The sequence below is a fragment of the Schistocerca gregaria genome, chromosome 6 (genome assembly GCF_023897955.1).
Source record: "Schistocerca gregaria isolate iqSchGreg1 chromosome 6, iqSchGreg1.2, whole genome shotgun sequence".
NCBI lineage: Eukaryota > Metazoa > Arthropoda > Insecta > Orthoptera > Acrididae > Schistocerca > Schistocerca gregaria.
The window spans coordinates 46,086,477-46,158,565 of record NC_064925.1 but is presented as its reverse complement, the minus strand read 5'-3'; the positions used below and the strand labels follow the sequence as shown (position 1 = coordinate 46,158,565).

Genomic DNA, 72,089 nt, shown 5'->3' with positions numbered 1-72,089 from the left:
AGTGGCAGATGACACTGAACGTGTGGAAGCAGTGTCAAATGCACAACAAAGTGATAGTTAGTTGCGTGATTTATTGCAACAGTAGAAGGGACTGCCGTTACAGCTCGTGACATCTCCTAAAAGCAAATGTAGGTTTATGTTGTGATTTTTTTTCTTTTTTGGGGGGGTCATCAGATCAGTCTTCTGATGGTTCCACGTGGTCCATCATGAAATCCTCTCCTGTTTAGCCTCTTCATCTCACAGTAGCACCTTCAACCTACGTCCTCAATTATTTACTGAAAGCATTCTAATCACTGTCTTCCTCAACAATCTTTACCCTCTACAGCTCCCTCTAGTACCATTGAAGTCATTCCCTGATGTCTTAATAGATGTCCTATCATCCTGTCCCTGCTTCTTGTCAATGTATTCCACACATTCTTTTCCTATCTGATTCTGCACAGAACCTCCTCATTCCTTACCTTATCAGTCCACCTAATTTTCTACATTTGCCAGTAGCACCACATCTCAAATGCTTCGATTCTCTTCTGTTCCGGTTTTCCCACAGTCCATATTTCACTACCACACAGGGCTGTGCTCCAGACATACATTCTCAGAAATTTCTTCCTCAAATTAAGGCCTATGTTTGATACTAGTAGACCTCTATTGGCCAGTGCTAGTCTGGTTATTTGACTGCCTAGGTAGCAGAACTCCGTAACTTCATCTTCTTCGTGACCATCAATCCTGATGTTAAGATTCTTACTGTTCCCATTTCTGCTACTTCTCATTACTTTTGTCTTTCTTCGATTTACTCTCAATTCATATTCTGTACTCATTATACTGTTCCTTTCATTCAGTATATCATGTAATACGAGGGTCAGTCAAAAAGTAATGCCTCCTATTTTTTTTCTACGTTTAATTGTCAGGAAATTTAAATGCAATTACATAGGTTGAAAACCACAACATTGAGGATCATTTTGTCATTTTTCAATGTAATCTCCGCCCATCTCTACAGTTTTGGTCCATCTTTGAACAAGGGCATGTATCCCAGCACGGTAAAAATCACAGCTCTGCTTCCTAAGCCATTGACGCACGGATGTTTTGACGGCCTCCTCATCTTCAAAATGAATCCCACGATGAGCTTCTTTTAGTGGCCCGAACAGATGGAAGTCTGATGGTGCCAGGTCAGGGCTGTATGGGGGATGAGGCAAAACTTCCCATCCAATTTTGACAATATCGTCAGAGGTGTGACGACTGGTGTGTGGTCTTGCATTGTCATGCAAAAGAAGAACATCTGCCATTGATTTTGTTGGGCGAACTCGCTGAAGACGTGCTTTAAGTTTTTTGAGGGTTGTGACGTATTGAACAGAATTTATTGTGCATCCCTGCTCCAAAAAATCAACCAGAATCACACCCTCTGTATCCCAGAAAACTGTTGCCATAACTTTCCCTGCCGATCGCACAGTTTTGAATTTTTTCTTCCTCGGCGAGCTTGTGTGACGCCACTCCATTGACTGCCTCTTTGATTCGGGTTCAAAAAAATGCACCCATGTTTCGTCCCCGGTCACAATTTTTTTCAGAAACTCATCTCCCTCCAAACGGAAGCGCTGCAAGTGTTGGGAGGCTATTGTTTTCCTTGCCTCTTTATTCTGATCGGTTAACATTCTTGGAACCCACCGTGCACAAACTTTTGAGTACCCCAATTGTTTAATAATCGTGATCACACTGCCTTTACTAAGAGAAATAATGCGACACACTTCATCTGCAGTCACCCGACGGTCACCACAAATGATGTCATCAACTTGCTGAATGTTGTGTGGAGTCACTGCACTCACCGGCCTGCCGCTCCGCTTTTCGTCAGTCAACGGTGTTTGCCCTTCAGCTTCCTTACAACGACGAACCCATCGTCTAACAGTGCTGACATCCACTGTCACAACACCATACACCTTCTTCAGTCTTTCATGAATGCGTATGGGCGTTTCACCTTCTGCATTCAAGAATTCAATCACACAACGCTGTCTCAAACGAACATCGATGTCGGCCATCTTACAAACTTCTGCTGTGCTGCCACCTGTTGACACAGAAAGTTACTACTGCAGTGGATTGCAGAAGAAGGTTTGAGGAATGGCGCCAAATTCAAATTTTTCACTTAACTTAATTTTTTTAAGTAGAAAAAAAATGGGAGGCATTACTTTTTGACCGACCCTCGTACTTCTTCACTCATACTCAGGATAGCAATGTCATCAGCGAATCGTATTATTGATATTCTTTCACCCTGAATAATTCCACTCCTGAACCTTTCTTGTATTTGCATCATTGCTACGTCGATTTACAAATTGAACTGTAGGGGAAAAGACTACATTCTTGTCTTACACCTTTCTTAATCCTAGCACTATGTTCTTGGTCGTCCACTATTATTATTACCTCTTGGCCTTTGTACATATTGAATATTACCTGTCTCTCCCTATAGCTTACCCCTATTTTTCTCAGAATTTCGAACGTCTTGTATCATTTTACATTGTCGAATGCTTTTACCAGGTCGACAAATTCTATGAATCCGTTTGATTTTTCTTTAGTCTCTCGCTTCCATTATCAGCTGCAACGTCAAAATTGCCTACTGAGTGCTTTTACCTTTTCTAAAGCCAAACTGATCATCACCTTGGACATCCTCAATTTTATTTTCCATTCTTCTGTATCTTATTCTTGTCAGCAACTTGGATGTATGAGCTGTTAAGCTGATTGTGAGGTAATTCTCCCACTTGTCAGATCTTGCAGACTTTGGAATTCTGTGGATGATATTTTTCAAAAAGTCAGATGGTAGGTCGCCAGACTCATACATTCTATACACCAACGTGAATAGTCGTTTTGTTGCCACTTCCCCAATGATTTTTGAAATTCTGATGCAGTATTATCCATCCCTTCTGGCTTATTTGACCTTAAGTCCTCCAAAGATCTCCTAAATTCTAATTCTGGATCCCCTATCTGTTCTAAATCGCCGTATGTTTCTGCTTCTATCACATCAGACAAATAATCTCCCTCATAGAGGCCTTCAATGTACTCCATCCACCTCCTGAGACGCGGGAAGGTAGGAGTGGGCAAAATGCAACAGGGAATAACAATGTTAATGTGCTAATAGTAAACTGCAGGAGAGTCTATAGAAAGGTCCCAGAACTGCTCTCATTAATAAACGGTCACAACGCCCATATAGTACTAGGGACAGAAAGTTGGCTGAAACCAGACGTAAACAGTAATGAAATCCTAAACTCAGATTGGAATGTATACCGCAGAGACAGGCTGGACAGTGAAGGGGGAGTCGTGTTTATAGCGATAAGAAGTGCAATAGTATAGAAGAAAATTGACGGAGATCCGAAATGTGAAATGGTTTGGGTGAAGGTCACGGTTAAAGCAGGCTCAGACATGGTAATTGGATGTGTCTATAGGCCCCCGGGCTCAGCAGCTGTTGTGGCTGAGCACCTGAAGGATAATTTGAAAATATTTCGAGTAGATTTCCCCACCATGTTATAGTTCTGGGTGGAGATTTTAAGTTGCCGGATATAGACCGGGAGACTCAAACGTTCATAACGGGTGGCAGGGACAAAGAATCTAGTGAAATATTTTTAAGTGCTTTATCTGAAAACTATCTTGAGCAGTTAAACAGAGAACCTACTCGTGGTGACAAACAGACTCGAACTATTTGAAACAGTTAACACAGAACAGGGAATCAGCGATCATAAAGCGGTTACGGCATCGATGATTTCAGCCGTAAATAGAAATATTAAAAAAGGTAGGAAGATTTTTCTGTTTAGCAAAAGTGACAAAAAGCAGATTACAGAGTACCTGACGGCTCAAAACAAAAGTTTTGTCTCAAGTGCAGATAGTGTTGAGGGTCAGTGGACAAAGTTCAAAACCATCGTACAATATGCGTTAGGTGAGTATGTGCCAAGCAATATCGTAAGAGATGGAAAAGAGCCACCGTGGTACAACAACCGAGTTAGAAAACTGCTGCGGAAGCAAAGGGAACTTCACAGCAAACATAAACATAGCCAAAGCCTTGCAGACAAACAAATATTACGCGAAGCGAAATGTAGTGTGAGGAGGGCTATGTGAGAGGCGTTCAGTGAATTCGAAAGTAAAGTTCTATGTACTGACTTGGCAGAAAATCCTAAGGAATTTTGGTCTTATGTCAAAACAGTAGGTGGATCAAAACAAAATGTCCAGACACTCTGTGACCAAGATGGTACTGAAACAGAGGGTGACGGACTAAAGGCCGAAATACTAAATGTCTTTTTACAAAGCTGTTTCACAGAGGAAGACTGCATTGTAGTTACTTCTCTAGATTGTCGTACAGATGACAAAATGGTAGATATCGAAATAGACGACAGAGGGATGGAGAAAAAATTAAAATAGCTCAAAAGAGTAAAGGCCGCTGGACCTGATGGGATACCAGTTCGATTTTACACAGAGTACGCGAAGGAACTTGCCCCCCTTCTTGCAGCGGTGTACCGTAGGTCTCTAGAAGAGCGTAGCGTTCCAAAGGATGGGAAAAGGGCACAGATCATCCCCTTTTTCAAGAAGGGACGCGGATCAGATGTGCAGAACTATAGACCTATATCTCTAACGTCGATCAGTTGTAGAATTTTGGAACACGTATTATGTTCGAGTATACTGACTTTTCTGGAGACTAGAAATGTACTCTGTAGGAATCAGCATGGGTTTAGAAAAAGACGGTCTTGTGAAACCCAGCTCGCGCTATTCGTCCACGAGACTCAGAGGGCCACAGACACGGGTTCACTGGTAGATGCCGTGTTTCTTGACTTTCCCAAGGCGTTCGATACAGTTCCCCACAGTCGTTTAATGAACAGAGTAAGAGCATATGGACTATCAGACCAATTGTGTGATTGGAATGAAGAGTTCCTAGATAACAGAACGCAGCATGTCATTCTCAATGGAGAGAAGTCTTCAGAAGTAAGAGTGATTTCAGGTGTGCCGCAGGGGAGTGTCATGGTACTGTTGCTATTCACAATATACATAAATGACCTGGTGGATGACATCGGAAGTTCACTGAGGCTTTTTGCAGATGATGCTGTGGTGTATCGAGAGGTTGTAACAATGGAAAATTGCACTGAAATGCACGAGGATCTGCAGCGAATTGACGCATGGTGTAGGGAACGGCAAATGAATCTCAATGCAGACAAGTGTAATGTGCTGCGAATACATAGAAAGGTAGATCCCTTATCATGTAGCTACAAAATAGTAGGTCAGCAACTGGAAGCAGTTAATTCCATAAATTATCTAGGAGTACGCATTAGGGGTGATTTAAAATGGAATGATCATATAAATTTGATCGTCAGTAAAGCAGATGCCAGACTGAGATTCATTGGAAGAATCCTAAGGAAATGCAATACGAAAACAAAGGAAGTAGGTTACAGTACGCTTGTTCGCCGACTGCTTGAATACTGCTCGGCCTTGTGGGATCCGTACCAGATAGGGTTGATAGAAGAGATAGAGAAGATCCAACGGAGAGCAACGCGCTTCGTTACAGGATCATTTAGTACTCGTGAAAGCGTTACGGAGATGATAGATAAACTCCAGTGGAAGACTCTACAGGAAAGACGCTCAGTAGCTCGGTACGGGCTTATGTTAAATTTTCGAGAACATACCTCCACCGAAGAGTCAAGCAGTATATTGCTCCCTCCTACGTATATCTCGCGAAGAGACCATGAGGATAAAATCAGAGAGATTAGAGCCCACACAGAAGCATACCGACAATCCTTCTTTCCACGAATAATACGAGACTGGAATAGAAGGGAGATCCGATAGAGGTACTCAGGGTACCCTCCGCCACACACCGTCAGGTGGCTTAAGGTGTATGGATGTAGATGAAGATGTAGATATCCGCTCTCTCCTCAGCATTTAGCAGTGGAATTCCCGTTGCACTATTAATGCTGCGACCCTTGCTTTTTATGTCACCAACGGTTGTTTTTCCTTTCCTGCATGCAGAATCAGTCATTCCAACAATAATTCCTTTTTCGACTTCTTCTCTTATTTCATGCAGCCATTTCGTTTTAGCTTCCCTCCACTTCCTATTTATTTCATTCGTCAGCGACCTGTATTTCTTAATTGCTGAATTTCCCTGAACATTTTTATACCTCTTTATTTCATCTATAAACTGAAATATTTCTTCTGTTACCCATGGTTTCTTCGCAGGTACCTTCTTTATTCCTATGTTTTTCTTTCCAACTTCTGTGATTGCTCTTTTTAGCGATATCCATTCCTCTTCAGCTATACTTCCTAAAGAGCTGTTCTTTATTGCTGTATCTATACCCCTAGAGAACTTCAAGTATATCTCGCCATTCCTTAGTACTTTCATATCGCACTTCTTTGCGTGCTGATTATTCCCGACTAATGTCTTAAACGTCAGCCTACTCTTCGTAGCTACCACATTGTGCTCAGAGTCTATAGCTGTTCCTGGGTATGCCTTACAATCCAGTATCTGATTTCGGAATCTCTGCCTGACCATGATGTAATCTAACTGGAATCTTCCCGTATCACCCTGTGTTTTCCAAGTATTTCGCCTTCTCTTGTGATTCTTGAACAGAGTATTCGCTATTAATAGCTGAAATTTATTACAGAATTCAACTAGTCTTTCCCCTCTCTCATTCCTTGTCCTAAGCCCATATTTTCCTGTAACCTTTTTTTCTATTCCTTCCCCGACAACTGCATTCCAGTCCCCCATGACTATTAGATGTTCATCTTCCTTTATGTACTGTATTATCATTTCAATATCCTCATGTACTTTCCCTATCTCTTCATCCTCAGCTTGCGACATCGGCATGTAAACCTGAACTATGGTTGTTAGTGTTGGTTTGCTGTTGATTCTGATAAGAACAACCCTACCACTGAACTGTTCACTGTAACACACTATTTGCCCTACCTTTCTATTCATAATGAATCCTACTCCCATTATACCATTTTCTGCTGCTGTTGATGTTACCTACACTCATTTGACTAGCAGTCTCTGTCTTCTTTGCATTTCATCTCACTGACCCCTACTATATCTAGATTGAGCCTTTGCATTTCCCTTTCCAGATATTCTAGCTTCCCTATCACATTCAAGCTTCTGACAATCCACTCACCGACTCATAGAACGTTGGTTATTCACCTTTTTTCTCATGGCCACCTCCACCGTGACAGTCTCCTCCCGGAGATCCAAATGGGGGACTATATCGGAATCTCTTGCCAATGTAGAGATCATCACGACACTTTTTCAATTATAGGCCACATGTCCTGTGGATACACTTTGTGTCTTTAATGCAGTGGTTTCCATTGCCTTCTGCATCCTCATGCCATTGATCACTGCTGATTCTTCGCCTTTAGGGACAGTTTCCATTCCAAGGACAAGAGAGTACCCTGAACCCCTGTCTGCTCCTTCTCTCTTTGACAAGGCCGTTGGCAGAATGAGGTTGATTTCTTATTCCAGAAGTCTTCGGCCGCCCATGCTGATTATTAACCGAAATTTTAGTGGTGGCAGGTCCCGTACCCAGGACCGAGGACGTTATGATTACAAATCAAAGACGCTACCACCCCGCCCCCTTTTTTTAAATCTCATTTTGCTCGTGATTTTTGGTTGCATTTGTTGGGGTTGGACGTCCCCGACACCTGTTGATGTTCATTGTTAATTCATCCACTCAGTTTTTTTTTATTACAGAGGGCAGCTAATCCTGTGGCCAAACACGCTGAGCTACCGTGCACGCAAATATAAGAATTGCCCAGAACCCCTAGACCACGGGTGATAGTAGTAGCATAGCAGAAGGAAATATACTTCCATTTGTGCCACAGCAATTCAGAGCACAGGCAACAGCATCAGTCCATAATGTGGCACACCAGAGAAGAACGGGCACTGTCAGATTAATCAAACAGAACTCTGTATGGCTAGATATGAACACAGACTGCAAAACATTAGTAACACAAGTGTGGTGTGGGGAAGGAATAAAATCAGGCATCATGTCAGAGCACCATTAGGCACATTTTTTCCGCCACGTTAGTGTTTTGAACATGTGCATACTGAAATCGTAGCCTCACTCACAACATCAGAAGGCTATGAACATTTTTTTCTGGTTGGATTGCCTGGTTTGGAGTCCCACTGAAAAATACCATTGATCAGAGATGGCAATTTCAAGCCTGTGTCTTCATAACATTAACCAAGCCATTAGGTATGAAGTGCATTCATACCATGGCATGCCGCCAACATCAGACTGTACCTGGAGAGATTTTGCACAGGATGGCAGGACGACACAGTCATTGACTCAGACTTTGCCATCCTATTAAGAAAACACATACGCCAGCTGAGACTGACAATGCCTATAAACCAGCTGGAAAGACACTCCTTCATTTTTGCAGGCCTAGACAAGTGCACACATATGTTCTTATGCAATGATGCAGTGCATAAGCCATTGCAGCCACCATCCGATGGACTGTATTAGGTGGTCTGTAGCGTTAGCAATACTTTCTGCATAATAATCAATGGTACACCCACCACAGTCACATTGGATCGGATCTAGCCCGTGTTTCTGAATGCAACGGGTATTACAACGACCACAGAATGAAAACCAGAGAAGACAGAAAAATCAGCAACAAGAGGTGTTCCTGTACCCCATGGACCCCACAATGAACTAGGCACTGTGACACCAGGACTGCCGTGCAGGATGACTATCCTACTCCCTGTCAGAACCATTGACTCACCTAGACCACTACCCAGTTTCAAGGAAGAAATATTTATGAGGGTTGGATAGCATGTTAAATTCAATCTGCATGTCATTACCAAAAAAGGAGGACTCAGACAGTGACCTGTGCAGACGTTATGTCCTCACAATGTACAGTGGCGCGTAAACACTCCAGCGGTGGATGTTTCAAGATGCATTGATGTAGTTGTTCTTTTGTTTACTTTTCAGGTTGTTATTCCATGTTTTACATTGTACATGCATTCATGTTTGTGCAACTGTAAGCTGTTATTGAGTATACGTGGGAGTAAATATCTTGTTTTCTCCATTACCCACAATCTCTTAGGCTCTTGCACAGGGCAGTAGGACATTCCATTTAACCAATTCACGTTCCCTGTGACAACAACATTACCCTCCATAATGTGTCACTACAAAGAGAACTGGTAGCCAGCATGCAACTAGACACTTTGTATAGTACAGTTACATGTACCTATGGGTGCAGACAGAAAACTCTAGTTTGCCACTAACTAGGGTGCAGCAGTGTCATTACGAAAAGAATGTAGGGCATGCTCGATTTGCTCTACACTCTTTCCCAAACTGTTGTTGTTGTTGTGGCCTTCAGTCCTGAGACTGGCTTGATGCAGCTCTCCATGCTACTCTATCCTGTGCAAGCTTTTTCATCTCCCAGTACCTACTGCAACCTACATCCTTCTGAATTTGCTTAGTGTAGTCATCTCTTGGTCTCCCTCTACGATTTTTGTCCTCCACATTGCCCCCCAATGCTAAATTGGTGATCCCTTGATGCCTCAGGACATGTCCTACCAATCGATCCCTTCTTCTATTCAAGTTGTGCCACAAACTTCTCTTCTCCCCAATCCTATTCAATACCTCTTCATTAGTTATGTGATCTACCCATCTAATCTTCAGCATTCTTCTGTAGCACTACATTTCGAAAGCGTCTATTCTCTTCTTGTCCTAACTATTTATCGTTCATGTTTCACTTCCATAGATGGCTACACTCCATACAAATACTTTCAGAAATGTCTTCCTGACACTCAAATCTATACTCAATGTTAACAAATTTCTCTTCTTCAGAAACACTTTCCTTGCCAGTCTACATTTTATATCCTCACTACTTTGACCATCATCAGTTATTTTGCTCCACAAATAGCAAAACTCCTTTACTACTTTAAGTGTCTCATTTCCTAATCTAATTCCCTCAGCATCACCGGACTTAATTTGACTACATTCCATTATCCTCGATTTGCTTTTGTTGATGTTCATCTTATATCCTCCTTTCAAGACACTGTCCATTCCGTTCAACTGCTCTTCCAAGTCCTTTGCTGTCTCTGACAGAATTTCGATGTCATCGGCGAACCTCAAAGTTTTTATTTCTTCTCCATGGATTTTAATACCTACTCCGAATTTTTCTTTTGTTTCCTTCACTGCTTGCTCAATATACATATTGAATAACATTGGGAAGAGGCTACAACCCTGTCTCACTCCCTTCCCAACCACTGCTTCCCCGTCATGCCCCTCAACTCTTATAACTGCCATTTGGTTTCTGTACAAATTGTAAATAGCCTTTCATTCCCTGTATTTTACCCCTGCCACCTTCAGAATCTGAAAGAGAGTATTCCAGTCAACATTGTCAATAGCTTTCTCTAAGTCTACAAATGCTAGAAACGTAGGTTTGCCTTTCCTTAGTCTAGCTTCCAAGATAAACCGTAGGTCAGTATTGCCTCACGTATTCCAATATTTCTATGGAATCCAAACTGATCTTCCCCGAGGTTGGCTTCTACTAGTTTTTCTATTCATCTGTAGTTCCCAAACTAATCCATAAAAGAATTTGATTATTGCTTTATTTGTCAGATTCATGGTGAACTGACAATAATATCGTGATGCCCATAGTTACTGTGATATTTTTCATTTATGTAGCGCATTGTGCAGAATCAGAAAAGAGGTCGTTATGATTTTGCACTTGGTGCATATTAGATAACACATTGCTGCATATGATACACTGTGAATGTATTGAATTTCACTTTAAACTTGGGAGGAGATCTGTATGCACCAACAATCTTGAGCAAATACACTCCTGGAAATGGGAAAAAGAACACATTGACACCGGTGTGTCAGACCCACCATACTTGCTCCGGACACTGCGAGAGGGCTGTACAAGCAATGATCACAAGCACGGCACAGCGGACACACCAGGAACCGCGGTGTTGGCCGTCGAATGGCGCTAGCTGCCCAGCATTTGTGCACCGCCGCCGTCAGTGTCAGCCAGTTTGCCGTGGCATACGGAGCTCCATCGCAGTCTTTAACACTGGTAGCATGCCGCGACAGCGTGGACGTAAACCGTATGTGCAGTTGACGGACTTAGAGCGAGGGCGTGTAGTGGGCATGCGGGAGGCCGGGTGGACGTACCGCCGAATTGCTCAACATGTAGGGCGTGAGGTCTCCACAGTACATCGATGTTGTCGCCAGTGGTCGGCGGAAGGTGCACATGCCCGTCGACCTGGAACCGGACCGAAGCGACGCACGGATGCACGCCAAGACCGTAGGATCCTACGCAGTGCCGTAGGGGACCGCACCGCCACTTCCCAGCAAATTAGGGACACTGTTGCTCCTGGGGTATCGGCGAGGACCATTCACAACCGTCTCCATGAAGCTGGGCTACGGTCCCGCACACCGTTAGGCCGTCTTCCGCTCACGCCCCAACATCGTGCAGCCCGCCTCCAGTGGTGTCGCGACAGGCGTGAATGGAGGGACGAATGGAGACGTGTCGTCTTCAGCGATGAGAGTCGCTTCTGCCTTGGTGCCAATGATGGTCGTATGCGTGTTTGGCGCCGTGCAGGTGAGCGCCACAATCAGGACTGCATACGACCGAGGCACACAGGGCCAACACCCGGCATCATGGTGTGGGGAGCGATCTCCTACACTGGCCGTACGCCTCTGGTGATCGTCGAGGGGACACTGAATAGTGCACGGTACATCCAAACCGTCATCGAACCCATCGTTCTACCATTCCTAGACCGGCAAGGGAACTTGCTGTTCCAACAGGACAATGCACGTCCGCATGTATCCCGTGCCACCCAACGTGCTCTAGAAGGTGTAAGTCAACTACCCTGGCCAGCAAGATCTCCGGATTTGTCCCCCATTGAGCATGTTTGGGACTGGATGAAGCGTCGTCTCACGCGGTCTGCACGTCCAGCACGAACGCTGGTCCAACTGAGGTGCCAGGTGGAAATGGCATGGCAAGCCGTTCCACAGGACTACATCCAGCATCTCTACGATCGTCTCCATGGGAGAATAGCAGCCTGCATTGCTGCGAAAGGTGGATATACACTGTACTAGTGCCGAAATTGTGCATGCTCTGTTGCCTGTGTCTATGTGCCTGTTGTTCTGTCAGTGTGATCATGTGATGTATCTGACCCCAGGAATGTGTCAATAAAGTTTCCCCTTCCTGGGGCAATGAATTCACGGTGTTCTTATTTCAATTTCCAGGAGTGTATATTGTACAAAATTCTACAATATTTTGGCTATCAAATATGAAAAAGTACAGCAAGCAGGGTACCATCTTTCCATTCATGTTCCTGTAAAGAGTGAGGAAGTGACTCTCTTAACTTCAATTATCATGTAATTCATCAGTGGTATTGACTTTGATGAGTAGTTGGCAAGGTCCTAAAAATGTCAGTGTGTTCACATATTCAGAGTTATGATAGAGTTCAATTGAATCTGTTCCACTCTGCAGATAAAATTCAATATTGTTCTATTAGAAATAACGGATTTGGTACTTTTGATCTATCTGTGGGTAATAAGGTCATGAATATATGATAATCATTACTTTGTGAAGTGCTTGAGCCTACTCACTAATGTGAAAATAGATTATAGACACATACAACCTAGCTTTGACATATCAGAAGTAATTTGAAGTGAAGAAATTGACTACTTTATTCTGAATGCAGATAGGAACAAAAAGATGATACACTATTTGTTTTCAATTATTTTCATATTTCTCAGATCGCTGAAATGCAGGAAGAAAATCCTTTGGTATGTTTCCACTGCAGTCGGTTGTTATTGAAAATACAATGGGTTATGGGATTCCGCAGAAAGTGCAACTGATTTGGCGATTTACTTTTGTCTGAATTGTTAACTTTTTCTCATTTGAAGAAGCGTCATCGGTTATGAGCAACATCTACATTTCTCTTAACATGTTTAATTTTGCTTCTTTTGCCAAAACAGTATAATGTGCACAAACACACCTTACTAACATGCTAGGCAGTAGCTATAGCAGAGGAATCCTGAAACTGGGCTTCTTATTAAACAAGGACTTGGTGACAAGAAAGTTCGATAGCTTATGAAAAACCAACCTTACTGAGCCGGTTTACATTCAAATAAGTGAAAAAATGATGTTTATTTTCATACTAGCAAATTCTCTTTCCACTAGTTCTTAAAGAACTACTGTACTTCATTGAAAAAATAAATTAAAAGCTATAGCTGCTACTATATTACTGTAGAGTTTCATGTATTAACTTCATGGTAAAATACTCACATCCTGGCTTCCCATAATTTGCCAAAACCTCATTCTGATATCTCGAACCATTTTGGAGATACAATGGATGTTACCAGTAGTTCTTTTTTGCTATATTGTTAGCACACACATGACCACAGTGGAACCCCTACATAAAATCAATTTTCTCGAAATTGCAGGTACATATGTACCTCCTCCTACGTTTAAAGAAAAATTCAATATATTAGCTAAATTTTATATGTAACTGTATATGATCTAATATGTGCCAAACGCGAAATCATAGCGACCTCTACTTTTTATTGCAAACTTCTCTAATTTTAAGCAGTGTGTTACTTAAATGCGAACTATCATAATAGCAAAATGATGGGTGCTTCATCATGAAGCTGACATATAAAGCTGTAATGCAAGTATGTAATTATTTTATTGAACAGTTTTTGTAAAAAAATGTGTTAGAAAGATTGCAGGGCATGTGCCTCGAGTTTGTCAGTGCACCACATACTGAAGCAGCAATGCAGATGCTGGAGAACAGTGTCGTACTTTTCTGCTCTCTGGCGGGTGGACGCACACCGCCACACAGCTGCTGCTCTATGCAGCCTGTTAAATAACACCAGGATGTTGTTCACGTAAGTTCAGCCCTCCGCTTTGCAGGAAACCCACTTTGCTTGTGTGCAGACCCATAGGTTGCTGAAGACCAGAAATCCACTACTGTGCATGGAGCAAATGGGATCTAGTGATGGCAAATATTTATTTAGACACAAACCACCAAACATAGGAGGGATACTGCAGCGAGAGTGTTTTCACTGACATCCAACAGCTTGTGTGTCCTAATAGGAACATTAATGTTTACCATCCCCATGTGCCACATGCTCCTCTTATACTATTAGGTTTCTAATGTTATGCGTGAAATCTGTACCCAGAGTAGTAAGCCAATTAGGAGACAAAGATAACTGAATATCTGTGAAATTTCACTCAACAGTATCCCCACCAATTCAGGTAATCTTTACTGCTAAGTGACTAACCTGGTGCATGGTCACCTGGTCCTGGTAGCAAGTTGCTTATGTAATGGTTTCCAGGGGGAACAAAGTTGATTTTCTGTATTTATAATTGTTGACATGGACCAAACTTTTAAATTTAAAATGTTGTCATAATCAACTCATTAAGAAGTATAATCACAATAAGTCAAGTACTACAGCTGCAAATTGTGTATATCTCTTGAAGTAGCATAGCTCATGCCACACAAAATACTCAGACTTTATTAACAGAGTGTTTCAGTGTGAGAGCTCTTAGAGGCTTCCAACAAACTTTAAGCATCATTCCAAACCTTTACAAAACTTTTGTCGCTCACATTTGGAAAGTAATACGAAATTTTAAGTTGTTTTGTAGATGGGAGTTCGATTCACATACTCCACCTATGCTAGTGGGCTCGTGGTGCTACATGTGAAAAGATAAACCTAGATTAGTAAAGGAATTAGGAAAGATGAATCTACAACAAGGTATGGGCGCTTCACATAATACTTGGATGGATGAAAATGCACACCCCACCAGATCCATGCTAAGTTTGGAGGTCCATAGCTAAACAAACATTCATTGTAGCCACATCCAACTTGCTCTCCCTGTGCTAGCGTTCTTCGCTATTTGCGTGGAAATAGTGAATGCAGGTTATTGATTCAGAATAGAAGCTACAGGGAACTAGAAAACTACCACAAAAATATTCTTTGCTATGGCCTGCTCTTGCTTTGATGTGTAATTCGAGCTATTTCACTTTTTTCAAGGTTATTTACTTACACACTATTTTGCTTTTTTGTGAATTTTATTTCCTCGGTGGATATTTTATTTTACTTTATTTTTTTGACCTCTATTGCCATGAAATCTCTTGGGTAGAGCGTAAGAGGGTATGGTGGCCAATGTCCAGTGAGCAGTTCTCGTCCAAACAGCTGGGTGAGTTCATTCATCTGTACAGAAGGGCAGACCCACAAGTTTTTTCTACCTTTGGGCCAGGCTGTAATGACAGAATCGGGGCACAGGCCCTGCAATCTTTCTCAAACAATTTTATAGAAACTATTCGGTAAAAAAGTCATTTATACTTCAATTGTAGCTTTATATGTCAGGTTCATTATGATGCGCCCATCATTTGGTTAATGGTCATAGTTATTGGGATATTTACATGGAAGTAAGACACCGCTTGAAATAAAAGTTTGCAATGCTAAATAGAGGTTGCTATAATTTGGTGTTTGGTGCATACTGCTAATATGTTGTGATCATAAAACGGGGTGACTTCGGACACTTTTTGTGTTGCCTTAACTATTTCTCATAGCCCATGCAACAGGATATGTATATCAAAAGTTAGGTCTGGGTCAGTAGATTACATTTATGTATCAAATATTATCTTAAATTCGGTCATTTATTTTTGATTTAATTTCTTGTTTGTGTCCCAAGTCACACCGCAGGGTGGGGTGACTTGGGACATGTGGGGTGACTTGAGATGCCTACAAATACTTTCCACAAAACTGCATTCACCACACCAAAGAGGTGACTGGGAACAATGAAAATGTTTTTCTTTTTTTCATTTTAAATATGTGACACCAATTTTAGTGTCTTTTAGGGTGAAATAATAAAAATTATGATATATTAAAATTAAAACAAATCTAGAAACGTTAAAAAAGAATCAAAAGAAATTTTTATGATATTTATTGTATTAAAAAGGTGTTTCACATATATAAAAGTACAAGAATGAATTGTTTCATGTTCTTTTTAATTACAGTAATTAGATTTTTCTTCACATTAGTTACTCTGCAGTTTCATACGGGAACATGTAACGACCATGACGAACAAAGAGGGGAACAAGTCTGCACAGAACTTGGGAAATAGAAACTTCTTGAATGTCTTCTACATTTGGAAAACATAAATGTCTGAAGGCTTCTGAGACTTTCTCGTAAATGAAGTTTTCACTTTGGAATCTTTTATGGCCAATATTTGCCCTATGAATGTTTTCAGAACAACCTGGGATTTTAGTCCAACATAGTTAAAAATTACGAAAATGAAGTCTCCTTCATTTAACTTATCCTCTTAAGTGATAGGTACTGGTGTATTAGTTTCTCCAATTGTGGTATCTGTGTGTTCATTGTATTCGTCAGTTGAAAGATGATCATCTGTGTCATTATCATAACTCGTATATTTTACACGCTCTGATCTTAAATTGTCTTCGGCAGAATGCTTAGAAGTTGAAGGTAGTACTGGAGCATTAGTGTCGCTATTGTCATGAGAGTGTGAGTCATCAAGATCATCCAAATCTACATTTGAAATTCTTTTACCAGGTGGAACAGAAAGTCTCTTTCGTCTCACGCAAAGTAGCTGTGTCTCCTTTCTGAACAATTCATGCAAAAATGTGCGAAATGTGTTGTCCAGTGTTTGAGAGTCACCTTCATTTCCAGTAGTTTTGGGAATGAGTTTCAAGACCTGTTGTGGATCGAATGGAAAAATTCCAGTTTTCTTGAATCCGGCTTTTAAGTTGTGTCTCGTTTGGTCATCATAATGATAGCACACACAGAGGAGAGTATGTTACCACATCGTTTTTATGTAAAACTCCATTGTCTACCGTGTAATTCCACTAACCAAAGCCTTTTTCAACGAAAGAATCTATTTTTAAGAGCCATTGATAGCTGGTGAAACGAGAATAGCTATGGGTTTTGGAACAACTTACGGGAAGACATTACACTTCTTTTGTATCGAAGATGTGCTTATTCACAAGCTACTGACCTTTCTTTTCCTCAGTTCTTTTCTTAATAAACCACTGTTTCAGAATTGTCTCGTATTGTGTTTGTACAACATGCTAGGTGAGGTAACTCCCTATATTACTGGGGAATTCTTTTTAGATACTAACGAAAGCTAGTGACATTAGAACGTTTTGGATGTTCACCATGCAAGCGTGGGCGTGGAAGGGCCCCATTTAATATTTACAAAAAATGTGAGCATAGTCTTTTGGCAAAGGAAACAAATTTCGACATGGCAGCCAGAAAAATGCGTAGGTTTTACTCAAAATTCACCACTCATGACGCTTCCTGTAGTATCTCCTAGTCATGTTACTTTTACTGTGCACTGTATTGTATCTAGAATTTGTCTTTCAGACAGCCCTGTTATGATACTATGAATAATACGTTGTTTAATACACACAGACCAGGGAATGTATGCATTAAGACTATTCTGTCTGGAAAGTGGTTTTCGTGCTGAACTACTGACTGTGAAGCCAGAGCATATTTCAGTTTTGGTTCTATTACACCCAGCTGGGATTACATTCATGACATTCTCACTAATACTGCTCTTATCTAACACAATAATTTGTCAACCAGCCAGCTAGTTGATATTCCATAAAAATATAACACGTCCCCACATTACATAAGTCATAGCTTCTGCTGTGTACTTACAGTTGTGGCAATGGTTTATTATGTATGTTGCTAGGTGTGCACTTTCTGTTCTGCAGGAAAGTTTCCCGCATACCCTTCTTTGCTTCTGCTGCCTTTTCTGTTTTCTACGTGTTCTTGTGCTTGAGTTGTGGAGAGGGATTGCTTCTGTGTGTTGCTTTGTAGTGGAATGTCCTCTTCAGCCATGAGAGCATGATGATTCTGTTGGATGGTTGCATGCCCACAAACAACTCAGAGCTCATGAGACTGCTGATGGAAGGGATTCGTCACTGCCTGTGTTGTGTGTAAGATGTCATGGTATGGGAATGCTTGCTTCTTGCCTGCCCTCTAGATACTGTATTTAGCTGCAACAGGCAGAATACATGTTTTGTTGATGCTGCATATTTTAGCGATTTTGGCCAAAATAAACTTACAGTACAGTCAATCAGGGTAACTTTTTACCAGTCAGGGTATCTTTGTACCACTTCCTACTTTTGTTTCAAATGTTTGGTGTGCCATCTACTGGCGTTCTTATGCACCGAAATTAGCACTGTTTTTATCTCTGAGATTTCTAGTTCGTATTTCAACTGTCTTTCCACTTTCCTATAAGCTCTTTGAATTGTTGTTAGTGTTTGAATGTGTTGGCTGCGAAGAGAACTTCTGACAACAGTGTTTTCAATTTGTGATTGTAAGTACAAATAATGTGCTTCTCTGTAATGTTTCATTTGCAAACAGTTAAATAATTCTTTGAGTTTACAGTGATGCAATTTGAATTGAAATTATTCTTTACTTTATCGAGATAATAGCTGTTATATAGCTAGTTGCAGATTCTAGCCCAGTTTAGGGTAACATTGTACCGGTACAAAGTTACCAGGATTGTGGTATAATGTTTACCAGATTGAAAGTAGACTAATAAATCTAGATATTATAACATTAAAACTGAGAAAATGACTTGGTATATCACGAATTACGCGACTTTGATGCTTGAACATTTCAACAGTAGCATTTATGTGAATAAAAAATCGGAAATTCGTATCATAATAATTAAAGAAACTTGTGGTAGACTATTAAACAAGTTCTTACGTCACTCGTTTGTAAAATATTAAAAAATTACTGTAGGCTCAATAATAAACTAAAATATTCATCCTAAGCATCCACTCAGTCATGAAGTTAAACAAGCGTACTATATTTTTCTTCTACAGACCATGGGACGGCAGAAACCTTCAAAACCAGGTACTAGGAAATACGGCACAAAAACCCGTTACTCGAATGACACCCTGCAGAAAATATTAGAAGAAATTACTACTGGAAGAATCGGCCAGAGGGAAGCTGCAAGGAAATATAACATTCCAAGACAAACCATTGTGAACAAATTAAAAAACAAGCACAGCTGTAAAGTTGGAAGACCCACTGTGTTTACGGAGATTGAAGAAAGATCTTTTGTACAACATTGTATCACTGTCAATATCAATCTTTGACTTGAGGTGCATAGTTAAGTCATATCTTGACACCTGTAACAGAAAAGTAAGCTGCTTTGCAGATAATATGCCTGGATGGGAATGGGGAAAGGCCTTTTTAGAGAGGCATCATTCTGAACTTTCTCAGAAATTTACAGTAAATATTTCAAGGAAGCATGCTGCCGTAAATGAGGACATAATCAGCACTTTCTTTCTGAAATATAATTCAGATGTGAGCTTCCTTTCACTAAATTTGAAGATGCTGTCTGTTCACCTAACTGCAAAGTCTTCGCCAGTAGGCCACTAAATGTACCCTTTGGAAGACATTATTTCTTCTTTCCTTCTGGAGTCTTCCTCCATTGAGAAAGAACATCTCTCCAGTTTTTCTTCAGAGAAGAGAAATAAGCCACATCTAGCGGCTGCAGAAGATGTGTCGCATTCGGTGGCAGGCAAATGAACTTAATGTTATTTTGTTCACAAAGCTCCAAAGTTCTGATTGAGATGTGAGAGGAGAGGTTATCTCCAATAATTACTCTCCTTCCTTCTTTCTTTAAGGCAAAAGGGAGGAAGTGAGTTTCAAACCAGTCATCAAATACTCCTTGTTCCATCCACCCACTGTCTGATGAATTCATTCGTGTTCCAGGAGGTGCATTGTAAATCCAGTCAGTCCATTTTTGCTTACCTTTAAAAATAAGATATGGAGGAAGGAATTCTCCTGCTGCATTCCCACAGAACATGACAGTAAAACATGATGAATCAATTTTCTTTAATATACAGTCCTTTCTGTACCAAATTGAATCCTCTCTCTCAGGCCACACCCAATATTTTCCTTTTTTAACCATGCAACTTATTCTGAATGTCACACAATTGCCTCGCACCTCTACTGCAGTGACTTTTCCAGGATAGCATTTGCCCTCATATACTGCAATGACATAGTCATTTACATGAAAGTCACCTTCTGATGTAGAAGGTTGATTGACCATATCAGTTAGTAATTCTTCTTCTACAACCATGATTTTGATGTATTCTCGATTTTCTCAGGATGTCGACACGTTCGACGAAACAAGAGCTTTCCTTTTGCTGGTATGTCATGAAACCCTGTTTCGTCAAAATTGAAAATATTTTCAGCAGGAACACCTTCTATCTCGTCTTTATAATGATGAATCCTGCATGAAACATATTAATAAAAGGGGCATGGTTCATATCAGTGATGACCTCCTGTGCTCATCGGATGAAGATATTTGAGGAAATCTATTTCCTTCTATTTCCTGTATAGTATTAGTGAATGTGTTGTGTTCTGTTTTCGAAGAAAATATGTAACTATTATTTGTAATATGTATTACAAGCCATTCACTGTGAAAAATATGTTTTTTCTACATTTCTTTTCACTTAATTTGAGATCTGTCAATGCCAGGTGGATACAAATATATTGATATTTCAAAATAAACACTCTATTGTGTATTAACACTGCTTGTTTTTATGTCTTATTAACACCTGTTTTCCTTAAGGCATGGTCTATAGTTACAAAGAGCATTAGATATAGGAAAATACTGATTTTTTAAAGACTGGTCTAAAGTTAACCTGAATGACAGTGTAACTTTGTACCAGTATTAAATTTGAAATTTCTCTGTAATAGGGCATAATTATTATACATTTCTATTTTCCCAAGCACTCAATGACTATAGATGCAAAATGTTACAATATCTGTTCTGATGTGTAATTTATTTTTTTATACAATATTTTCAAAAAATGGAAAAAGTGGTACAAAGTTACCCCGATTGACTGTACCGTATTTTTCTTCGGCACACGTGCGCACGGAATCAGCTAAGTGAAAAATCCGTACAATGAGCACGTTTATTTGTATATAAAAGCCGACTCGGGAATTTTCTCTTGTGTGAGACAGCTTGTACAAGATAGTGTGTGTATTTAAAGTTCCATATTTTCATATTTTACTGACTGCGTCGCTTTTTCTGCGTAAGCTTTCATTGATTGTATCAATACTCGTTTGTATTGTGATATACGCTATTGTGAAATTTCGAACATTCGCGATACCGCGATAAGCTAGGATTGTTATTGACAATTGCAGACTTAAACTAAATTGTTCTCTCTTAAATTTTTTTAAGTACATTAGGCATATCTTTCTCTATTTTCATTGTACAATTACATGAGAATTTAATTCGTAGCAAATCAGCATTTGTGGTTCACAGTTCAGCCAATGTATTCATCACCACTGAATTTCATTTTACCCTATATCAACACAAATGAAGATGCGTTTTTGAGACTTTTTGGAAGCTCCATTGTCCTTTGTATAATCTATGGGCAATTTGTAACAAATCGGGGTTTTTGATTTAGTTACATACTGTAACAGATTTTCTAACTAACATTTTGTGTTACATCTAGTTTTCGCGTAAGAGGAGTAGCCCTATATATTATCTGTTTTTATCGTAAATTAACTCAGTTTTTGAGTTTGCTAATAACTATAATTAACATCAAAAGATTTTAGGAAACCAGTAATTTTTAGCACAGGTTTTTGTGTTGCCTTAATATAAATCTCTTTTTGTGTATCCACTTCGAATCTTATAGGGAATTAGCAACTTCTTAGCCCCACAGAGTAAAAGATAATCAGCAAGTTTAATTTAAAGTACTTTGTTCACTGCGTTGTAATACATTGCACCAGCTAAAATGGAGCTCCACTGTGAATGCTGTTCTCAAGCATGGGATCATTGGTTGACATTCATAATCAGGTGGAAATCACCCTGATGGTCAAACAACTGACAGCTGCTGCAAATCGGTGTGTTGGAAGAGCTCCCAAGACTCATGTACCTGTGATACCTACACCAGAGGTACCTCAGGTACTATCCTCTCCTGTGGATCCTGTATCCTCTGCAGAAAATACAGCATCTGTCATTACCCATTCACTTCACTGCCAGTGGCGTATCATTGGTAGATCTAGGCATCCTGTACAGGGTGGATGGGGACCAAGGAGGACTCAGAGTGTTGTACCAATCCCCCTAACCAACAAGTTTGAGGTGCTGTCTTACACTGAAACTGAAATTGACCCAGTGGGACTCACTTCAGCTGTTGTGGGGAAACCTGTTTTGTCTGGCGTCAGGAGGAGGCAAATGCAAAAGGGCAGGTGTCTATTAATTGTCGGCAGTTCAAAGTGAGTGTTGGTACACTTTAGGGAAATGGCAGCAAGAGACAGGAAATGACACCGGGTGCACTCAATGTGTATGCCTGGAGGTTTCATTCAACAAGTTGAAGAGGCAATTCCAACAGCCATTGAGAGAACAGGGTACAACCAACTGCAAATTGTGGTCCACATTGGAACAAATGATGCCTGCCATCTGGGCTCTGAAGTCATTCTTGGGTCACACCAGTGACTGGCAGAGAAGACCAGATTTATACATGGAATTTCAATGAAGCTCCCAATTTGCGGTATTGTCGCCAGAATTAACCGTGGCCCTTTGGTTCTGAGTGAAGTGGAAGGACTGAACGAGAGACTTTGAAAGTTATATAACAAGCTAGGCTGCACCTTCCTGGACTTGTACCATAGTAATGAGAACTGTAGGGTTCTCCCTAAATAGGTCAGGTGTGCACTACACATCAGATGCTGCTACTCAGGTGTATGAGGTACAGACGAGGGTTTTTAGATTAGGCAACTGTCCATCCAATCCAGATAACGAAAGCTGTAGGAAACCCAGCAGTATCAGTGTAAGATTGAAAGAAATGCCTCCCACAGGTGAGAGTATTAAAATGCTAATGGTAAACTGCCAAATATATCACAACAGAGTGTCAGAGTTTGAAGCATTCATGCAAAGCTCATATAATACTAGGGACGGAAAACCGGTTGAAACCTGAAATTGATACCAGTGAGAGTTTTGGGGAAAATTTAAGTGTATATAGAAAAGATAGGTAAATAGGAAATGGAGGTGGTGTATTTGTTGCAGTAGACAAAAAGCTCAGATCCACCAAGATAGAAATTGAAGCTGCATGTGATATAGTTTGGACAGGATTCCAATATTCAGGGCATGGCAGATAAAAACATAATTGTCAACGAATTTTCAAATGAAAACGTGATGGATATTCTATGTTTAAGTGAACATTGGTGTAAAGAGGATAAGCTTGGGTACAAAGTATTGGATGATTACACACTACTTAGTTGCTATTGCAGAAAACAGCACTTACGTGGTGGGGTAGCAATATATGCAAAAACACCTCTTGCACCAAACTGTGGCAGGATAGATCTCAATACCCTTTGTGATGAAATACATTTTGAAATGTCAGGTCTAGTAGTTGAGAGCGTTAAGCTAATGGTAGTGGTAGTGTACAGGCCACCTAGTGGTGACCCTCTTATCTTTCTGGAGAAACTTGAGGAACTCTTAATGCACACATGTATACCGAAATGGAAAAAATACAATATTGTCATTAGAGGGGATATCAATTCAAGTTTTGATGTTCTGCAGGACAGAAAAACTGTGACAGAGCTCAGAAATGTGCTTCGACAATTTAACCTGTACTATGTTAACTGCAAACCTATCAGAGGCTCATCCTGTCTAGACAATATATTTACAAATATTAAGAGAACTTGTATGTCCACTGATGTAATTAGTTTCCCTTTCTCAGACAATGATGCAGTATATCTTAGTCTTAATAATGTAACTTCAGACTGCTCCAAACCAGAATCTAAAACTGTGATTACTAGACCAGTGAGCAGAGAGAGGATGGATAGGTTTAGACATACCCTCACTTATTTCAGTTGGGACACATGTTTTATTAGACTTCAACACTGTTCAGCTGATATTGTATTCACAAAGTTTTTCTCTGTCTTCTTAAATGTATTTGAAAATAACATCCCTTTGAAAAAATGTACAGTGAATATTAGTAGTAATTACAAGAAAAGGAAAATGAAGGAATGGTACACTCCACAGTTAGGGCAACTGAAAAATACTGTTATGCTGTATTGTAGTCTGTACAAAACCAGTAAATCAGAACTGTATAAAGACCTGTATGCTATAGCTAAATGCAAGTATAGGAAGGCACTAAATAAAGCAAAGAAACTGCATAACATAGTAAACATTGACAAATCTAAAAATAAATGCAAGAAGGCCTGGAGTGTAATAAACTCCATTGCACACAGTAAACACAAAGAGGAAATTGCCATTACCCCAGAAGAATTTAATAAATATTGCATTCAGTCCATTGAGGAAATTAGTAGTTCAATAATCAAACCACCTGAAAATGCACTTAGTATTATTGACAGCTGCTTTGAAAAGCTTCCCCCAAGCACCTTCACTTTCACAGAAGTGAGCCCAAATAATATCCTAAAAATAGTGAAAAATTTCAAACCTTCAGTTACTGTCGAGTACTACTTTATGTCATGTAATTTGTTGAAAGATGTTATTGAGTGTGTGATTTATCCTTTAACCTTTTGTGTTAACAAATGCCTAGTTGTTTCTCACTATAATCTATCATAGAACCCTCGAACAACCATACCCAGTTTGTGGAAAAATGCACAGGTTACGTCTATCTACAAGGGTAGTAGAAGTGATCCACAAAACTACTGTCCAATATCCTTGACATCAATTTGTTGTAAAATCTTAGAACACATTTGGAGCTCAAACATAATGAGATATTTTGAACAGAAAGACCTCCTCAATGCCAACCAGCATGGTTTTCAAACACATTGATCATGTGAAACCCAACTTGCACTTTTCTTACATGACATACTGAAAGCTTTGGATCAACACAACCAGGTAGATGCAGTGTATGGTGTCACCGCCAGACATCACACTTGCTAGGTGGTAGCCTTTAAATTGTCCGTGGTCCGTTAGTATACGTCGGACCCGCGTGTCGCCACTATCAGTGACTGCAGACCGAGCGCCGCCACACGGCAGGTCTAGAGAGACTTCCTAGCACTTGCCCCAGTTGTACAGCCGACTTTGCTAGTGATGGTTCACTGCCTATTTACGTTCTCATTTGCCTTCAGCTACATCATTTGCTACAACCTAGCAAGGCGCCATTATCAGTTACTATTGATACTGTGAATCATGTAATGTCAAGAGCGACATTCGTCATTAATGGATTAAAGTTAAGTATTCCAACAGCTACGTCCGTTGTTTCTAAATTCTAATTTCCTTGCCGTGTTCCAGACCTCACGCCAGCCTGCGTGAGCTAAATCGCGTGCCTTTCGGCCTCCTCTAGTAACATGGTGTTGGCTCTCCTGCCAACCACAACACAATGTTTCTTGATTTCCAAAAAAAATTGACTCAGCACTGCACCTACGCTTATTGTCAAAAGTATGATCAAATGGGGTATCAAGTGGAATTTGTGGCTGGATTGAGGAACTTTTGGTAGGGAGGACACAGCCTGTTATTGTGGATGGAGAGTCATTGTTAGATGTAGAAGTAACTTCTGGTGTGCTCCAGGATAGTGTGTTGGAACCCTTGCTGTTCATGTTGTATATTAATGACCTTGCAAACAATGTTAATAGTGAAATCCCCCCCAGGGGGCTCGCGGTCCTTTCGTGAGTACGTGCGTGGCGAGCACGGGGCCCCGAGCTATTGCAGCCTTCCTTCTTTTTCCGGGCTGCATTTCCTTTCCCTTCCCCTCCTTTCCTGTCCTTCATCCTTCCCTCCGACCTCTCCTCTCCCTCTCTTGGTGTCCCTACTTATGGTGTCCCTCCTTATGTTGGCCCTGCTATTCTCCTGGTTCTGTTGACCTTGCAATTCGGCCTTGTTCTGTAATTCCTCCATCCTTTTGGTATTCTCTGGTCCCCTCTGGGGTTTGACCTCCATCACTAAATTTTCTTCCGTAGTGTGAGCCATTTGGGGAAGAGCACCTTACCTAGTGTCTCCGGCGTGTGCCATCATCATTGATTCCATCGTTTCCTTTACGTCGTTGTTTGACGCTAGGGTCCATAGCCAGCACGGTAGCCAGCCCGTGTGGTGGGGTCGCTATGTACCCTTTTGGTTGAGCCCCCTGAAAACACAGGGATCACACGTCTGATACCTGAGCTGTGACCTCCTCATGTAAGCCTAGGAGTGGTTGCTTGTCGTCCTGGAGCATCGGAACTCCCAGCAATGGCCGCCGTGCCAGACGGCCCTTGCTGTGGCTGGGTGGCGCCCATGAGGAGAGCCCCTGATCGGAGTGGGTGGTATCAGGGCGGACACTATGCTCATGAAACGCATAAGAGTCCACAACTCTGGCCGTTCTCCGGCCGTCTCTTTGACTGGAAAAGATTCTTCACGTGCTGCTTCCTCTGCCCCTTCCGCCTTCCCTTCCGTGGCTACCCCCTGGGAGGAGGGCCAGGCTCGTCGGCTGGGGGCGAAACCTTTCCCTCGCTATCTGGTTTGCGCCAGAACTGATGGGGATACTTTTACTCATACGAAACCTATGTTTTTTGTTGAACACATCGAAGACAAGTTTGGCGAGGTGGACTCTATCAGCAAGATGCGGTCTGGGTCGCTGTTGATTAAAACCGCTTCAGCTACCCAGTCTGCAGCTCTCCGTGCCTGTACCCATCTTGGTACGATTCCTGTGTCAATTACCCCACACCAGTCCTTGAACATGGTGCAAGGTGTAATTTTCCATAGAGACCTCCTCCTTCAATCTGATGAGGAACTTCGGGACAATCTAAGCCGGCGGGGGGTTCACTTTGTTCGGCGGGTTCAGAGGGGTCCGAAGGACAACCGCGTTGACACTGGTGCATTTATCTTGGCCTTTGAAGGGGACACCCTCCCTGAGAAGGTCAAGATTATGGTCTATCGGTGTGACGTGAAGCCATACATCCCACCACCTATGCGATGTTTCAAGTGTTTGCGTTTTGGCCACATGTCTTCGCGCTGTTCGCAGGCCCCCCTCTGTGGTGACTGTGGACATCCGTTCCATGAGGGAAGTTCCTGTGTTCCCCCTCCTGTGTGCGTAAATTGTCGTGGAAATCATTCTTCACGGTCACTGGATTGCCCAGTGTATCAGAAAGAGAAAAAGATTCAGGAGTATAAGACTCTTGATCGTCTCACCTATACCGAGGCCCGTAAAAAGTATACACGCCTTCATCCAGTGACCCTGACAACTAGTTATGCTTCAGCAGTATCTTCACCCCCTCCTCCTCATTCCTTACCCCAGTCCCGAACCCCTTTCCTCCCCCCTCCCCCTGCGGTTCCCACACCATCCCCCCCGGGCACCGCTTCCTCTCCCCGGCTGGAGAAGTGTCCTGCTTCTTCGGCGTCTGCCGGTCATGGGCGCCCCTCGCGGGATCCCCCTTCCCGGCACCTTCCAGGCCAAAGGTCTGCTGCCATGCGGCCACCACGAGAACCACGGTCTGCGGGCCCTCAGATCGCCCGCTCTCTTTCTGTTCCCGATCTTGCTGTGGCTGGCTCCATTTTGTTGCACAGCCCTCCACGATCCCAAACAGAAAGAAAGAAGAAGCACAAGTCCCGGGACAAGGAGTCTCTGGTATCGCCAGAGGTCTCGTCCCCATCTTCACAACCTAACTCTGACCTGTTATTCATGGATGTCGCCCCCTCCTTGTCGGTGACGGGTGGTGACCCACCGGCATGACTGACATTAGCCTGTTCACCCCCCAATTGACTCATCGTTCTTTGGCTATCCAATGGAACTGTAATGGCTATTACCGTCACCTACCGGAGTTGCAATCCCTTCTTTCGTTCTACTCTGCGGCTTGTGTGGTTCTACAAGAAACTCATTTTACTGGTGGTCACTCACCAACCCTCCGTGGCTTCCGTGCTTTCTGTCGAAATCGGGTCGGCCCCCTACGGGCGTCTGGCGGAGTTTGCACGTTGGTCCGAACGGACATCGCCAGCACGTGGATTCCTCTCCAAACTACATTGGAAGCAGTTGCTGTTAGGATCCACCTGGACTCTGGAGTCACAATTTGCAATCTGTATCTCCCTCCTGACAGAACTCCTACACCTGCCTCCTTAAGTGCCCTCCTTCAGCAACTTCCTCCTCCCTTCCTTATACTTGGCGATTTTAATGCACATCATCCCTTGTGGGGCAGTGCATTTCCATCTAGTCGGGGTCATCTCATTGACCAGTTTATTACCGACCACGACTTGTGCCTTCTTAACGATGGCTCCCCTACCCATTTCAGTGCCGGTCATGGTAGCTTTTCTGCCATTGATCTTTCTCTCTCTTCTCCCTCCCTCCTCCCTTCCCTAAAATGGTCACCGCACGACGACCTTTGCGATAGTGACCACTTCCCGTTGATTCTCTCGCTCCCTTCCCGCTCCCCCATGGACAGATCACCTCGTTGGTCCTTCCAACGTGCCAATTGGCCTCTGTATACTGCACAGGTCGTTTTTTCTCCCTCATTGTCGGATGGTATTGATGATGTCATACGTGACATGTCTGACGCGATTGTTCACGCTGCTAGCCTTGCTATCCCGCGCTCATCTGGACCATTTCGCCGCCGGCAGGTCCCTTGGTGGAGTTCGGATATTGCCGTTGCCATCCGTGATCGCCGTCGAGCTTTGCAACACCTTAAGAGGCATCCATCCGTTGCCAATCTTATTACCTTTAAACGCCTTCGCGCAAGGGCCCGTTACTTAATCAAACGGAGCAAACGGATGTGTTGGGAACACTTTGTTTCTTCCCTCGGTTCTGCTGTCCCTCTGTCGCGGGTATGGGCTACACTTCGCTCTCTCCAAGGTTGCCATCGGCAGTCTACCCTCCCGGGTCTTCACCTCCCGGATGGCCTTTGCACGGACCCGTTGATTCTCGCGGAACACCTTGCGACCCATTTTGCAACAGCGTCGGCATCAGCCTCCTATCCGGCTGCTTTCCTTCCCCAGAAACAGCGGGCCGAAGCTTCCGCCTTATGTTTTACCCCCAGCCAGTCAGAATCATACAACGACGCTTTTACTGAATGGGAACTTCTTTCCGCACTCTCCTCTTCTCATGATACGGCCCCTGGCCCAGACTTCATTCATAACCAACTGCTTCAACATCTCAGTGCTCCACAACAGCGACATCTTCTCCGGGTATTTAACCGTATTTGGCTCCAGGGTGACTTCCCTTCTCAATGGAGGGATAGCATCGTGGTTCCCGTCATTAAGCCCGGTAAGAACCCCCTGTTCGTCGACAGCTATCGGCCAATTAGTCTGACGAACGTTGTTTGTAAATTACTTGAACGGATGGTAGCCCGTCGGCTCACTTGGGTCCTCGAATCTCGGCGTCTGTTGTCCCCTTACCAGTGTGGCTTCCGAGAGGGACGGTCTCCGATCGATCATTTACTTCGCTTGGAATCCGCAGTTCGGCAGGCCTTTTCCCAGCGCCGCCATTTGGTTGCTGTATTTTTCGACCTTCGCAAGGCCTATGATACGGCTTGGCGCCATCATATCTTACTTACACTTCATGAGTGGGGTCTTCGGGGCCCACTCCCGATTTTTATCCGCCAGTTCTTGTTTCATCGTTCGTTTAGGGTTAGGGTTGGTACAGTTTTAAGTTCTCCGCGAATCCAGGAGAATGGCATCCCTCAGGGTTCCGTATTGAGTGTACTTCTGTTCCTCATTGCTATAGATGGACTTGTGGCCTCCGTCGGTCCTTTGGTCACTCCTGCTCTGTATGTGGATGATTTCTGCATTTGGGTTAGTTCCTCTTCGATGGCCGCTGCAGAGCGTCAGCTCCAGGGTGCTATACGGCGTGCCTCTGCATGGACCATCTCACACGGATTTCAGTTTTCTCCTTTAAAATCGCGAGTGGTCCACTTTTGTCGCCGTGTGACAGTCCACCCCAATCCAGAGCTCTATCTCAATGCACAACGATTACCTGTGGTCCCACAGTTTCGTTTCCTTGGCCTTCTTTTCGACAACAAGCTCACTTGGCTGCCTCATATCAGACGCCTGAAGATAGGATGTTTCCGTAAACTAAACGTCCTTCGCTTCCTTGCCCACACCTCTTGGGGTGCTGACCATTCCACTCTCCTCCACCTTTATCGGGCCTTAGTGTTGTCTCGCTTGGACTATGGTTGTCAAGTTTACGGTTCAGCTGCCCCTTCTACATTGCACCTCTTGGATCCGGTCCACCATCGTGGTATCCGTTTGGCCATCGGTGCCTTCCCGACTAGCCCTGTAGATAGTCTCCTGGTTGAGGCTGGGATCCCCCCCCTTTCCGTTCGGCGCTCCCAGCTTTTGGTTTCGTATGCAATCGCTGTCCGTTCCTCTCCCACTCATCCTTCCTATTCTATCCTGTTCCCTGCCCAAGGAAGTCGCCCACCTGACTCCCGCCCTCGGGCGGGTTTACCGGTTGGGCTCCGCCTAGCGTCTCTTCGCCGTGATTTTCAGCTTCCTTCCTTTTCCTGTATCCCACGTTCCCTCCCCAACACACCTCCTTGGTTAGTTCCTCGGCCCCGAGTTCGGATGGATCTCTGCCGAGGTCCGAAAGATTCCGTTCCCCCGATGGTGTTCCGTTGTTTTTTCCGCCGCATTTTATCTGAGTTTCGGGATGCTGTTGTTTTTTACACTGATGGCTCTAAATCTGCTGATCGTGTGGGCTATGCCTTCACCTCCTCTGTAGGCATGGAAAATCATCTCCTGCCAAATGCATGTGGGGTGTTCACTGCAGAATTGATGGCGGTCTCCCGGGCCCTGGCCTTTATTAAACAGTCCAAGCTCAATCGCGTTTTGTTATGTACAGACTCAATGAGTGGCCTTCAGGCACTTGACCAGTGTTTCTCCCGTCATCCCTTGGTCTCCTCCATCCATGACCATCTCGCTGATCTCCACCATGCTGCTTGTTCTGTTAGCTTCCTTTGGGTCCCTGGCCATGTGGGCATCCAAGGAAATGAGCTTGCTGATCGTTTGGCTGGGGGAGCAGTCACTTACCCCCCATTCCCTGTCACCCCTCCTGTGGCGGATTTATGGCTTCATCTCAAATCCCACTTTGCGCAATCATGGGCCACATCCTGGGAGGCTACCTCCTTGTCTAATAAACTTCGTGTGATTAAGGTGACACCTGTCCCATGGCGTTCTTCCTTACGCCTCTCGCGAAAGGACTCGACCACCCTCTGTCGTCTTCGCATCGGCCATACCAGGCTGACCCATGGTTTTCTTTTGCGTGGTGAGCCACCCCCACTTTGTGGTTGTGGAGCTTTCCAGTCAGTGGCCCACATTTTGGTGGAATGCCCCCTTCTTTTAGCTCTGCGTACTAAGTACAGACTTCCCTGCACTTTACCCTTAATATTAGCAGACGATTCCCGGATGGTTGAACTGGTTCTCAGTTTCCTCCGTGAAAGTGGTTTTTATTCTCAGTTTTAAGGATTTTCATCTCCCTCTGCAGTAGGGGCAGGGCGGTGAGGGTTGGGATGTCTCCCACTGTAGGCTGTGCTTGGAGATTCCTGACTCCCCTCCCTGGCCATGTTCCTTCTTTTTTCCCTTTTACTGTTTTTATCGCCTTTTAGGTTTGTTTAATCCCTTTTACAATCCGCCCTTTTACACTCTGGCGGTTGAACGCTTTTAAATAGCATGTGGTCTTGCTTGTACTGCTTCACAGGTGGGATATTTCCTCTCTTGAGTTTGCCCATTTACTGACTTCCCTCCTTGTGTTTTTATCATTGACGACACAACTGCACTTTTTTTTTAGCCTTTTACCTTTTACCTTTATCGTTTTTGACTCTTCTGAGCTGTCCCTCTGTCGGAACTGACCGTCTTTGTAACAAGGGACTGATGACCTTGCTGTTTGGTCCCTTCAACCCCAATCAACCAACCAACCAACCAATAGTGAAATCAGGTTTTTTTACAGATGATACTGTTATCTATTATGAAGTACTATCTGAGAGAAGCTGCATAAATATTCAGTCAGATCTTGATAAGATTTTGACATGGTGCTTAGATTGGCAACTTGTTTCAAATGTTCAGAAATGTAAAGCTGTGCACTTCACAAAACAAAAAAACAAGAAAGTAGTATCCTGTGACTATAATAGCAATGAATCGCTGTTGGAAGTGGCCAACTCATACAACTAATTGTGTGTAACCATTTGTAGGGGTATGAAATTGAATGATAACATGGGTTCAGTCATGGGTAATGCAGGTCTATAGTTTATTGGTAGAATACTGAGGAGGTGCAATCAATCTACAAAAGAGATTGCTTACAAATCACTGATGTGACTGATTCTAGAATATTGCTCAAGTGTGTGGGACCCATACCAGATATACAAAAAGGGGTATTGAGTGTATACAGGGAAGGGCAGCACAAAGGGTCAAAGATTTGTTTAGTCCATGGGAGAGTGTTACAAAGATACTGAAGGAACGAAAATGGCAGACTCCTGAAGACAGATGTAAACTATCGTGAGAAAGTCTATTAACAAAGTTTCAGAACTGGCTTTGAATGATTACTCTAAGGATATAATAAAACCCCTATGTATTGCTCACATGGGGATTGTGAGGATAAGATTAGAATAATTACTGGTTGCACAGAGGCATTCAGTCATTCTTCCAATGCTTCATACAGTAATGGAACAGGAAGAAACCCTGGTAACTGGCACAATGGGACATATAAACTGCTTATGCACCTCACAGTGGTTTGCAGAGTGTAGATGGAGATGTACATATAGTCACCAAATTACGCATGAGCTACTCCCCTTTCTCTGTTGCACTGAAATCTTATTGGTTATACTTAGTAAGCACTATAGGATGGAGTGACAGAGAAAACATTGAGAACACTATTTTGGAAAGATCTTATAGAGGTTCACAACCATTTTGAATGCAGAAGAGCACTGGAACCACCATTGTACCAAGGAATTGGCCAAATATCCCGTGAACAATGTATCAGTCAAAAACCCACAAGAAACACACTGATTGCTAAAGTCACAGTATTTCTTCATTGTTAGATCTTCAGTTTAGTTGAGTTGCAAACAATCTTTGCTATAAATTTATTAAATTTCTGTAATGAGCAAAAAGCCTACACCCAAACTCAAGCAGTGGAAAGTGCCCCATCTTGCAGCACACTGTAGACACCAGTACTGTGGCTGCCAGAGATGTAGTATGCTACATAAAAATTTGAAAGAAGGCTGAGACATTTGTTACATACTTAAAATTGTTTCCAGGTTACAAAAAATGCAGAACAGCAAAAATATTAAAAAAACTTTCTGAAAACATTCAAAGTATTTTAAAATTAATGAAAGTGGGAGAGTGCTGTAACTGTTTGTCACCTTGGCAGCCTAAAATATACATATAACCTTCGTATTTACATGGATGGAGAATCAAACTAAGACTCAGTTTTGAAGATAAGACCATAAATTCTCATTAAAGTAATTCAGTAGCTCCTAAAGCTATATGCTGAAGAAGCAGAGGTCGTTGCACTCTCAGTTCAAAAGAGAACCCACAAATGACAACAAGCACAGATTAGTAGAGATTTGTTTATCTATAATAAGATCTATGCACAAAGCTTACAACTACTACCACTGTCATACCTTAGATATGGCAGAAAGCCTGAGAAAATTGTAATCCTTTGTAAAATCGCTGAGTGGGTCTAAGGGTTCCATCCAGTCACTTGTTGACCAGTCTGGTGTGGCAGATGAAGATTGCAAGCCGAAATTTCAAATTTCACATTCAAGAAATTGTTCATGCAGGAAAATCACACAAATATACCATTGTTTGACCATCAAACAGACTCCTGTATGGATGACATAGTAATAAGTATTCCTGGTGTAAAGAAACAACTAAAGGAATTAAAAACAAATAAGTCGCTAGGTCTATATGGAATCCTATTTCAGTTTTTCAAAGAGTACTCTACATCATTGGTCCTTCCATAGCTTGCATTTATCATGAATCTCTAGTCCAGTGCAAAGTTCCCAACAACTGCAAAAAAGTACAGGTGACTCCTGTGTATAAGAAGGGGAAAAAATGGACCCGCAAAATTACAGACCAATATCCCTAACATTGATTTGGAGCAGGATACTTGAACATATTCTCAATTTGAATATAATACACTTTCTTGAGACCAAGAAGCTTATGTCTACAGATCAGCATGGTTTTAGGAAGCACCGCTTGTGTGAAACTCAGGTTGTGCTTTTCTCAAATGATATGCTGTGAACTATGGATGAAGGACAACAGGCAGATTTCATGTTTCTAGATTTCTGGAAAGCATTTGACATGGTACTCCATTCCAGGCTATTCAAGAAGGTATGAGCGTATGGAATAGGTTCACAGATTGTGAGTGGCTTAAAGACTTCTTAAGTTATAGAACCCAGTATGTTATCCTCGATGGCGAGTGTTCATCAGAGATGAGAGTATCATCAAGAGTGCCCCAACAAAGTGTGAAACGACCACTATTATCCTCTATATTCCTAAATGGTTTGGTGGGCAGCTATCTTTGGTTGTTTGCTGATGATGCTGTGGTGTATAGTAAGGTGTTGAAGTTGAGTGACTATAGGAGGATACAGGATGACTTGGACAATATTTCTAATCAGTGTGATGAATGGCAGCTAGCTCAAAATGTAGAAAAATGTAAGTTAATGCAGATGAGTAGGAAAAATAAACCTGTACTGTTCAGCTACAGCATTAGCAATGTTCTGCTTCACACAGTCACATCATTTAAATAACTGGATGTAATGTTGCAGAGTGATGTGAAATGGAACAAGCATTTGAGGATTGTGGTAGGAAAGGCAAATGGTCAATTTCAGTTCATTGGGAGAATTCTAGGAGAGTGTGGTTCATCCACAAAGGAGACCACATATATAATGCTAGTGTGATCTATCCTTGAGAACTGTGTGAGTGTTTGGGATGTGTACCAGGTCAGATTAAAGGACGACATTGAAGTAATTCAGAGGCAGGTTGCTAGATTTGTTAATGGTAGGTTTGAACAACATGCAGTTGTTGTGAAGATTCTTTGGGAACTGAAATGGGAATCCCTAGAGGGAAGGAGATGTAGTTTTTGAGGAACACTATTGAGAAAATTTAGAGAACCGGCATTTGAAGCTGACTGCAGAGTGATTTTGTTGCCTTCAACATACATTGTGCATAAGGACCTCGAGGGTAAAATAAAAGAAATTAGGGCTCATACAGAGGCATATAGACAGTTGTTTTTCCCTCTTTCTGCTTGTGAGTGGAACAGGAAAGGAAATGACTAGTAGTGGTATGGGATAACCTCCGCCATGCATTGTAAGGTGGATTACAGAGTATCGATGCAGATGTACATTTAGATCTAGAGAGAGGAAGGTGAGGAGGGGAGGAAAGAAGAGGAAGGTGGTGGTGAAGAGGGAGACAGGGAGGGAATAAAGTAAAGGAAAATAGTGTAAATGTGGGGGAGAGACATGCAAAAAGGGGGGAGGCACAGAGAGGGGGAGAGAGAGAGAGAGAGTGTGCACATGAGGGTGGGGAGAGGGGAAGAGGAAGAATAGTGGGAGAAGGCATGATCTGCATGGGAAAGGAGTTACATGGACAAAAGAGAGAAGAGAAAAGCTAAGCTGAAGTAGTGGGGAACAAGTTAGCAGAGGCTTAGGCCAGACAGACTACAAAAGTGCAGGATATACTGGAGTGACAATTCCCATCTGCATAGTTCAGAGAAACTTGTGCTTGAAGGAGGTATAAGGCATGGATACTCCCTTCCAGCACAACTTTCTCTTATGTATGCAGACGGGAATTATCATTCCCAGTATATCGTGCATTCTTACAGTCCCCCTGGCCTAAACCTCCACTAACTTCTTTCACATACCTCAGCTTACCTTTCCCCTTCTTCTTACCATGCCATTCCTTCCCCATCCACATTGTGTGCTGCCTTCTCCCATCACTCTTCCTCCCCCTCCCTTGGCATGCATGCACACTCTCTCTCTGCCTCCCTGTTTTTTCACCTCCCTCTCCATTTTTCCACCCCTTTCTCTTACTTTATTCCTTTCCTGTCTCTCTCTTCACCACCAGCATCCTCTCTTTTTCTCCCCTGCTTCACCTCTCTCCCTCTCTCTACTTTTCATATGCTGTACCCTCTGAACTCTTTTCATCATGTTGTGCAGCCACTGAGCCATCTGATTAAAGACCTGTCTCCCACTACCCTGTTATCCCCTTCTTGCCTCATGTATCCTTCCCTAACCCATTCCCATCTCCATTTACCCGAGCAAGTGATTTACCAAATTGACAATTCCTTGATGCCTCTCGATTCAGCCCATCACCAGATTCCTACATTCAGTTAAGTTATACCAGAAGTTTCTTTTCTCCCCAGTTTGATTCAGAAGCTTTTCATTAGTAATCCAGTCTACCCATCATATCTCCAGCATTCTTCAGTAGCTCCATATTTTAAATGTTTTAATTCTCTACTTGTCTGATGTATCTGGAGCTATTTTTGTTTTCATTTATTTGTGAAACATAAAATCATTTCATACACATACAGCTGTATTTTAGCATCTAGTGTTTTTGTTCTTTTCTCAGACAATAACTGATGCAGGTTTATCTATTACTGTACTGTCGATCTCTCCCAATCTTTATCTGTTATTTTTCTTCTACCAATGTTAATCCCCATATTTTATCTTGGGCTCCAAATAATTTGAAACTGCCAGTCAATTAAATATTCTGACTTATTCATCAGTTTGCCTTTAGTTCAAATTCTACTTTCATATTTGTATTGCAGGTATAAACTATTTAGGACAAGACAAGCTGCACATTTGTAATTTACACAATTTGTTTCCCATTTCTTTGCTAATACGACATTTCTTTGCTAATTCGAAGGTATTGCCCCTCAACACTTCCTACACCTCTGTCTTTGGAGATGATTTATAGGAAATACATGGTTACATAAGACAAGGAATGAAATATCAATGGGCGGGAGTGTCTGATAAAAGTAGAACTGTTATGCTACTAATCAGTTCTGACCTTGTAAACAGTCCCTGGCATTTATCATGTTATTCCAACCTAAATGATAGCATTTCCAGATAAGATCTTACTTCATTTCATAGCCAAGATAATGACCTCTAATTCACACAGTTCAGTAAACCACACCTTATAAGAAGGCCAAGAACTCTCTAGTTGTCATTGTTGTATGTGTACTGAATCAAAATATACAGAATGCCATCCACTTGGAAGAGGCCAGCTGATGTGCCATTTCCTCAAGTTTGGGCAAGATGTGAAGGCAAGACAACTTTAGCAGATGGTTCTAAGCTTCTCTATAGAATACAGGACATCACTCCTGAAATGCACGAAGAGATTCTTGACAAGCTCATGATGGTACATTTTGTCCGGGATGAGGATCTTAGCAAGACAATTAATTTAATTGGAGATAAAACATCTTTGGAAGAACTTAGAATGATGTGGAAAGAATCACTACAACAGAATGTTGGTCTTGTAGCAATAAGAGAATATCCAGATGGTCAAGAAGAAATCATTGGGGCCAATATAACATGTGTTGTCAGCAAAGGCGAGAAATCAAATTCTGATGAGGTAAGAGCATTTTGCATACATATTGGAATTTACAGATATTGAATAACTTCCATCTTTTTGTTTCCATTGGTTGTAATCTTATCAGTGTCAAAGATCATTCTTGGGCTGTTTCAAAGTATTTACCTAAACAATTATGGAATTATGAGGGTTAATATTCAAATACTTCGTTACCTTACTTTCTGTGTCCTGGCAAGAACGTCTAAGCTCTCTTCTTCCAAAATCCAGCAGCTTTATTAGCATTGTCATGCACTGTGCAAGCAGCATCAATCCTTGGACACATGAGCAAATGTTCAAACAGCTATGTTTCACTACATTCACACTGGTCATCTAGCCCCACTTAACCATTTTCACTTTATATTGTGTCAATTCTGTCAGTCTATTCAGTGCCCTCTGTGTACTATACTGTAGTTGTTGCACTACTGTGATTTTTCTTTAGGGTGCAGGTTTGCTTTCTGAAAATTGTCCAGCCATAAAGATATGCTGTAGTCCCCAGGTCCAGCTTGTAGTGGTCATGTCCATTGGATATAACTCTTCCTTGATTTAAGATAAGATGGAACTGTTTGGTGGTTAAATATTAAGTGCCATAGGTAACTTTGTTGTTTTTTCCTCTCTGTTCAAAGGTTTCACATTTAATCTCTCATCCTTATTAGGAGCTTTTCTGGCTGTTAGCATGATTTCTATCACTGGTTCAAGTTTGCATCAGCAAAAAATGTTAAATCATAACATGGTTCACATTTTACATCCAGTAGTTTGCCTCCCCCCCCCCCCCCCCCCCCCCCCAAGTATTTCCTTTATGTGGTTGGGCAAGTAGTCCACAGCTTCAAGGAAAGCAAGGGAAAATTGTCTCCAGGAGCAACATTTATGACAAAATACTGTGGGTACAAAACCAAATTTTTAGACTGAGGAGCGCTTTATTGAACAAATATATAATACAAAAGATCTTGAAGAAACATTTTATTTACTTTTTATTTATTTTTGAAGTAAATTTCACTTTTACTAACCAGAAATTACACGAAAATAAATGAGTAGAATGAGTTTGACAAGGGTAGCCTTTAGCGTATCAGAAGAGAAGCTTTGAGTTTATGTTCCATGAATTTATTCAGGTAACTAATATCCATTAACAGTAAAACAGTAGTAAATTTATATCTACTGTTGAATTCTCTATAAATTATTGAAAAGGTTCTGTATTCTATAATAGTATCCCACATGAGCAAAGATAATATTTTTACCAAATCACAGTTTGGACTTCAGAAGAGTTGCTCAACTGAGAATGCCATTTACACATTTGCTCACCAAATTTTTAAAAACCATATAACAAAGTAGCATCAGTTAGTATTTTATGTAACCTATCTTAGGCGTTTGACTGTGTGAATCACAGCAGTCTTCTGGGTAAAATGAGTTTCATGGAATTAATGGTATAGGAAACCAATGGATACTGCCATATTTAACTGGAAGAATTCAGAAAGTTATACTTAATGATGCAACCAATGTAAGGAGTGGACACACTTCTGTCTGGCGAGAAATCACTTACAGTGCTCCATAAGGCTCTTGTCTTGTCCACTGTTGTTTCTCATAAATGTAAATGACCTTCCACCTTAAATACAACAAGCAGAATTAGTTCTTTTTGTGGATGACACTAGTATTGTAATGAATCCAAACATATGTACTGCAACAGAAGAAACAGTAAATAGCATTTTAAAAGTATTACTGGGTGGCGTTTTGCAAATGGTAACTCTCTCAATTTCAAAAAGACAAAAAATGACGTTCAGTTCAGCACATCTGTAGGTAGTACACCAATAAATAGTGAAAGAAATTCCAGTCTGTTTCTCTAAGAAGAAATACAAGATCATTTTGAGTAAGAAGGCCTGGTGCGGGGAGTAGATAGCTCTCACACACATTGAGGGGATGCAGACACGGAAACCAACATCAGATGCTGCCAGCGCCAGTTGCTGTTCACTGGTGCTAATTACACATCTGCTCATCGACACAGCTCAAATTCTATGCCGGGTGAATGTAAAACACAACTTTATTGTTTAAATACAATGTGGTATATGCTGATGCATGAACTATATTAGTGTAGTTATTATACTTAAAGTTAATTTTTAAATGCTCACAAGGTCCAAAGTGGGTAAAAATATGAATAATGAGCAGCAAGTTGGGGAAACTCAAGAACCAACAATGGCTGCGAGAGTTAAAAAGAAGGACCTAACTGGTTGGAGTTAATAAATTTGATCAAAACTTTAAACGATAAATTAGAAGATTAAAGTACTCAATTAAATACTAAATTAGATGACCAGAGGACAGCTTCAATTGCTCAAAATGCTACTTTAAATAAGGAACTAAATGCATCTCTAAGTAAAGAAATAGGTTTGGTACATTCTAGTTTAAATGCTCAGAGTGGCGTTCTAAATAACAAGAATGAAATCTTGAATAGTCAAGCAACAAATCTAGGTTTGTTAAATGCCAAAGTTGATGCACAGAGCAAAGAATTTAGTAATCTATGCAAAGGCATGTATGTTATAAAGACTGAATTTGGCACCCTAACTAGTAAAGTAAAAAAATAATGAAATTAGATTTAAAGAAGGACTTGACTGATTCTTTAAACGTTCATGTAAATCAAATGTTTACTGACTTCAGTCAAAAACAGAAGGATCTGTCAAAAAGATGAGAACTGAATATTGAGGAGAAATGTAATAGTGTAGAATTAGAGATTAATGAAAAGTTAGGATCATTGGAGGATGTATGTAATGCTAAGTATAATGCTGTAAAGCAGGGATGGCATACTTAGAAAGAGAGCATTCATAAGCATAGCGAATTAATGCCTGTCATTCAATTGCAAATTACAGGTGTGGGCACACAAGTAGACAGTGTAGAAAGAAGCTTCAAAGAGAAGATAGCAAGCTCTGATGTAATAAATGTAAGTACTCTGGAGGAACAGGTAGAAGAAATTATAGATCAGAAAGTCACTGAGAGAATAATCTCTGGTAATGCATCACCTATGGCTTCTTCCAAACTTACTGGTACCAGGAAGGACATAGACAGACTCTGGAGAGAAGTTAAACTTGTCCAGGAAAAAGTAGAAAAACAAGGAACTTCACCCAATGTTGTGTTGACTAGTGAAGTAGATACTGATTTGCAATGGGGAGCGAATTCTGGGTTATCAAGACAATTCCTTAAATTCGAGCCTGACATAGAGGTACATCTAACTCATTTTTTGAAAAGTTCGACCAAGCTTTGCCAAAGAACTGGGAAGATTCTGAAAAGATTGAATTTCCTGTGGGGTATGTTTTAGGGGAAGCCTCAGAATGGGGTACTGTAAATATTGAGAAATTTTCTTCATGGGGAGATTTCCGGAAGAAATTTAAAGAGAAATATTGGTCCGCTAGTGCACAGGAGAAACTAATATCAGATTTGTGAGACCCAAAATACTACAATCATACTTGGGGTACCATGAGGAAATATTTTGACTGGCATCTAACACGGGCGAAGTTTTTAGATAAGCCAATGGAGGAAGAGGGGTTGGTTCGAATTTTAATTAGACGAGTACCCATCTATGCAACGAAAGAAATCTTGTGTAGTGGCTGGTGAATGGATGAAGAATTGTTATTCTTCATTGATGCACTAGATGCCCTAAATAAAGACTGTAATGACACTTTACATCAAGGGAAAAATTCAAATTTCAGAATGAAATGGTGGGAATAATTTCAAACAGCATGAAGTGAACATCATGAAAGTATGCCAGTATAATAAGCAGAATTGTAATAATGACCATTATCAAAAGAAGCATCCACCTTTGAATGTAGTTTCAGTAAACTTGCAGGAATTTTTACCAAGTAACTCTAGAATCAAGAATGGTAATGTAATATCCAGATTTGGTAACCAACCAGTAATTAGTAATAATGAGGAAAACATGGTGAGATCTGGATCCAGGGCCAGGGTGCAGGTTGTAAAGATTCATAATAAGTATCTTAATTTCATGCACAGAATACCTACAAAAGAATGGTTACTCCTAGAAGAATCAAATCTAGTTATCAACACTCCACAACCTGTAATAGTAGGGGATGTGGAGACTTCTGAAGTTAACATATTTTTGACTCAGGTAGTGAAGTATCACTCATATCTAGCACATTCTTTAACTCATTTCTGACTAAACAGCACTTACCATTATTGCCAGTAATTGGAGTTTATATAGTTGGAATAACAAGAAAAAGTAAGATTGGAAAGTACGAAACTCAAGTGAACTGCAGCTTGAAAACATATTATTTCATCAGACACTGTTAATAGTAGAGCATATCAGTAAAGATATATAATGTGGTTTAGATTGGTTATTAGTATTTAAAGTCATCTTAAACTTTGATGAAAATCTTCTATGTTTTGGGAAAGGGGACAGTAGATATTGGAGACCAATTGTGACAAATAGCTGTATTGGAAAGCAAACTGAGTGTCAATGTCTGTGATTAACAGCTACAGCACAACTGTCACCCAAGATTGACAATGTAGATCAAGTAACACATCGAATTGACATAGAAGACAAGGTTAACGAATCTCTAATATTAACCGGTGAACAAAAATGAGATTTATATAAAAATCTAATGAAATATGAAGTAGTATTTTCTCATTGTCCAGGTACTATCAGTAAGTTCAAAATCAAAGATGACGCTCCATTCTGCTGTAAGCCATATCCAATACCTGTAAGTTTGAAAGAAGCAATTAAGGAGGAAATCAACAAAATGATTGATGACAATATAATAGAATGTAGTTCTAGTGTAATGAATAACCCTTTGGTAGTCGTGAAAAGAGCTACAGGTGGGGTACGATCAGTGTTAGGCGCGCGTACATTGAATAAGCATATAGAGACATACAGAGACAGACCGATTAACATCAACAAATTGTTATTCAAATTTGAGAAAGCAAGGTTTTTTAGCACAATGGACCTGACTGTCAAATATAGGCAAATTAGGTTACATCCAGAATCAAAAAAGTATACAGCATTTTTGTTTGACGGTAAATCATATCATTTCAATGTATTGACATTATGACTTAATATTTCTGTATCCTTATTTGTATGTGCACTGGATGAAGCATTAGGGAGAGGTTTATTGAAGGATTTAATAATATATGTAGATGATACCCTGATAATATCAGCTTCTTGGGAAGAACGTTGTCTAACCTTGATTAAGACCCTGAAGAAATTTAAAGAGAAAGGTATTATGGTGAAACTGTCTAAATCATACTTTGCTCACCAAGGTCTTAAGTTTTTAGGTCATATTTTAGGGGTGCAGGGAATTAGACCAAACCCTGAATGCATCAAAGCTATTAAAGAGTGTCCATACCCTAGAAATGTAAGACAGTTAAAGGGATTTTTAGGCATGGCAGGATACTATCAACAGTGCATACGAGGTCAAGAACTGAATGACCCAAAAATTTTACATTTATTAAGGAAGGGAGTACCACAGATTTGGAATCAAGAGGCAAACAATGCGTTTAAAAACATAAAAAGTGCTCTTGTTGAATCACCCATATTACATCATCTGTTTATGGGCAAACCATTTAAAATTTTGAACAGATGCATCTGATTACAGTATTGCTGCAGAAATTTTCCCAGGAGAGTGGGATCTAAATAATGTAGAACAGCGAACCATAGCTTTTCTAGCCATAGTCTAAACAAGCATGAATTAAATTAAATGACTACTGAAAAAGAACTGTTGGCAATTGTATGGAGAATCCAGAAATTTCAAACACTAGTATGGGGTTCAGAAATCCATGTTTATACAGATCATCAAGCTCTATCCTTTCTAATGAGTAGTTGATTGTTAAACAGTAGATTAATGCGATGGATGATTTTCTTACAGGAATATGCTATTATGATACAGCACGTAAAAGGTTCCGAGAATATTGTACTGGATGCTTTGTCTAGGTTACCCATGGAATGGAAAAATTAAAACTTACGGAAAGACCTGGCATTATTTTTGCAATTAATTTTATGTCAGTAGAATACTGGAACATCAGGGTACCGGAGGTGGCTCAAAGAATAACAGAAAATATCCATCATGATCCCTATTGTACAGAAATGTTTTCTATGTGTATCCCAAATTCCTTACCTCCTAATCAAGTAGGAAAAGGGAAAGTCATAGGTCATAATTTGTTTTAGAGAGATACCGTAACATGCTTTCCGGAGGTAATGGAATACACACTTGTGTGGTATGTTCATACAGGATATGGACGCTTTGGAATCAAAATGTGTATAGCCCATATGAATAAGTTTGATTATTTTAAGAAGCTATGGCATAAAGTAGCATCTTTAATTAGAACCTGTGAAATCTGTCTGAAGGTAAAAGAGAATAATACTCATGTGAAATACAAAATGTATCCGATTATTCCTAAGTTATTGCACGATCTCACAACAGCAGATTTGTTTGGACCAGTTCCAAAAGGAAAGGGAGGAATGTCATACATTTTGGTCTTCATAGAATGTTGGCCAAAATATGTTAAACTATATCCAATCAAAAGAGCCAATACGCAGATCATTATACACTGTTTACAAAATACTCCCCGGAGGTAGGTAGACCAAAATGGTTGATTACAGATAATGGCCCACAACTTGTAAGTAACAAATTTAAAGAATTTCTAGCATGAGAATGCATCTGTCAAGAGTTAAAATGCAACTATAACCTGTCCTCGAATCCGTGCGAACGAGTAATGAAGGAAATTGGAAAACTATGCCGTAGCTACTGCCATGAAAAACATACTTTATGGGCAATGAAAATTAAATACTTTGAACTTATTCTAAATTAATCACCAGATTTATCACCTGGGTTAACACCGTTAGAAGTAATAGACCAACCCTTTGTAGGAGAACCTCTAATTAAATGTTTTAATTGGGCTGAACAACATATTGTTGATCATGAACTAAATCAGGAAATAGTTTCTAAGAATTTAATTGAAAAAGCACAATAAAGAATTAGTAAACATAAAGAAAAAGCTGCAGAACCTTGGTACAAGGTTGATGACCTAGTTTTAGTGAAACATCATCTTCAAAGCTCTGCCCTGAAGAAAGAGACACAAGTTTTTCCAAAAATATGAAGGACCATACCAAATACAAGCATTAATCCATCCCAAGACATTACTTTTAGTGGATCAGAGAAGGGAAAGTACAATGTAAAGGATATAAAGTTATATATCCCCCAGGGACATTAACATTCTGAGTTAATGGGCAGAGTCATGACCATCGGATCCCGAGTTTGTCTTTCGGTGTTTCTTCCAAAATAGTTTTCATGCACTGAATTGCTTGCAAATCTTGAACTGTTCTATCATCTATTTCTAAAATCTAAAACTATGCTATAACCTTATTACCTAGAAAACTGGATATGACAATAAAATAATAATAAAAAAAATCCAAGAGAATCACAGACTAAGAAAGAAAGTTATATTGGCATGAAATGAAATGAATAGAGTATTTTATATGTGTATAAAATAAAATATAATAGGAAGAGCTAAATAACTATCTTACAGTAGCATGATTTACAACAACAGATAAATCATAACTCTCTCTCTCTCTCTCTCTCTCTCTCTCTCTCTCTCTCTCTCTCTCTCTCTCTCTCTCTCTCTCTCTAAGTCTACATTGAGTATACATGAGAAAGAGGCGTGAGCAAAGAAAAAGAACACAAACAAGAGTGGAATTGATTGTGATAGTCATTTATGAAAAGTCAGTGTAATAAATACTCTGATAAAGTGACAAATTATAGGATAGTGGGACTCGAATAGCCTAAGTAAGCACATTATCTACTGAATAGTGTATACAGACATGGTGCCTACTGGCAGTATAGAAGTTGATAAGTAGAGGAGTACTCTAGGTATTAGATGAAGTATTAAGAAGTAAATGTGAAGTGTAGAGTAGATTTGTAACTTTACCAGAAAATACTTAATTATAGTATACATAGGAAAGTATACTGGGGTAATGAACCATGAGGTCTACTCAGAAAGGATAAGAGGGTCATACCTGGCGTTTGTTAAGTATATAGGGCAGGTGTAACTACATGGAGATAGGACAATCTGTTGCCTAAGAAATAGGAATGTTTTATAAAGGGGCATACCTACCAAAATGGAAAGAGGCTGTGCTCTCATATGGTCAACCAACAGGCAAGGTACAGGTATTGATCCTAGGGAAAAGGGACAGTATCATGACAATAATCACATAATTTTGTATGGATTATTCTGGAAAGTTTGAATTCTGTGTACCACTAGCATTTATATGTTTTATGTGAGTTAACGAGTGTCAAAAGGAATGCTTTCAGGTTCCCCGAAGTTCCTCCAAACTACAACAGATAATGAAGCTAGTACATACGAAAGGAAAAGTAGTACAGAGGATAGAAATAGAAAATAGAATACTCAAGTGTCATGAACAACTGCAGTTTACGATTGGAAATAAGGAAAGAGTGTTGTTGTGAGTGATGTTATGTACATCATGTCTATGTATAAAATATTGTGTGTCCAATCTGAGGGGGGTATATGTAGTGTTTCGAGAATTTCCATGCAAATTCTAGAATCACTCGGCCTTCCACCATCTCGAACACATGATATTTTAGATGTGAGTGGGAGAAAGGAACCCTGGCTACAGTGCGTCACCTGTCTTTGTGTGCAGGTTTGAAGTTTGTCTTACGAAGACAATAGACACTGCGGTCGAACGGCACAGACAAGTAATTGTTGGTAGCACCATGGAAGCGCAGAGCAGAACCAAGGAACTTCTGTGGTATTCTGTGCTGTTTTGTAACTGTGACTATTGTTTGTGACCAAAGAACAGTTGAGTGGAAAAAGATTTTTAGTAACTTTTAACTTGAACTTGCTAGATGCACGACAGGTGTATGATTTCTGTATAATAGAGTTGTGGTTAGCAAGCCAACTCTGTTGTAAATGTAACTGTGCTTCTACTGTTAGGACATGGGAGTAGACTTACTTGACAGTATTTATTCATGTGGAGAGTGAGATTTCTAAAAGTTTGATGTTTAAATATACGTCATTAAGTGAAGCAAAAGAAACTGTGTATGTCTACTTATTTTTATAAGTAGAATGAGTCTTGAGAAATTCCTGTTCCCAGCAGTATAATGTAGAGAAGAAGAGAAAGGGAATTTACAGCAGCAGGCTAACCAGCTAGGAAAGTCAGCTGACCATCTCAAGTAAGTCGTATCGTTAAAGAAGCTGAAGTTTGCACACACACTTCACCACTTCAAGTCATCCAAAATGTTGGATAGTAACAATTAACTTACAATGGTACTACATAAAAAAAGAAATGTTGATATCAGCATGCAGCCACATTTACATATGAATGTAAAGGAACCTCAGGTTCTTTTGGTGACAGTAAAGTAGGGTCAAGTGTTTTTGATAGGCCTTGGCTTAGGGTCCATGTGGACACCCAACAGAATGATCATCTATCCTACAGTACAGGGTCAAAGTTTGAATAGGATTCATTTCCTCCTGCTTTGGCAAATGGAGCAAATCAGTTGGTTCTTTTTGTGTTAGATCTGATCCATGGTGCACCTTAAGGGGCTTATTGAGGCTCCATTTAGTTTATGTGTGGTTCCTGAAAAATTCCAGAAAAACATTTTTCATCATTTTTTTCACTCGCAACAGAGGATATCTAAATAGCTAACAGCAGCAAAGTGCTCAAATTTTAACAGTACATTCTCTAAGCTTTTTTCTAGAAGTGCCATCTTTCCATTTTCAAAAATCTTTATCCAAACACCCAAAAAACATTATTTTCATGTTACCAAAAATGAGCTGTGGACTCGAAGACTGGTATGTGCAGTATCTCTGTTATCATCAGAAGGGTTCTTGGAACCCCATGTTGTATACTGAAGCAAATGCAAAAATTTGTGCACTTAAAATCCAGTCTGAGGTGTAAAATTAGTTTTTCTTTATGATATTTCTATTTCACACATCGTAAGTAAACTATCAAAATGTTACTGACCCGTAATGTTCTTTCCATATGTGCCATATGCCCTGTTGTAGCAGAGAAAACAACAGAACCAGTGAAATATGTTCGTGTTTAAAAGACCCTGACTGAAAAGTGGCATACCAGCTGCCTCATTCTACCTTCCTCCGTCTCTTAAAAAAATATTCCAACAATTTTGGCGTGCGAACATGTTTGTGCCTTTTTTTTTTGCTAGGAGAGGAGACAGTGGCAGTGAGAAAGAGATATAAAAGTAATAAATAGTGTAAAACACTAGACAGCTTTTGTGTTATAGAAAGTATGATGCAGTGGTAATTTGGGGGAAATGGAGGGACACAGTAGCAATGGAAGATATTGACAATGATAGAATATTCCTAGGAAAAGAGTGAAGGAGACAGTGGCAGTGGGAGAGCAATAAAGAGAAGAAGAAAGGTGAAGCATTTGGGAGCCAGTGATAGTGAGAGTCAGAGTGTATGACAGTGACAATGAGGAAGAGAGAAGTAGTGTCAGTGTGAAGAGACAGCATCTGAGGGGAGGAATGATGAGATAGTTGCAGTAAGAGAGAGCAAGAGGGAGACAGTGATGATGAGAGGAGAAAGTAATAGTGGGACAAAATGGAGGAGGCTATGGCTATTAGGAGACAGTGGCATCAGAGATACACAAAGAGAGAATGACAATGGGTTGGGCTGATTGAGTGAGTGTGAATGGGCAAGTGGGAGTGGATGGATACAAGTGACTTACAGCGATGAACTAGTGGGTGTGAGTGAGTTACAGTTAGGAGTGCTTGTAGGAGTGATGGGTGAGTTGCATGTTAACTGGAGCATGAATATGTTTGCATGCCAAAATTTTTGTAAAATTTTTATGTTGCTGAAGAGAGTAGAATGAGGCAGCTCATACAAAACTTTTCAGCCAGAGTCTTTTAATCATATTTACAGTGTCAGAATACTGCTAGGAAAAGAGTTACTTAGCGATTTATTTCTATGTCACTGCCACCACATCTTGACATACTACCTTACATTTTGCCAAGAAGATGTTCATCTTCTAATTGGTGCACCTGCTTTTTCCATAAAAACAAAACAAAAAATACATTACTGGCAAACTTAATTTCTGACAAAGTCAATATATCATCCCTTATTTATATCACACTACGTGCCAGTCATATATAGTATAATAATAAGACAAGTTATAAAATGTATATTAAAAAGTCAGAAAGGTTGGATGGATGTAGGATTTTTTGCTAATTAATAGTCAGTTTTATGGTTGCTTGCTTTAGTGCAACACCACAACATAATAATTACATCAGAATGTTAGAAGTAGTCACAATCAAGTTACAGTAGCCGATTTCCATGCAGTGAGAGTCCACAATTACCAACTGATGTACCCACTATAGAGCAATGACCTCCTTACATGTTTCTCCACCTCCACTCTATCATGAGTTCTAGATGCATTTCTTTGCCTGTATCCCCTGAAATTTTTATAGTTGTTATTAATTTGCTCAAAATTACTTTTTATATGGTGACTATCAGTCACTGTAACTCTTTTTATTTATAATTAAATTATTTTTTGATACTGCTTCTAGGAGCAGGAAGCAACAGCTTCTTGTCTTATCAGGCAGATTGTCCTCTACATCCAATATCGTTGTTTATACATTTGAGGAATCATGTTACTTTGCTTACTCAGACATGAAAAAATTCTAACATAGAACCTTTCCCAGTATTAATTGACAGCACACTTCTATATGACTTAATGTTAGTAGACTGCTTACAACTAATAAAAACAGCTTTAGCTGGCACAGTATACTATCAAGAAAGTATGTTAGGAATTTGACTAACCTCTTCTGGTACCTTATATATATTTAATCTTTGCTCGTGTCTACTTACATCGTCAGACACTTTCTCCACTTCCCCTGTTACTGATTATAAATCATTTGCGTCTGACTGTTTTTATTAAATTTGAGTCAGATCTATAAGACTCACCAAATATTCTTTATTTGCTGAATATTTATAATTTTTGTTTCATAGAAATCTTTTTGACATGAATTAACTGTAACGTTCATCCTTTCTTTGCATTGACTGCTTATTTCTTGAACGTTAATGTCATTTTTTTCAGTAATTACTATTTCAAATTGTAACTTTAGACTGTCTTTTTCCAATCTACTTTCAAGAGTATTTTTCAGTGTATTAATTTCCTCCTTTAAACTGCTAATACCTGAGCTGAAATTACTGTGTATGCTAATTATGTCCGACTTTTCTCTATTTTGGAACTTAAACTAACAATACTTTGCAAAACAGAAAACTTATCTGTGGTATCAGAATTCATCTCCTGTTTAACTACTGGCTTGTCCTTTGTGTCTTCAGCAACTCCATCACTCTTTCTACAAACATGGTTAATAATTAGGGCTGAGCTAACCCTGTCATCTAACCCTTGGCTTACATTAAAATTTCCATTCATCCCAAAACTAAAATCAAATACAGATAGCAATTTGCAGTAATTGCTTAAATCCTCAATACTGGCTGTAGCTGAATCTAGTATACTCAGTGTTATTTACTCCTGCCATGGTTCTTGGATAAAAACATACTGAAAATTAAGCAAAACTACTCTCAACCTTGTTGTGGATTTGTCATGCTGTGAGGCCATTGTGCTGCACAGATGTTACTCATTCCTATCAGCTGGTGGCTAATAACAGTGATACTCCACTGTTTCACTGCATGATGCATCTTTTGTCCCTCTTCTGTTTCTGTCTGGACTGCCTACTGGTGTTGCTGGTCTTGACAAATCTTCACAACACCTCCTCCATTTCACTGTTTGCCTACACTGCACTCCATACAGTGTATCTATCACTGTTAATTTTTTTCATTTAACATTTTTCACACTGTTTGGGAAAACTAATTTGTAATCAATGAAAAATGTCTAATATTGATTAACCATCTGGTGCACAGATCGACATGTTTTCATATTGTGTGTTCCTTACCATGTCAAACTTATCTATCATTCTATCTCTGTAAATTCTGAATCTTGAATTTGAACAGTGGAAATGCATTGGAATATGATGAGGTATGTGTGTTAATTAAACACAATACAACATTGTTATTTATGGGCAGTGTCCACCCCCGGTAGCTGAGTGGTCAGCGCGGCAGACTATCAATCCTAAGGGCCCGGGTTCAATTCCCGGCTGGGTTGGAGATTTTCTCCTCTCAGGGACTGGGTGTTGTGTTGTTCTAATCATCATCATTTCATCCCCATCGACATGCAAGTCGCAGAAGTGGCGTCAAGTTGAAAGACTTGCACCAGGCGAACGGTCTACCCGACGGGAGGCCCTCGTCACATGACATTCAGGCGAACGGTCTACCCGACGGGAGGCCCTCGTCACATGACATTTCATTTTTTTATTTATGGGCAGTTTATTCCCACAAAATATATTGATGATGTCCATCTGCTTAGCTCGATGGTAATGTGCTTGCCTTCCATGCAAGTGGGCCCAGGCTCGATTCCTGGCCAGGTTGGAGATTTTCTCCACTCGTGGACTGGGTGTTGTGTTGTCCTCATCATCATTTTATCCTCATCACCGGTGTGCAAGTCACTTGATGTGGCATTGAATGAAAAATGACTTGAACTTGGCAGCCGAACTTCCCTGAATAGGGGCCTCCCGGCCAAAGATGCCATATGCTCAATCCCATTTTTTCCATATTGATGATGCCAGATGCTATTTGCTAGCAAAGTCTCAAAATACATAATAACTGTTCACTATTCAGTTACATGCATGTATGTGGTTAAAGTTTCATACTTAATTTTGCTCATGCACCGTTGTCATTACATTAACATTGTTCTCAATAGTTCTGATGGTATCCCTACACCATACACAAGTTACAGTTCACATAAGCTTTTACCATTAACATTAACACATTTCATGCTCTCGTGAATTCACAGTCTGATTGTGCCCTCCGATCTCATGTCTGGCTATTTCTAGTCTCTTCCTTTCGGTCATAACATGTCGCTTTTAGTCTATTACCCGAAAGTGTTACATTAATTAATGATACATACGAGTGAAATTATAAAGATAGCCAGTCCATATTTTTAGGATAATTTGATTAATGTACCTAATCTTTTGTACCTTATTTGTTTTACTGAAACCAAAGACACTACTTTCTGATATCATAATGATACTGTAACTTCACCAAAAATTCCTTGACTTCTGAGAGAGCAACCATGTACTCATCTGAGATGCTGTGTAGTATATGCCAGATAAGGATATTGTTATATTATAGTGAGAGACCAAAGAGATGGCAGTGTTTGATTGTTTATTACAATAACCCTGTCTCAGTGTGATTGCCATCTTCATGTTATCTACAAAATGTACATAGTTTGACATAATTTTTCAAACTTTAAGTAGGTAATTTAACGTGTTATGGTTTCAACCTTTGCTACATACATCAAGTGGTCTCAGTATCCATATGACATTGGTGTCTCTCTTGCCGTCATATTATTTTATAAGTTTGCTCCTTTGCTGTTTCTGAAGCTATGTTAGAAGTTAAATTTTTTGTTGAAGTAGTTATTTATATAACTGATGAATTATGGAAGTTTAATTCATAATGATGTTTCATGGTAGCTGTATAGGATATTTTAAAAAGGACTTTACAGCTTTAAAAATTCATATACATTTATTGAAAGAAGATGTAGAGCTGGGCTTAGTGTTATTTTGTAGGAACACACTTAAAGTTTTTTTTACCTTAAACTAAAGATATTGTATGTGGCTTCTGTTGGTTATCCTGCACGCTTCTCATTGGAAGTCAATTTCTTCCGAAAGTTCACTTTAGCATTGCGGATGTAACTTGCTCAGTAGTGGTGTAAATTCTTGCTCTAAGTTCAGGTAGAGAAGCTGGCACAGGAGGTACAAATACAATATCCTAGATGAATTCGCCCCCCCCCCCCCCCCCCCCCAAAGAGAGAGAGAGAGAGAGAGAGAGAGAACAAATGGTGTGAAGTCTGGGGTACATGGAGGCTGCTTATTGGCACATCAAGGCTGGTCCATTGACCTGGAAAGTGCCACTGAGAAAATTCCTGACATCAGCCAGGTATTTGGGTGGTGCACCATCTTGTGGGAAGTAAAAATTTTATTCTTGGTCATCCTCATTGGTCTGTGGTATGAAAAATTGTTGTAACATATCCAGGTACACTATACCCTTGATGGTTCTCTCAAGGAGGAAAAAGGGGCCATACAGTTTGTTCTTGCTCAATGCACAAAAAACGTACAGTTTAGGGCTATCATGGACGTGTTGCAATGTTTGATGTGGATTTTCACTGCCTCAAATCCTACAGTTATATGTGTCAACTTTGCCACTTAAGTGAAAAGTCGACTCATCAGAAAAGATGATTTTGTCCAAGAAATGTTCATCATCATGTAATCAATTTAACATATCTGCCCATAAGTTCTTGTGAGCAATTTTATTAGTGTCTGTTATTGCTTGTACGATTGTCAATCTTTACAGTTTCAAATGCAAATGGTTTCTCTGCACACGCTAAACAGTCATATGTGGGATCTGCTGTTTGCGATATGCACATCAGGTCAATTTCATAGGACTGTTGACAAAACATTGTCTCACTCATTCAACAACATTGTCAGATGTGCTTGGATGACCTGATGATTTCCCATGTCTTACCGAGCACCCTGTTTCTACAAAACATTTATGCCATTCATAAATTGTTGGCCTACTACGAGGATCTTTAGTGTACATGGTACGGAAATTACACTGAACTGTCATCACTGACTTTGATTTTTCAAACCAAAATACACAGCTAGCATGCTCAGTTCCAATGAAGACAGTCATATTTAATGCAACTGCCGCTAGCCCTCGTTATGGTGTGATTCGGCACTAGTAAACCATGAGAGACAAAACTTGATATATTTCTCTACAAATTGACACTACAATCACCTTTGTAGGTACTATGAATTAATTTATATGAATTTTCAAAGTTGTAAAGTCCTTTTTGAAACACACTGTATTGACAGGTGAGTCAGCAATGTTACATGGTTACAGACAGTTAGCATCTTTGGTATTCTCTACGTCACATCTTTCTTCTTATCAGCTACATTATGTTGTTTCTATGACTCGTGTTTATGTGTTTATACGAATATTTGTAATGTAATGCTAATAATTAAAATTACTCTGGGTGCAGCATAGCATCAGTGTGTAAAATACTTGATTCATAAACCTTAAAACAAATGTGTCAGTCACATTACAATGCCCTTTCTCAGGGAAATACTGGTTTGGGTGGAGGAAAGGTTCCTCTCACCCTAGAATATAAAAGGCAATTCATGACAAAAGAGAGATGGTAGGATAGAAACTATTTGTGGGGTAACCGGCTTATCAGTGATTGGTGACAGTCTGCAAATCAGCACTTGTTTTCCTTCCTGGTGTGCACAAAAATGCACTGACAGCCCCTCTGTGGCTGTTTATTTGTTGGGCTGTTGCTTCTGTGCCCAGTGAGGTTCCTGCATCGTGACTTATCATGGCCCACTGGACAGAGATAGCCACAACCAGAATGCTAGCAGTAGGTAACTGTCCTCTCTATTGATGTTGTCAGGCTGCTTAATAATTTCAGTTGCCTCTTGAATTTTGTGTTGCTGCATCCACCACTCTTTTGTCAAAACATGGTCTTCCTGGAACAAGATAGGCTGTCCACAATCATGTTGGTGTTACACTTTTGCCAATTAATTATGCTGTGCTAATCACACACAGCGTTCATATTCTGCTCTGCATTTGACAATTGGTCTCCTTGTTCCTCCTATGTAGACAGCCCTGCACTCACAATGTAGTTCTTATACTCCTGCAGTATCTAGTTTGCTGACTGCATCCTTGATGGAACCTAAAGAAAGGATACGTTGACTACAGAAATTGCAGTAACAGGCAACTGTACAACAAGCATTTATGGCTGTCATCAATTATCAGTGAATGACTCAGATAACATTGACAGAATAATTCATAAGGAAGCCAGCATGGAGAAAAGGTTGGTCAGCAGTTGATGGCAAAAGAAATTTCAGTAACTGACAGGGAACAAACAGCATACACAGCTAAATCTGGATATAGCTTGTACTGTGGTAAACACCAAGATGCAGATTATCAGTATGGTGGCTGCTGTGTGATCCAAACAAGACACAGCCAGGGCAGAAGCACCACAGGCACAAAGATGCAAGCTGGTGCCAGTGTCATAGAGACTCTCCACTTGCACAGGTTCCACCACCGCCACAGGCAGTGCTGAGGATGAAGATATCGACTTCGCCTCAGCCAACTGCCGGCTGATTACAATCTGGCAATGACCAGATGACAATGGACAGAAGCCTCCGTGGAAGATGGAAGAGCAGTTCTCACCCTCTTGGTTACAGATCATCATCCAGGGCTGACTTAGACAGGGAATGTGGTTTAGTGAAATCTTAGAAGTGAGCAGACAGTTGTTGTAAATTGCATTTGTTATGTACTGTGAAGTTTACCTACGATTATTTGCACTTAGCCATTGAAGGCCTGTTTTGTGTTATATTACATGCAGTGTTGCAGACTTCATTATTCAAGTCACAAAAATAAGTGAACCTTTTTTATCTTATTTGTGTGACTTTGTCTCTAATTTAATGGAGTGTTGTAGAACCTTCATTCTCCTATTCTATTACCTGACACTCAGGCATAGCTGCATAATAGTGGCAGGTAGAAATTATTTTATCAGTATAGCGCACCAGAAGCCATTTCACGAACTCACTAACTTGACCTTCCATAACAACAGTGGCAACTCTGCCTCCACAGCAACTGGTTATGAGGGTTTACAAAAGTGGCAACATCAGCTCTGTCCAAATGGTTTAACTTTGCAGTAGCATCCATTAAAATTCCTAGAGGCTGTGGAGGCATCTCTCCATTAAGTACCACACATAGAAAGAACAATAGACACACACACGCACACACACACACACACACACACACACACACACAAAAAGCATGCAAACCCATCTCACACACATGACCGCAGTCTAAGGCAGCTGAAATCACACTGTGAGCAGCACCACCAGTGCCTGATGGGAGTGACAACTGGGTGTGGGTAAGGAGGGGGCTGCGGCAGAGAGGGGGAGGGATAGTATGGTGGAGGTGGCGGACAGTGAAATGCTGCAGGTCAGATGAAGGGCAGGGGAGAGGTGGAGAGGGTGGGGGTGTCTTTCCAGTCTCTCACCACCTCCCATATGCACAGTCTGTGCCATATGGATCCTTCCCACCAACACCAGCTTTTCTGAATTGCACAGATGGGAACTCTACCTGCATGACATCCTACATTCACATAACCCTCCTGGCCTCAACTTTCGTGACTCACTGACATCATCCATCCAGCCCCTTCCCTGTTCCCATTCCAGCACTACACAGCCATCATTCATTTTTACTGCTCTCCTTTTCCACTACTTCCCCCCCCCCCCCCCCCTCTCCACCTCGCCCCTGCCACTCCATCTAACCTGTAGCACTCGACTGTCCGCCACTCCCATCATACTATCCCTCCCCTTCCCTACCCCAGCCCCCTCCTTACCCCTACCCAGTTGCCACTCCCATCATGCACTGGTGCTGCTGCTCACAGAGTGTGGTTTCAGTTGCCTGAGACTGTGGTCGTGTGTGTGTGTGTGTGTGTGTGTGTGTGTGTGTGTGTGTGTGTGTGTGTGTGTGTGTGTGTGTGTGTCTATTGTTGATGAAGGCATTAATAGACAAAAGCTTTTATTTATTTGTGACAGTCTTTTTGTTGTGCTTATCTGTGACTCAGCATCTGTGCTATATGGTGAGAGCAACTTTCCTTTTCATAGTATTGTTACATTCCATCCTGGATTTTCTGTTGTTTGAAATATAGGTTCTTTTTTCACTGTATCATCTAAGACAGGTCCTCAAGGTTGGCTTCTATTGGCTTCTCTGTCTGTGGCAAATAATTCATGTCAGTATTTTGCAGCCATGAGTCATTAAACAGCTTTGGTAGTGCTCACACCTGTGATCATTCGCTTTCTTTGGAACTGGAATTATTACATTCTACTTGAATACAGTTATTGCAGTGCCCATATTTTTACAGTATCTCTATAGGTTGATGCAAATGTCCTTCAGACATGCACTCATGTTTGAAGAACAGGCCCTGCTTGCAATTTGCAACCATATTAAATACATGAAATGTATTTGCAAATTGTGAATATGGTTATAGACCAACTGTACCAGTTATTACAGACATATGAAAATTTGTACCAGACCAGGAATCAAACCTGAATTTCCTGCTCATTGTGTGCAGTCACCTTAACCACTTTCGCTATGCAAGCATGCCTCCACTACAGTTCCAAATCTCGAGATGTCCTACTGTCTGCTTCCCATACTGCTCACACATTATATTGTTTCCACAGAGAGAGAGAGGCAATGTGTTTGCTCATCAGTTTACCTTTGCTTTGACATGAAGTACAGTTCCTGCAGTGTCTGTATAGTTTGATGCGAGCATCCTCAGACAGGCCAAAGCAAAGGCAAACTGATGAACAAAAATATTGTCTTTCACTTTGTGTGCATCAAATAATGTGCAAGTGGTACATGATGCACACACTAAGACATATTGAGGTTTGTATTGGTCGTGAAGGTGTACATGAATAGCCAAAGTGGTGGAAAACCAGTGTTCAAGTCCTGGTCGAGCACACATTTTCAATCTTCTTGAAACCTGAGGGTGTTTCATCTGACTTAAGTATCTTGCGTATCAGGTGGAATAGTTTTGACATAGCTCTGTCAATGAACTCAATAATTCTGAGGTAATGTTGTCTAGCTTAGGGGTCTTATTTTGGCTCAGGTCTTTCAGTTATGCCAGGAGGTCGATTTGACATGGCATGCAGGATGCTGGTGCATACTGCCAGTTCCTTGGTAGCTGTGGAATCAGAAATGCTCCATTATCAGTTACAGTCTTTACTCATAGAGACTCTCATACAATAACTGTTGGCAGTGACTCAAAGGCATGGTCAGGTTCTGACACCGTGGCTCAGATTGGCAGGGGGCTTGTTGTGACAGACCAGTAGCTGCTCCATCCTGCAAAGCACAGTGGTGCAGTGACCTTGTGTGGTGACTATTCCCCAATAAGTCATCATATCTTGTCAATGGATAAAGATTACTGGATAAAAGAAGTCGTTTCGACTTTATTCATTTATCTACCTTTGAGCAATGTTTGAACCGATTTGTACAAGTCTAAGGTATAGAAGTAGCGCACTTCAAAAACATTCCAGAGAAACACGATTTTGCATGTAAAATCTAAAGAGTGCACATACAAATGGTGCCACTATCTGAGCTTTAATTCCAATCCAGTTAAAATCTCTTGTAAAAGGAAGTAATTGATTCACACAGTCTGCCTTGACACCAGCTGCAGTTCATCACTCAAACTTACAGAGTCCTTAGGTTGTATATGCAGTGATGCTAATCAATGTAAGACTTTCATCTGTAACAGAAATTCACAGATACATGTCTGCTAGTCAATGGAGACGTTGTCCTGGAGATGATAATCCAGCAGATCACCAAACATGGGTATTTCTTGGCAACAAAATTCAATCTGTGCATATTTAGTGGAAAGGACCACTAAGGCTTACATTCCCAGAAGAATGTTGGATCTCTACTACTCAGAAACATGAATCATGACATCCCAGAAGAGAAAAGAAACATAAAGCATGTGATGGCACTTATTACACCTTCCAGTCTTGCAGACATTTCCAAATTCAGTTTACACTAGAGAGTAATTCATACAACTGGCTGGATTGTTTGCTTCACACATAACATAATTTATAAAGATAAACAGTTTTCTGGGAGGTAGATTATGTTTGCGGATTTCATCAGTGAGCAGCATCATTCAGTACTTCCTGATGTCTCACATCACTTTATCAGACTACTCAGCTTTTAAAAACATGTTGATCCTTATCGTTTTGGTGTCTGAACTGTGTTATCCAAACTTCGGAAAGAGTTTTGCATACTTAAAGGTTGTCAAATCATTAAAAAGGTCTTGCATACATATTTATCATGCAAAAGGACAACAGACTGAAGCTTCCACACATGTAGGTTGAATGGGACCATCCAAGCCCTCTACTGTCACTGGCCTGGTCATGCCTGTCTTGATGTAGAGAGGTCTACATCATGATTGGTATAGTCATGCAAAAGATCTATACAACAGTCTTCACCTGTGCAACTTGGTGGACAGGGTCTATGAGAGAATGGTGGGCACTATCAAACAGTTCTCACAGAAAGTGCTGGGAGGATCCAGATTAACTGCAGAACTACTCTAAACCACCTAGGACAGCATCAAAACTGTAGTATGCTTATGGCTTATTTCTAACAATATTATGAAAAGGATAGTTGCTGCTCACCATATAGTGGAGATTGTGAGTCGCAGATAGACACAACAAATGCATCTGACACACAAATGACTGCAATCTCACATAACTGAAGCCACGCTCAAGGCTTTGCCTTTGCAATGCTTATATCTCATTGAGTTAATGTAGAACTTCCTGAAAAGTGACCAGTTAATAAGTGTGCCCACTGGATATGAACCTAAAGTCACACACAAGCTGACTTTTATGGCATACAGTCAACACTGGCACACCAGTCAGGAATGACAGGGAAGAGAAGGCTGTGAGAAGAGGCCAGCCAATCGCAGGCTGACCGACCTCCCTCCAGGACAACAACATGACAGCAGTGGCTCCTACATGTAGAGGACATAAGCACTATGCCTGACTGGTGGCGGCCCACTTTGATAGCAGCGTCAGCCTTAGTGACTTTGTTAGCTATCTCTGTGTAGCACAGCCTTGTGTTTGTCTATACAGAAGAAGACTGATTGTTTTGCATGTCACCCTTTGCTTGAGACTCATTCAAATTTAAGTAATGGTAATTGTCTTTTGTAATGAAACTCATTAATACAAGTTGTTTGACTGTTTGTCTAGTGAACCTAGTGTGCGGGATTCCTAGTCACAATACTGACCAAGGTATTCAAACTATATGTAAAACTAGAAGGCAACTTCTGAAAAAGATGGGCTGAAGAATAGCCCATGAAACTTAGGAGCTTTTGAAAAGTTAGGAGCCAGTCCACAAGGTGTATTAACTTCCAGACTGGTTACCTGGATGGATATCCATGACATGAGAAATTTGGAGGAAATGGAAAATGGAACTGAGTGTTGAGAGATGAGACAATAAAATAAGGACAGTAGTATTATGCACACCATAAGAGCAACAGATGGCACATCCAGTTCAGCTGGTACCCACCCATGCTGGAAGCTGACCAGGATGGAGACGATATTGGGAACCACTTAGACAAAGACACATATATCTTAGATTTAATGTAATACTGATATTTGTGATCTGACTTAGTCTAAATTCCTTGTAATGTAAGTTCTGTGACTGTGAATAGAGAGCTGTGTTATTCTGGAATCACTGTTAACTACTGACATCACAACAGTCCCAATGAATATCTCAGGCATGCAGTTCCAGGAAGGTGGGTCAGTCTTGCTTTGGAATTGTCATTTACAGGTGCCAGACACCTCTGATCACTACTGATGGTAATCTGAGGCCTGAGGACGATCTGAAGAGGGTTCTCCGACCTACTGACCAGTCCTATAATCAACAGTTCAGCATTAGGCTTTGTTTTTCAATACAATAAAGCATGAGTACACCACACTCACCTCATGATCACCTCCCTCCAGAATGCATGAATCAAATGAGCGTACTTGGGACCAGTTCAAACTTGCATTGCTTCATCACAGAAACCCTTCTCACACACTGGATTACCTCCAGTGCTTGAGCAGTACTATCTTAATTGTTGATCACTTTGTAAACAGTATGTTACAGAGGATTCATTTGTGTTACAAAGCACAAGAATACAGAATTAAATGTCACCCAGCAGTAAATGTTGATTTCACAGATGTACACTTCCAAATTAACTGACTTTATTTTTGTTATCATTTTGTACGTATTTCACAGGAACATTTTTTTATTTTTTTGAAAGGCTTGTTCTTTTATTAGCTGCTTTTGTGAGCACTTTAAAATTGTCTCTACACAAAAATAGGTTTTAATTTAGAAAGATGCAAATTCACTGATAAGAAAATAGTTGCTTCCTTGCTAAGTAATGTATGAGTCTTCAAAGATTGCAAAACACTTTAGAATCAATGTAAAAAATCCTTCTCTGATTTTAGTTTAGTTTTAATCAAATAGCATGACCCCATAAGTTATGTGAACCATATAATCTGAACATACAAAATGTACGTTTCTACTGTTTATTCATATTCAAGCAGGGCTGAATGCTGACCACTTGCAGAAGAAATGATGTAACAACAAATGTTGCACCACATAAGCTACAAGTTCCATTAAAAAACCAATAGCTTAGAAGTAACTTTTTCTGACTATTTTCAAAACTAGCATTGCAGCCGGTTCATAACAGGTGATTGCCTGTCAGCAACAGACGTGGCTCTCTGTGATAATGTGTAGAAATTACATTCACAGGAACTGAAACTCGGCTAATAGAAGTTGCACAATCATTACAGATAACTTATTACCTGCATTTTTATACTAAGATATGAAGTTTCCAAGCAATCACCTATTGCATAAAGCCTATCACTTGGCAAGCTCTTTGAGGAAAAAACTTTTATCAATGCTATGACATGTAAAGGGGGAGGGGGAAATCACTGATGATAGTAAAATTATCACCAAAAGTGTGTTGGATCACAAACAAAGTTTTGAATCAAGGTAGACCCATAAACCACATATCATGGAAGTGATTTGTGACTGCCTTCTTCTGACCAGTTTTGAAGTGCTAGTTGTGTATCTGTATTGACCAGCATCTGATTACACTTATTCACTGTAGTATTGCCTCTTGGATTCCACCAAGAGGAAGGGAAATGGTGAAAGCAAGTTTTGGCACACAAGGGGATATTGAGCCCAACACACTTATCTGACGGACACATCATCCTGATTTTGCCACGTGAGACATTATGGAAACTTTTTAAACTAAATTTATATTGAAGACATTGCTGCAAGCTGCACTTTCAGAAATTTTACACTGACTCTATCTTTCCATTACTAGTCATACACAGTGAAGAAAATTTCTTCCAATTCCCAAACTCAAACCAGCTATCTCAGGTTAAGTTCCACCTCAACAGCAAACTTCACTGTCTGCTACAGGGGCAGATTTCTTATAAAGCAAAGGGCTCTGCAAAAGTAAACTGAAATTAATATACAAAAAAATACTACTGTGTTACTGACACATTATTTTTCTGGAATCACTACACGATACGTAAAATATATGTTGAAATACTTTCTTTAATTAAATATTTCATTCAGTTTTATATTTTATAGTCAGAAATTTCTTCTTTCTTCTCTCTCTGTCTTCACAAATGGAACTAATAGCAATGTACTGTATCACGTTTATGTAACTAACACAATCAATATCAGATAATTTCAAACACATAAGTCACAAGAAATGTGAAATTAAATTAAGTAAAAACAATGCCCATAACTAAGGAAATAAAAAAATTAATTTATGTTTATTTTTGTAGTTGAAAGGTGAGGCAATGCGAAAAATTTGGCGCATGCTGATGGAAGATCTACCAAAGCGACTTGATGTATTTGAACATTATGGAGTGGACCACTACATTAGTGCTGTGGGACTAACTGTATTACCCAAATACAGAGGGCAAAATGTGGGACTTGAGATCTTACGCACTCGATTTCAGCTTGTGAAAGGTATTGGACTGAAGGTAACAGCTACAGCATTCACTGCCATGGCTTCTCAAAAACAAGCACAGCGTGCAGGCTACGAGTTGTTGACTGAAATGGCATTTAATGATTACAAGGTAGATGGAAAAGTAGTCTTCCCAGGAATGACTACACCATCAGTGAAATATATGGGCAAATACATACCTTAACTAAATATTTATACAAAGATGTTCCATTTATTTCTAAATCTGTTCTAGCATATCATAAACTAAAGTGCACTGAATGTACCAACTTTCAGAATCATTAAGGCAGAGGTAATGGGTTTTTGCAATGTAACCACTGTGCTAGAAATGTTTGGTTGACAGGCAGTAAGATTACTGGATGTGTCAGAATGTGCTCATGACAAATGGTAGATAATGAAACTGTATTAAACTGTGTCATTCAGTAAATATAATAAACTTTTGTGACAGTGGTATGAGAAATGTGCATGAATTTTCAGCAGATGCATGTGATTAATGAGTTGTCAGTAGCAGAGATAATGCATGTCACATAACAATTCAGATTAACATAAGTGACTTCTTACTTAACATTACAAACATTTTCTGCTTGGAACCTATGTGTGTTTAACACTGGTTTCTTTTATAGGCTAGACTCTGTCCTGATTTAGAATAGTTAGTTATTGTGTGTCATAAAAGCATCTCATTGTACTTTTCTCTGTAAAATAACACTGGTAATTTGTATTAAACTAAAGAAGAAATGTGTATCTCTACAAGTTACATAAGTACAGAGTAATATTTTACTTTACAAGTTACAAAGATTTCCACTTAAGTGATGAATTACAAGTTATTCCTTTGAGTTCCAAATAAAAAGTACTCTTGTAATGTCCATTGACTTTTGTAATAATCATTAAAAGTACTCAGTTACCTAATAAACTAATGACTATTTGCCATGCAATGAAGTTCATGGACTACAGTGAAGCTGACTAGAGCCCAGATTTTTTTATGTAATTACATATTAATTTTGTGCTCTACTATGGACGTGAAAAGTAAAAATGTTGAGGATTTATGTTCTTGGAGTTGATCTATTTCATTTTGTCATTACATATATTTACATATTTTACCATAATTACATGTTTTTATATATTTATAGTTTATTCTGGATAACACAGTGTACTGAAACCATTCCTGAGGTTATTAAAAATCGCTGGGGAGGATGAATGAATACGGAATAAATGGACAAGCAATGATCAGTCCACTACACAGGAAACAAGAATGGATAGACACCATCAATTACCAGGTGTATCTTTACTTCCAGTATCTACAAAATTATATCTAAAACACTATTGAATAATATATCTAAAAACAAAGATGATGAGACTTACCAATATTCATTAAACTATTGAATAAGATAGAAGATCAAGTAGAACATACAACTGGTGAGTACCAAGTGGGGTTCAGGAAAAGCATATTGTGTCCAGAGCAAATTTACCTTCGAGTTCAAAAAGGCCTATGACAGGTAGACAGTATTCCTAACACTAAAAGAAGCAGGTATGAACAAAACTACCATACAATTAGTTAAACAGGCACTCATAGGCACAACTTCAAGAGCTACATTCTTAGGAGAAGTTTAGGAGTCCTTCAGAACTAACTCAGGAGTATGGGATGACAATGGGTTCTCACCTGCTTTCTTCGATTAGGTACTAGATAAGGTCATGAGAGAGTGGGATGAAGAATTACAAAAGAAAAATGTGGTATTGATGGCATTCTTGTTGACATCACCCAGTGCATTGCGTGCCACTCACAGTTATGCGGGAGACAGCACTTTCGAACATCCTGCTAGTGTGCCACCACGTGAGTGCACTCTTCCATCACTTGCTGTCTCTGACCTCACTGCCTGTGACTCTGATTGGTCAGCATATCTTTTTAAGCAGCTCCACTCACAGCTTTGCCCAGATTTGATGAACTTACAGACTTATCAACGTTAGTACATAAGTCTGCAGTGAGGAAATTATATTGATGTAGCATTATGCTACCAAACATTATTATGTGTCAGTGGCTTATCTGAGTGTATCAGCTTGAAGACTGTTTGTTTCTGTCAAGAACATTGCTCTCAATGAATATAACTCAGCACCACTGAGGAACATACAGCTATACAAAGCCATATATATCTCAATTATTAAGTGTACATATTGCAAATAAACTTATTAATGTGTTACCTTTTTATAGAAGTCTGATAGACATTTATTAGCCACCTATATTACCAACACATGAAAAAAACTTGAAAGGAATCGATCTGGGACAAGGAGGAGGAAGATTCACGGTGAAATGTCTCAAGATTTGCTGACAATATTGCAATAACACATCAGATGAATTTGCAGTTGTGAATAATGACTACCATCAGCTGTAGAATGGAGTAACGACAATGAAAATCTGTGCTGGACCAGGACTCGAACCTGGATTTCCCACTTATTGTGAGTGGTCACCTTACCATTTGGCTATCCGTGCATGACTCACAGCAAGGCCCAAACTTCCATCTGTCGTCAACCATACATCTACTATCTGTACTTGCATATCTATTATTGTATTCCCGTACAGATCAGATGTTGTACTTCAAAGTGGCATGCTCAGTATCAGCAGATAAATACAATACTGCAGTGCCTGTGTTATTTTGATGATGATGCCCTGCGGTGACCCCAGCCATTTCAAAACATATCATATGAATTCGCAGTTGCCAATAATGACTACCATTGGCTGTAGAATGGGATCATGACTATGAAAATTTGTGATGGGCCGGGACTCGAACTCAGATTGCCCACTTATCATGAGTGGTCGCCTTACCATTTGGCTATCTGTGCACGACTCACAGCCAGACCCAAACCTTAATATGGCGTCAAGTTTAGGTCTGGCCATGAGTTGTGCACGGTTAGCCAATTGCTTGTGATAACCAGGAAATCCGGGTTTGAGTCCCGGTCCAGCACAAATTTTCGTTGTTGTCATTCGATTCTACAGGCAATGGTAGTCATTATTTACAAATGCAAAGTCATCTGATGTGTTTTGTAACAGCTATGGTTGCCACAGTGCTTCATCACCAGAATAACAGAGACACTTCAATGTCATATGAGGGTGGTTTGAAAAGTTCTTGGAGTGGAATAGAAAAAAAAAACTTAAATCACTGAAGCTTTCTTTTATTTTTCAATGCAGTCTCCTTGTAGGTTAAAGCACTTGGTCCAACGATGTTCCAGTGCCTTGGTCCCATCTCAAAAATGAGTTTCCTCCAGGCCTGCAAAATAGTTGTTAACTCCGGTTGTCAATTCTTCGTTTGAAGTGAATTTTCATCCACCAAGAAAAATTTTCATTTTTGAGAAGAGATGGAAGTCTGGTGGAGCCATATCAGGTGAATAAGGTGGGTGTGGCAACAATTTATACCTTAGTTTGTGTAATTTTGCCATAGTGATGGCACATGTGCGGGCGCACATTGTCTTGGTGGAAGATGACTTTCTTCCTTGTTAAACCTGGCCTTTTCTCACATATCTTTTTTTTGCAATTTGTCCAGGAGGTTATCATAGTGCTCTCCAGTAATTGTTGCCCAGTGGGGAGATAATCTACAAACAGAATACCCTTTGCATCCCATAACACTGATGCCATGACCTTTCCCGCCGAAGGAATTGTCTTTGCTTTCTTTGGTGGTGGAGAGTCAACATGTTTCCACTGCTTTGACTGTTGCTTTTTCTCTGTAGTATAGTAGTACACCCAAGTTTCATCTGTGGTCACAAACCAGTGCAAAAAATCTTGTTCGTTCCTCCTAAAGCGGGCCAAACATTGTTCCAATATGTCCATTCTCATGTGTTTTTGATCCAGTGTCAAGAGTCGCGGCACCCACCTTGCAGATAATTTTTTCATTTCTAATTCTTCAGTTAAAATGTGATATATCCTTTCAGAGGATATCTGCCAAGCATGAGCAATTTCACACAATCCTCCATTGCCTTTTTGTGACCTTTTGCAATGAATTCTGCAGTAGTGACACGTCTTGGTCGAACACTGCGCGAATCATCATCTAAGCTCTCCCGACCAAATTGAAATTCATTTGTCCACTTGGCAACAGTTGAATATGAAGTAGCAGAATCCCCCAGTGGATTCTGAAAATCAGCATGAATGTCCTTTGCTTTCATACCTTTTTATATGAAGTACTTGATCACTGCTTGAATCTCGATTTTTTTCCATCTTCACAAATTACTATGCAGGAACAACAACAGAGTCACTTCACCACCACAGCTCTCTTCCAAGAGCACTGATGAGGCACATGTTTACAGGCAGCAGTCCAATGAACATCATGTGCACAACTCGTTGCACTAGCACTGACCTCTCATGGTGATTCTGAGAACTTTTCAAACCACCCTCATATCTATCTGCTCTCTGCAATATCTTTTCTTCCAGGAGTACTAGTTCTGCAGGTTTGCAGGAGAGCTTCTGTAAAGTTTGGAAGGTAGGAGATGAGGTACTGGCAGAAGTAAAGCTGTGAGGACGGCACTTGCCCACAAAAGGCAAAGGTTCCAAGTTCGAGTTTCAATCCGACACACAGTTTTAATATGCCAGGAAGTTTCATATCAGCACACACTCCACTGCAGAGTGAAAATCTCATTCGAGCATTTAACATTGGTTTACTGTTCGAATGATAGTCTTACAGTGCTGTGACCTGAAGGAAGCTACAAAGTAAAAGTTCTTGCTATGTAGGCCTATTGGGATACTATGGCCTACACCGAAGGTGGCAACTGCCCTATGCATATTCTGTTCGTTTGTAATCAACATTACTAGTCTGAACCATGCACAGCAATGTATCACTGAAGAAATGCATGACAGCTACCCAGAAGTAAATAATATAATTTCATATACATCTATAGTGAACAGAGGAGGGGTACATGGACTGATTCTGTTGATTTTTGTAATGAACATTTTCAAACTGTGAAATCTGTGATTGACTCATTTCCAAGAGAATCTTCAGATTCAGTACAAGAGGTACAAATCACTTTCAGTGAACTTAAAGTGCTCTGGCATACATCCACAGCTGCTTCGATTTCCTTGCCATGAACATTAAAGAATTAGAATCTTATCAGGCTGTCCTTTCGGAAATCATGAGAATGTCAAATGTAAGCTGGTTGACATTAGAGGATAGTGAATACATTTAACAATGTTTTGGTAAGAAATACTGGCTAATTGACTTTTGCTGGTACCTTCAATATCAGAAGACAATGCAGCAGGCATCTGTTAAGGAGTATTTTCACTAAAATTTGCACCAACAACACCCTGTGCTGTGGAGAGATCATTTGCCTCCTGCAAAAACATTCCTGCTGATTGGTGACAGTCTACAATTGCAGAGAATTTGAAGCAACTGGTTGATCATTGCACTTTAAAATGAAAGGTAAGGGAGGATACCTTATCAACTTCACTGGAGATGGCCAATTTCATAAAGAGATGTGGCCAAAAATGTTTTATTAGCACAGTATAGAGTTATAAATCAAAAACATAAGTATTGTGAATTGAACCTTTTTAAACCATTTTATGTGTTTCTGAAATGGTTACGTTCATATTAAGATAACATAGTAGGCAATGGTAAAATTCAAAAGTTGATTTCAGTTGAAATTATTTTTTTATGATAACATGTCCTCTTATCTGCCCTGTGGTAGCTGTATGATCTGCCACTGCTGCCCTTATAACTCGATGATCCAGATGGATGTCTGTGCTGCATGTACCTCCAGAACCTCATCTATAGGTGTGAGAATGATCACATGACCACTGATGCCACCATTGTTGCATAACTGATGCAGTACATCCAACTTGGGTGGCACTTCTCTAAAAGGAGCCCCCCCCCCTTCCCCCCACCCCACTCGCAAGACCACAGTTTGACACTTTCAAACTGTTCAGTTTTTTGTAGCAAGGACGAGTGGATTTCTGTGGCGTGGTTGCACTGGGAATACATGCTTACAACATTCCACAACAATTGCTGTTTAGCATCCCCTCTAAAAACACCAAAGGTGTATGAGTGTTGTAGCTTACCACGTCTCAAACCATAAGGCCTGGAGTAGTGCCAGTGTATCGTGGACAAATGCACTCTATGAGAGACCACTCACTAGGTCTATGTAGTATGCACAAATGACCATCACTTGTGTGCAGACAGAATCTGAAGACCACAGCATCCCATTCCATCTTCCAAGTGATCGCAACAGTTAATGTTGAGATGTGTAGGCTTGCTTCACACATTTGGACTGTGCCACTATACTGTTTGTTGGTGGGTGACGTTGGAACCTTATCAGTACATCTACTATTCCCCAGGTGACATATGCTGTCATCGACTCAAATTCAACATTATCTTTCTATGTTTACTAGTTTTTCCAGCAGTGTATTTTTTATATATTTTATCATTTTTCATTATTGCATATGTGCATATTTTGTTTGCTGATATTTCATAAAAGTCTAGGCTCTACTTGTGACATTTTTAAACATGAATGAGGCATTTTATTTGCAGCTCAGTATGTATCATAATTTTTTTCTGAAGTAGAGGAATGAAAGGTAGCTATCAAGCAACATTTAAGACATTTGCGAAAGGACAAAATAGAGGTTCTGTGGAGATGGAATTGAAATAGGTAACATTGTAACAGTATTAAGCATCTGAAAACTTAAAAATTTCAACGCTAATTTCTGATACTAAAATACATTTATTCATTTGAAGGGTACATCAGCTAAAGAAGTGTTGTACACTGAAAATTCTCATAATGTAATGATAATGCCATTAAGTGTTCCTCATAAAATAATAATAACTTTTTAATTGTATCAAAGGAACATTCCATTGAGAAAACTGGAAATTAAGACCCAAATTTGCTGGCCAGCATTTACCTTAGGGAGGTGACATGTTACATAGCTTTTTGAACTATTAGCTTCTTCCTCATAGAGGAGAGAGAGGTAGGTTGCAGAAGGTTAAAAGGGAAAGAAAGGTTATTCAGATCTTAGGAAGGAATTGTTAGTTCTGAAAGCTAGGAAGTGCACCCTTTTTATCTGTGTCTATCAGCAGTACTACACTTTTTGCCCCATGGAGATAGATACTGATCAGCAATTTTGTCTCTGAACTTAGTACCACTTTGTTGTACCCCGGACTCAGGGGTTGTAAAATGTTAGGACGATCAAGAGGTATGGTTTGGGAGAGGGGGTTGACTAATGCTGAAGCATGCAGTGAAATACAGGCAAGTGTGTCATTGGCTCTATTACACTGAAGGCACTCAGCGGACCTTGCGCTGAACTCGGCGATGGTGCCTTGAAGTGTGTGTTGGTCAGTGCCAGTTGTGAATGCCAGAATCTGCAGCATTGGCCCAGAACATGGCTGGCTGCTCCCTCAAGCACGACTCATGGACCCCATGTAGAGTGCTCAAGGGAAGCAGCCTGCCACCATCACTGTAGTGAGCCTTAGCAGCTCCGGCCATCTTTGAAAATTACGGTTTCAGCTTTCCTCAGCTCACTTCGGACCCTACACACAAGTCATCAGGCACTGGTGTAACTGCAATTTTTGGGTTTTTCACAGCAGATCGGTTCCCTGTGCTGTTCTGATTACTTCTCATTTGTACACCGTGCTTGCTGGGCAGTGCCTTCTAGTCTGCAAGCAGTATCGTAAACCTTCCTCACAGAATCATTTGCTAAATATCAGCATCACCTGCACCTGCCATCTGATGTACCAATCAGTCCCTTAACTAAGGCCTTCCAGCCATAGCTATGAGAAATTTACAAGAATTCCCCAAATCCACACATGTAACTTATTCATGGCACAGCATACCTCCTCCCTTCCAAGAAGATTGGTCCCAATTCCTTAACATCATGCTTCCACTCAGCAACCTTAACTCTGATAATTTAGACATTGAGGACACTCTCCCAAATTCACCATAGAGGACTTCTGCTCACATTTTACTACTACCACATATCCTTTAGCATGCTCTTATACACCAATTAAGATATTAGAACTGACTGCTTCCCCAACCAATCCCAGTCAACTGCTGGGGCTCTATTAATCTGTCCAAGGACTGGAAAAATTCCAGATTGAGTGAATCATTTAAGTATGTTTCATTTTTAAAGGATATTACCCTCAGAGATCCTTCAGCTAATACAATGTATTCTGCAATAGTGTCATAACAGTTGAGCCTGTGAGTGTAGCTGGAAGCCGATTATCCATCCCAACTACTTTACAAGTCATGCCATGAATGATCATTCCACTTTCCCAATCCTCAAGTTTTTTCAACCCAACTGGCCTGCCTCCTTTATAGCATATCAACCATACATTTTCCAGCCTGAATACGCAGTACAACCAATGAGTACCCACACCCTGGTAGTATGTTTGGGCTGGTAGAAGCTATTTCCCACAACTTGTCCCATGTACTTCCCCCAAAACAAACTCGCTTCACATGTCCATATATAAGTTCTTATTTGGCCACCTGGACAGATCACAGATTACTCTGTCACCCCTCCCTCCTTCCAGAAGTGCACAGTCTACAAAAAGCAATATCTGTAATAACGACATGAAGAATGAACAACTATGCGGAAATAAAAGAAAAACAACATCCCTATGGCAATAAAAATACATACTTCCTGCTGTACTAAACAAAAATAAATAAACAAAAAAATACAATTATACAAATTACTTATGTGTACCTTCTGTTGCTCACCAATTCCAAGTTCCTTCTTTTTATCCTTTGTAACATTCACCTCCTGCTTGGCTGCTGATAACTGTGGTATCCCCTCTAACTTTCCTGTAAATGGCTGTATGTGACTGAATGTATAACAGAAGTTTTGTGGGGAATTGTATCTTCACATTGATCAGTGAGGTCATTTCCATGACCTAGTAAAATCCCTAGCATTCATTTTAGCTTTTGACATATAGGGACTAATTGCCATTGCCCATTACCCCATTTGGTTTTGTGGCAATTTGCCCATGCATTTGTTTCATCGGTCCTGGCTTCTAGCACCTTCACGTTTGCTTTTATCACATTCCTCCGAATTTCCCTAATTCTTCTGGCAAACTTCCTTGCTGACTCACCATCTGGTCCTAATTTAGGTATCAAAATGTTAATGAGAGATTGCATTTTCCTGCCATACACCACCGGAAATGGCGACAAGCCCATTGCAGTATGAACTTTTGATTTATATCGATGCTGTGCATTTTGTAAATGGACATCCCAATCGTTGTGTCTGGAACCTACGTAACAGCTCAACATCTTAGCAATTGCCTTATGCACACATTCCATTCTCCCATTGGTCTGTGGATGCAACATGCAGCATAGTTGCTTCATTAACTCTGAGACAAAATTTGTACCTTGGTGTGTAATTAGGGTCTCAGGCACACCAAACTTTAATATCCAGTTGTTTACTAATGCTTGCACTATAGTACTAGTCCATTGGTCTGGCATCAGAACAATTGCCAAAAATTGATTTTAAATGGCCTGAGAACATCCAACCCCAACATAGAAAATGGACTGGGTGCATCTGGCACTTTAAAATGGCACTTTCTGATGCATAATGTTGGACCTCTGTGTGCATGGCACACAGTCCTTAACATACTGCTCCTTGTCACCATCCTGTTCCTCCACCAAAACTGCTGCGATACACATCTGTCCATTGCACATTGCCCACCATGACCTGACAACATATGGTCGTGAGCTTCCTGCAAAACTTCCTTCCAAAAACCCTCTGGAACCAGCACATGTGGTCCACACCTCATTGTTCTACACAACAAACCCTCATGCATAAAGACTTAAATGCCTGGCACTTCTTATCCCTCGCCTGTGCCTGCTGCCACTCTTCAATGGTCATCATACAATGATGTTATAGAGACAGTCAGGCCAGCACAGTAAATGTCCAGAAATGGAGAATACTCAGAGGTCATCTGTTGGTTGATGCAGTATTCTGCACAACACAGTTCATCCCATT

General features: G+C 40.4%; 1 protein-coding gene across 1 annotated transcript; it reads left to right on the top strand.

The window, feature by feature from the left end:
• Positions 1 to 37,010: 37,010 nt before the first annotated feature.
• LOC126278186 (arylalkylamine N-acetyltransferase 1-like) lies at positions 37,011 to 63,195 on the top strand. Its single transcript, XM_049978097.1, has 2 exons — positions 37,011 to 37,470; positions 61,971 to 63,195. The coding sequence occupies exons 1-2, from the start codon at positions 37,099 to 37,101 to the stop codon at positions 62,337 to 62,339; spliced, it is 741 nt and encodes a 246-aa protein (XP_049834054.1). The 5' UTR covers positions 37,011 to 37,098; the 3' UTR covers positions 62,340 to 63,195.
• Positions 63,196 to 72,089: the final 8,894 nt, after the last annotated feature.

Excerpts from the sequence above, each read along its gene's own strand:
- LOC126278186 (XM_049978097.1), top strand. The coding sequence starts at position 37,099 with ATGCCATCCACTTGGAAGAGGCCAGCTGATGTGCCATTTCCTCAAGTT. Across the intron at positions 37,471-61,970 it reads AGAAATCAAATTCTGATGAG|TTGAAAGGTGAGGCAATGCG; the intron begins GTAAGAGCATTT and ends TTATTTTTGTAG.